The sequence below is a fragment of the Ambystoma mexicanum genome, chromosome 3p (genome assembly GCF_040938575.1).
Source record: "Ambystoma mexicanum isolate Mex_15411 chromosome 3p, UKY_AmexF1_1, whole genome shotgun sequence".
NCBI lineage: Eukaryota > Metazoa > Chordata > Amphibia > Caudata > Ambystomatidae > Ambystoma > Ambystoma mexicanum.
In genome coordinates, this window is record NC_090925.1 from 460,730,193 (window position 1) to 460,802,281 (window position 72,089).

Genomic DNA, 72,089 nt, shown 5'->3' on the forward strand with positions numbered 1-72,089 from the left:
GTCAGTACTCCAGAAAACCTGACCTGAGATGCTTCCAGGCTGCCTCTTGAATGACAACCACCCACAAACCCTGGTCTATGAAGAGACAGAAAAGAAGAGTCGACCATCTTTCAATCACATGATTTGACATTGCAAGGCATCAGTAATACATGAGTCACGAAAGCAGCTCTAATGTATGGTAACTTACATGGAAGTAAGAGTGCAGGCAGAGGTTCGTTTCTTTACCATCTCTTCCTTCTCGAAACAGAGCTGCCAGCCTACTGACAGGTGGAAAAATATGTGTGCAAGAGTAAATAATCTACATTTGGAAACAAAGCCAACTTAATAGTTAAAATGAGAAACTGTGCACACGTATTTACAATAGTTGTGAAAGGGGCAAGGGTTGGATCTTGACAGAGAGTAGGCCATTGAGAGCCTTCATATAAGCAACAAGTATGTGTGGAAGATAATGTCCAAAAGACAAACCCGTAAACACCACAGTTGTACAAACAAGTAAACGTTCAATACATTGAGCACATGAATAAAACATCGCATCACAATTACCTTGCAAAGTGTATCATAGAATGAAACATGGAGGTGTTTGTTTCTGTTGAAAGGCTCTAGGAAGTAGCAAGAGGATATTTTTGTAGATATATATTTGTGTCTCAATAACAACACCCATAGCTAAATAAAGAGTGAACACAAACGGTATTCAATTCTACTAAAACAATATTTTTAAGCCTGGGGTACAAAATGCTTGCAATGACATTATCGCTAGCAAACAACATTTCCAGGGAGTGAAGAGTGAACCGTTTTAGACTACTGTTTGCTGAAATAATGAAAAACGGACCTGGAGTGTTCCTTATATATTGCAGTTTTTCTTGTAATGGCTTCTCTCAAAACAAACTCCTTTGTCTACAGACACCGGATGCAGATTTACCTGCGTGAAGAACAGCAGCTACCCCTCCCCCCCTTTTTTCCTTTTCTTTGTGATTTCTCTATTTCACGGTGAAAGGGTCAACTCCATCTGATTACCACTGGTAGACTTTACAGTAACAAGGTACATATTGTCACTGCAGGTGTTGTCATATTCTTTAAGGTCATGGCTTCCACTCAACGTCACACATTTCTGATGTTCTTTAGCATCAAGGGTTGACGTGGCTTTTACAATCTTATGATATTTCTTCAGTACTGCCTCCCTATGAGTGATCCTCCTATCTAATTCATCAAGGCAACTAATAAGTAAATCAGTTTCAGCACTGATATTTTTCAAAGCTGATTTGCCCTCACTTACACCAGACTGAAGGTTCTCTGGGAGAACCAATATTGCATTGCCAATAAAGTAATTTGCCTCTCCCTGAACCAATGTATTCATTTTTTGGCATTAGGGGATCTTACAGTATCAATCTTGATGTTGTTATTGTGCCCCATTATGGTTGTATCAACTAATAGTAACCTAATACGGAAGAACATCAAGTGCACTCAACCGCCAACGGAGGGGCTCCACAATAATAGTCAGTTCTGGATTCATTTAAGTACTATAATTACAATCTGTCCACGTGTAACATGGGGAGATGCAAATAGTGTGTGTTGAGTTACATAGCAGACACCTAGACACACCCACATTGCATACCCATACCACCACACAGACTACTGTGGACGTCTACACATTGTGATACAATGTTATGTAGAAATAACGTTGAATTTAGGAGGCAGTGATGATTCTGAAAGATCAGCATGCATGTAGTACAGTTTTACATATGTCAAGTGTTCATATAAATAATAACATTGAGAAATGAGTTCTGTGAACTCTAATCTGATCCCCCCATCAACTTCCAAAGTTGAATGATTGCGTGCCTCAGTGGCTGCCGCTTAGTCTTGCGGAACAGTACCTGAGCCGCTATTGGGGCGACTTCAACATCAGAAGGGGATTCCTCCATGTCCTGTCAGCCCGAACAAAATGGCATGTGCAGTTAGGTGGAACCTCATCATGGAGCAGAATGAGGAGAGAGGTGTATCGCCAATAAGGAAAGCTATGCAGGTCATTCGTTCTGGGGCATGAAGTACTCTTCCTGGTGACTGATCCCATGAGATGGGAGACAATTGACCAGATATAGGATGTCTGGGTGGCCTGAAGTGCACTTGTGAAGTGGTAGAGGTGAGCCACATAGTTCCTCCTATTTCTTTGGTGTGGGGAGAACCAGAGGTGTTTGAGTCAGGGATGAATGTGAACGGCTTATGCAGGTTATCTCTCTAGGAAGTGGTGTGACTTTATGGCATGTGGCAATCATGGTATTCCACTGAAAGAGGATTCAGTCTCCCCGGAGAGTGTAATGAAAGACGTGACCTAAAACCTGTGTGGTACAAAAAATCCAAGTGAGCAAATGATAACCACACTGCTTTGCAAGGGAAAAAAAGATTTATTACATGCAAAAAGGTCTCACCGTTCTGTAGACCGAATGGACACATAGCTCGTCAGGACCCAAGAAGTTACAGGTTATATAGCGGAAAAACCACAAATGAGCATAAATAGGTTACAAAGTTATTCCACCACCCTCATTGGCTACCACCTCTAGCACATGCTAATAACCCCATACAGTCCCTGGACTGATTGGCAACACCTTATCTAAACTCCTCCCCTATTCACATGGCCCACTACATCATCACTATTAAATCCAGGTATGGGATTGGCTAATAGGTATATGTATACACTAATATATCATGATCCTCACCTGATGTGCACCACCTCCGATCCGGACATGTTCAAAAATAAAACTGGCGAGGCCAACTCTGCTTGATAAGACAATGGGCCTTCTCATTATACCAGATGGCACGGCGCACAAAACCTGCACCTCCGACCTTCTACAAACTGGGTCTATTAGCCTAGTGCCCAAGTCTCATGAATTTGTCCTTCAAAGGGTGCATCCCTACCTGCCCTCCCACAGCTAATATTCAGTTCCCACCACTTTCAGGTCCAGCAACTGGATACAATTAGCATTTATCTGTGCACCACCAGTGCCTCTGACTTTGGCTTCTTTCTTGTGGGACAGAAAAGGATTTGTCTTGAACTGAGCTAAACTGAGCTGTAGCTCCACATCCGGTCCTACATTCTGTTCATTGTGAACTAAGCTTTACAATTCAATATGGCGGCACTCCTGCCATGTTAACACGCTGACCTTGCTCTTACCACAGTACCTTTCTGACTCCATCTTCCACCTCTTTCAGCTCTTTCTTCACACCTCACTGAAAAGCATAACTTAGTATGCATTGACTAAAGTTAAACACATAAACACAGGTTCTATTACAGTGCCCTATATATAACCTCTGCAACTGCAGCATTCATATATTTTTCACTCCTTTGTTGCTATTGTGGGTATCTAATATGTGTCAAATCTAAGTGGTAAATGTGCCTTTTACCATGCAAAAGTCACCCTGCTCACACTGTGGTACTTGCTGATAGGTTTTTTCTCAGCCTGAACATTTGTGCTGTAAGTGCATCCCAACAATAGAGTGGGCCTGGGGTCCACTGGAGGGGCACTCAGCCCTCTTAGACAAATACAAAGGTTGTATTGCCTCATTACCCGAGGTAATAAAGGGATTCCATATTGAAAAGGATGCTGGAGGGATACAAACTGCCCTTGAGCCAAGAGCAGATGCTGATCAATGTGTCTCCCTTGAGCCTCCCTTTAAAGGATCATGTCCAAGAAAGAGAGCTAAACATGGCCCACATCCCCTTGGAGCACAGAGCATTATACATGTTTTAGTCAGAGACTTCTAAGGAGACTGATCTCACCAGGGTTTGAAATGACTTGTTGGCAGATGATGAACAATGTGAACGAAAGTGGTGAAGGTAGAGCTACCTGGAGAAGGTGCTGCAGATAGATGCACATTTACTATAAGCCAAAAGCAGACATGTATTCACGTGATTTGGTGGGCCCATATGTATGACGAAGGCACAACATGTTTCAGAAGAGTTTTGGAATATTTAACCCCTAACCAGATTGATGTTTTAGCCTTATCACCATTGGTCGCCCATGAAAAACAGAGCAAAGGTGGATACATGGGAATTCAGACATAATTGAGAGAACCGTGTGAATTGAGCAAGGACAGCTACAACCATGGGCAAGCATGGAATTGGGAATGAGGAGGAACAGGCCTCTGACAAATGGCTCCAGGTCCTCGCGTTACTATTATGCAATCAATTAATTCATAGGTTCCTAAGCTTTCTTTTTAGGCATTCGGGGGGTGGTCTGGGTGGACTTAATACAGGGAAAACTGCTTAGCCCTCTGTCAATATATGTTCTCCTGTAAGATGGGGCTGGACTTGAACTAGAGCCGAAAATGTTCCGACATCACTGCAGCCTCACAGCAGAATGTATGCCCTACCCTACATATGAAGCCTATTTAAAGGCTCTCAGATAAAGGATGAGTAGAGAAGCCATGGCAGTCTAATCAAGGAGAGGGCGTGACAATGCCATGCAGTTGCAGACAGACCAACTGTGTCTTTTCAAGTAAGTAGTGGCAGAACGGCCAAGGACACACAAAATAAGGCTCACTGAATGGGCAGGCCATGAGATCTTCCCTCATGATGTGTGTCTTTTGCCCATCTCTCTTCATGTTCTTGAAAGGATGCAGTGGATTTGTCTGACCATGTACATCATAGGTCTTGTCCCCTGGAGAGGGACTCACTGAGTCACTTGAATCAATATCTGTTTTTGGCTAACAGTAATTGTGAATCTCTCTCCGGCACCTTCTAAGACTATAGCCCACCATAACAAGCTGGATAGAACTGAATGAGGAAGAAAGGGATTAATACGTTGTTAATGATTGGGAAGGACACATTATTGGAGAGACAACCATATTAAATGGAGAGGAACAAAACAGCAGTGGATAGCTGGGAAGAGAAAGAAAACAAAATTCTTCAGAATTATCCACAGTGACAGTTCTAATGACCATACAAGACTTCATATCACCCATGGAACCCAAATTAGAAATGATGGTGCCACTGTGATATTGGTCACAGAATATATTTTTAATGCGGTTGTCACAAGTTGAATCCAGAGTAGAATAGCCATAAGACGTTGTCACAAAATGCAATGGGAAGGAAGTTGGGCTACTCAAAGATACAACAACCTTAGGTGCAAGAGCTGAGGATGTAGAGGATATAGCGGAATGCTCCAGACTCTGCAGCATTAGGATGGTGTGACACCCCAACGAAAAAGGGCTGTGTGTTGATATTTTAATTGAGATATATGCTTAAGAAGTACTGCATCAAAGCACCCTAACCCAGTTTTCTATTTTGAGAGAGCACATTGAGCAACAGTGCAGGCTCCCCAACTTAAGCTCCTCCCTGTGCAATTGTAACAAACCTGCTGACCTTCAATGACGGCAATCATTCTGCAAGCGGCAAGAAAAACAGCCCCAATCAAGCAAGGCAACTCAATGGTTTCAATATTTCCAGGGCTGAGGCAGCAATTGGACATGCATATAGCAGAATAAACGAGTGCCATAGGACCTGGCATCACTGTAACCTCAGAGGCAGTGGAAGCCAGACAAGAGGTCTGCTATGGTGCATCTGTGTGCATGACAGTGCTAATGTGGCAGTTAGGGCAGCATACAACAGTATACATAAGGGCCTTAGGACCTGGGAGCACTGGAAGGCTCAAAGGAAGGGGAAGCAGGAACCTACAAGAATTATGCTGCAGCATATCAGCATGTGCAACAGTCCTGTTGTGGCAGTTGGGGCTGCTCGGTCTACAAGGGCCCTGGGGGCCTTGTCCCCTTCCCGCAGCATTAGTCATGACAGCCATAAATCAACCCTTTATGGTTTGGTATAAGCGAATGACAATAATCATTATCCAGTAACAGTACAACAAAGTTTAGTATGAAAGCACAAGAATATTATGCTCCATGTCTATGTCTGAGTAAGTACCTGGGGGTCAATTTGTCTATAAACATTGTCTACTTGCTTTCTGCAGCAGTTCAAAGAAGAGAACATGTGGATTCAGGGGAGTAGGTGGGGGTAAGTGTGTCAAGTAATAAAAGAAATACAATTGATGTATGTTGATCAAATGAATGTGTGCTAGCAAGTGAAGCAATGGAGTATTACTGTGAGACGGTGAAACTATATTTTCCGTAAATTATCCAAGTTGAGATATGCTGAGAGAGTTATATCAAACATGCAAGTGTGATTTGATCAACAAAAATATAGGCATTGGATGTATACATGGGTGTGGCAGAATGTGCTCTAGTGAGTGCTGGATAAGCTGAGCTTTTTTGATTTTTAAAAATAATATGAAATGGGAATTCTGTTTCTGAAAGTGAGAACTACTATTCAGATCCACATTCCTTAATGTTCCATGGCAAAAAAGCATTGTGCACACATGGAACTTGTTGTAGCCATCTCCTAACATATACAGCAGCTTCCATCCAGTGACACCTGAACATTATCAAAGGTCACATGTGCATTCCTAAAACCAGCTTCTTGTACACAAAGTTCCTACAGACTCTGGTGTCCTTTTTACCTGTATGCACCTGATGTTCTGAGTATTAGAATTATTTACTCCATTTTAGTGGCAGTTATTCATTTATAAATATAAGCTATGTTGGATTATGACATGGTGAATACTGAGATTACACCATTATATAGCTGCAAGCATTGGATGGTGTGTTATTGTCAGCTCAGTGAGCAGGGACTCACTAATGAGAGGGAATTGTGTATATGTTCTGTCTGGCCTGGTTGTACCTGCAGCAATCCTATTGGGTCAAGCCAAGGAAGGCTCCCTTCGATTCCCCTGATGAGGGTTGGCAGCTTCCTCCAGTAAATGGGAACCCTCCCCAGAAGGTCCTTTAGGGACTGTTGCTTCAAGGATAGCTGTTACATGACAATGGGCATCTTACACCAGGGTACTGATGACTGGAGAACCTTTGATGCAGGAGCACTGAGGAAAGGGATGGGGTTAGAGTAGCCCAGCATTGACTTTCAGTCCACAAAGGGGCTTTATCTAGGGCTCCCAAATGTCCTGTCTCCCTTCACCACTTTCCAGAGACAAGACACTCTGAGTGTAACATCAACAGGCAAAGGACACTTGTTACACCAGCCGGATACCTGCAGAGCAGGCGTCTTCCCTCCTATAGATTAAATAAAGGTCCTATTTTTTCTCTAACCTTGATTTGGCATTATGCTATTGTGGTATCACTGTACTCTTGTTGTTTGTATTGCTTCTATTTCAGCTCACATCCCTCCTGAAGAGTATAGCCTGCATTTGGCCCACGTTATCAAAAGAGCCGAAGGAGGTTTGTTTTGTTTGTTATATTATACGTCTAAAGTGTTTTGCAGCAAAGTTCTTAACAACAATACATGAAATGTTTCAAATATTGTTATTATAATTACTCAATAAATAGATTACAACACAAAGAAAAAGGAACACAGGAATACCGAGCAGAAGTGAAAATAAAGAGACTGCCCATAGAAACAGTAAAAGTGATGGTCAAGCAGCATGATGAATATTGACAAAAATAGGCCATCCCTTGAACAAAAATAGCAACATTGGAGAGGGCCAAAACACATATATCAAATACGAGATGGAAACATGAACTATAAAGACCAAACTTACACTTAAACAGACACAGTTCTCCTGGGGTTCAGATGTCCTTAGGTGATGGTGTATGGACACACCCTATTGCTTGAAGTAAAAGGTCAGTGTGGAAAGGAAGACAGGATGGTCTTGCACCTCTGAGTATGAATGGAACAGGTTGCACTGGCAGGTTAACAGCCTGTGATGATGTGGTATCCCCCTGCAGCCTTGCAGCCTGCTAAACTTCTTGATCCTATCTTCCAGCCTTGTAACCCCATGAAATGTCCCACTGATGCGATGAATCCCCCATTCCACCATGGTTTGAGGCACAGGCAAGCCCGGCCCAAAGTGCCACTCTGCTCACCTGGAAAGGAGTGGCTCCAGCATTGCAGTTCCAAGAGGGCAATACCATTGCCAGGTATACATGCTGGGCTGTAGGTTTTTCAACTTTATGATTGGGGTGACTGCTGCTTTAATAGTAGTGTGGTTCTGAGTAGGTGCTTGGACCACTAATCATCCCTGTAGTGCAGTAGTCATTTCGTCACAAATGGTAATATGTTAATACCATGTTTTTGTTTTATAAACTATTTCAAAATAAAAGACACCCCTGGATGTTAGTCTCAGAGAGGAAAACACTGAAGACCTTAACTGAATCGATAAGTAGTTCCTAATAAAGTGTGTGCTAGAAGGGGAAAAAAAAATCTTTGGGAATTTCATCGATCATTATGGCCAATACAGATGGCTTAGATACGCGAGAAAATAACAGAAAAAAATCACATGGACCTGAAAAATCAGGATGCTTCCCCAGTGAGAACCTACTAATTGCTAACAGGAAGACATATTTATTAGGGAAGAAGAGGAATGCGGACAGTACACACCTGGGAAAGGATGATACACTTATTGATAACACTAAGATAAAAATGGAAGAATGTTGCCGACGGCCAACTCATCAACTCTCAAAAACATAAGAAGGTACCATCAACAAAGGTGTTCCAGGGAGTATAATAATTCCGATCAGGTTTCCCGGCTGACAAATAATGAAACTATGATTCCGCTAGCAATTAAGAAGCAAGTAAGTAAGAAGCAAGTTGTATTTAATTATGACTGAAGTGAAGAACATACAAATATATCTCACTGAAGCTTACACTTAATATGAATGAACAATTCTAATAATAGAATCGATAACCAGCTAACATCATCCTATGAATCTTTGATATTCTACAGACCATTAGAAGTGCATTTTGTGGAGCAGAATGAGATGGTTACTCAAAACACAACACAGTTAGTGAAGGGTCAGGGCTTAACTAAAATAAATGTAGGTAGCTTGACTATAAATATAACTGAAAGAATTACAGAAGCAAATGTATCAGAGATATCAGATTTAAAACTCCCTAGTGTGTAAGTCCCACAATTAGGCAACAGCAAAAAGCCAGACTTGTATATGTCAATTAGTCGGTAATACATCAGTTCTGCGTATGCTTTTTAAAGTCATAACAGCACATAGACAGCACACCTTTATGAATAAAGAAGACACTTAAATCAACAATAGATGTACATTTAATATGGAACTGTAAAGACACATTGTTATGTCAAGAAGAGAAGGTTGGGTTGGTATTGGACATAAAGCACTGAATGGTGTTCATGTACTGGTTACATGCAGGCACTGGCAAATTGGCGAGAAAATAATGGGGGTCATTTTTGCAAAGACACGATTGTAGAATTCAAAGGATGAGATGATCTTACATATGGCAGTGGTTGAGAAGTAAAAAGGCGAATGCCAAGGATAGAGACCTTTTGAACTCCTACCTGCAGAGGTGGCGTTGGAGGATAGTGTGTACCACGAAATGGAGAGGTAGGAGTTATACAGGTGACAGTAATGTACTGAATTTCTAGGTTACAGTAGTCTTCAACTCAGCAGAGCATGCCTCCCTATCCCCTATCTGTTGAGAGGAGCGAGGCATGAGCCGAAGTGTTGAAGATTCAAGATAGGTTGAGAAGAATCAACATTTTATTGTGGAGAACAGTGGTTAGGAATTTGGAAATGTGCACATGGGCTGTTAACATGGAGGGAAAGCTCTGAAACCCTGATGGGAATAGGTATAATAGATTTTAAGATTCGAGATAGTGTGCGATCCTAAATAATTAATGTGACAAAATGACTGTTGCCCCCAATATAAAGGTACAAGGGAGACAAATGATTTCTAAGTAAGATACTCCACCCCACACTATGACTACACTTGCTACAATGGTCCAATCATAAAAGTCAAAACTCAAAACAGTGTCACATAGACTGTACTGGTGTGTGGAATTTCCATCTGGTGAACTAGTAGAAGCCCTGTATTTTAATGTTGTGTATCTAAGACAGTGATGCAGGCAGTTCCATCTCAGAAAGTGTGTCCTTTTAATCAGGTCCATCTTCCCAAAGCTCCATGACAAAAGCATAGTTTACACCTCTGCCCTGCTGATTGCAGCATGTGCTTTCCAGTTGCACTGAGCAGGTTCAGGTCACAGGGCCCTCTTGGAGGTTGCAGTACAGTGCAGGGGCTGAATTTAAGATATGCACCTTGTTTCCAAAAAACTGCACACATATGAGCATGCTATTCTGGTGGCATGTTAAACTGCAATATATAAGCCATACTTTAATTTGAGGTATGGTGGCTAGCATCTCCCATAATTATCCAATTATCCAAGCCAGATCAACTTGATATGACACATTTATTAGCCCGTGAGCCCAGTTCAGCTGTGGAATGGTTATGTGTATTACCCCAGCCAGACTTGCTCTGCTGCTCCAGGAAGACTTTAGTCCTGGGGGTTGCCTCTCTTTGATCTCTTTTGAGAGCAAATAACACCATCTACAGTAGTTATGCACTGATTATAACAAATCACAAAATAACTAATCCTATTATAACAAATCCAAAATAACTAATTCCAAAATAACTAATTTGGAGAAAAACAAAAAAAGCAATTGGGACTGGAAATAGTGGTATTTGGGGTGAGGGAACTGTATTAGGAACAACAGGAAAAAGGGGGGTTTTGGGAGACCCATAAAAACAACGAAAAAGGAATTTGTTTTTTGGGAATTCGTCATTTTGGTATTAGTTGTAATGAAATTAGTTACAGTGCATTTGTTGAAATCACATGTAACCTCTCCAGTGATACAGCAACTCCACACAAAGCTGTCCTTTGAACAGGAAACAAAGGGCACGCCCATTCATAGAAGATCTAGGCTAGCAGAGTGTTGCATACCAAAAGGGCCTTGATGCTTTTGACTAAGGAAGAGGGTGGGTTAGTGTAGACAGAGAGAGCTCAGACTAGCTGGAGAAAGGTTCCTCCAAATCATTACATGGTTATAGACTGGGGCATTTATCAAACAGCTAGTAGTTGCACCCAGCTGCTCGTTTTTCTCCAGTCCCAGCACCTAACAAGGACTTTGTCACATGGAGCATCTCCAAGAATGAACCAGATGTCAGACGTCTTTGAGAGCATGATTCCGTCATGGAACATATTATCAGTGGGTCCCCGGTCCACAGTTACAGGGGTTTTATCCACAGGACAAATGGGCAAGATACTTCATGCCTTTCATGCCACAAAGTCAATTGACGTTTATCCTGGCGTGTGGAGAGTAGGGATAGTCTGCAACTTCCATGCTCCTTGTAAGCAAAAAGATGGCCTGAATATTACTGTATATGTAGCAAGTAGGCACAACTTTTAGTTTGTCTTACAGCTCAGCACTCACCATTCACTCAGAAGTGAGAAAGTTGGAGAGCAGAGTTGTCAGAGGTAAGGGCAGTTTCACCTCACAGGCACTAATTATGTAAAAATGTGTCATTTGGCAGCAGCCGGTAATTTGCACAACAACGTAAACAGGTCCCTGCTGCCAAATGTCCGTCATTTGAACTGTGGGGTGCAAATATAAAGGGCAAAAAGTGGCATACAAGTGTGCATGCTGCCTTATGCCCTTCACAGTTGCACCCCACAGTACAAAGTGAGTAAACACAGTCTGGCATGATGGCATGCCAGGCATCGTTTACTTTTAATTGTGAGGGTTGCTTGCCATGATTGCATGGCACCTGGCACTCACAATTAAACCCTCCGCCACATGCTTGCATGTCGGAGAGGGTTTAATTGAATTGTGAACACTGCTTACATGCACAAATGTTAAGCAGTGTTCACAAATACATTTAAACATGCGGGGAGGGTCTAATTGTAACTGTACACGCTCGGAGTGTGTACAATGGCTCCCTCTGCTGTCTGCCTGCTTTATAGTGGTGAACATCCATGCCGGTGAAGATGACTGAGCATGTGTATAATGGAAAGGGACAGACTAGTGGAGGTGTAAATTGTGGGGATGGGCCATGGAGGAAGGGGGAATTACCGCCTGACAACCTTGTATTGGGGTGGTAATTCCCCCTTTCTCCATGGCAGAGTCGGTAATTTACCGGCATGGACCATGGTGCTAATAGCACCATGATCTTCCGCCAGGGTCGTAATGAGGCCCAATCCCTTCTAAATTACCTTTGCAAGCTCAGGATGCATGTGGTATGTGAACAGTCGTACTCCATGCCAGTATGTCTAATGCATTCTGGGACATGACATCCTCTAATAGTAAAAAAAAAACACATGCTGCTGCAAGTCTCCACTGCAGTACTTCCCCTAGGCAAGCTGATCCCGGGACATCCTAACCACCCTGGCACACAGTTTTCATCGTTGTCGGCAATTAGCCTAATTAAAGTAAACATCTTCTTAAACATTTATTTATACATACTCTGAAACAAATAATTGTATTGATGGAAAAAAAAACAGACAATCAAATGCAGGGGACAATTAAAAACATGAATAAACAATAAAGAAACCACTCAGATGTTACATTTATTTCTTGCTGGAAGCATTCAAAGTCACATTGGTGAAACTGAATAAAGTCCAGGAGCCAGGTGAATTAAGTGTCACCCAGGTATTTGCCCTGTTGGTGATGCAATAACCAGGCATGAAGCATGCCCTCTAATATATTATGGGTATATGTGGTTCGCGCTCAGCCCCACAGCCACTCAGATTACAAGAATCCATGGATACCTCTATGCCTATATATATGCTTGAAAGGATGCCTATGGCATACTACTTTGGAAGTCATGGAAGTTGTGCCTTTAATGAGCAGAAAACTGATAGCTTTAGCACTCAGGACTCAGCCAAGTGCAGGGCTCAAGTCGAGGGTACATATGGTGTAAAAGCAAAAGAGAATATTGAGGCTGAGTACCCCAAAGGAAATACACCAAACACGGGTTTACAAAGATACACAGATCTTTATTCTATAACTGAACAGTTTTCAAAGGGACAAAGTATCAGATAGCTATCTGGCCCTCAGTACATCACAGCGAATACCAGCCCTTTCGGTGTGAGAAGTGAGTGGGGCTGAACATCAGAACACTCACTCTTTTTATACAATTTCTAACATGATGTCCAGTCCATCTACAGGTTAATCATTCCTCGGGCTAGAGGTTTGTGCCGCGTTCACTTCTAATTTATTCACCTATATGCATATGGATTATTCCTAGTTTATACACAAATAGTTTTACAAAGGTAGCGGGCGCCCTCTCTCGCAAGAACAGACATGATAACCTGTTCAGTGGTTATTAACCACTTGAGAGTTCGCAGCCACTGCTTTTACTCACTGTGCCTTTCACAGATGGGAAATATCCATTTGCATATCAGTCTTTGTCCTGCCCTGGTCAATCTGAACGAGAGTACCAACAGCAACCCCATACACGTGTTTCACCCTTGTTGGGGATCATCAGTGAGGTGAAGCTGATGCCTCTCTGGGCACAGGTCACAATGGCAACAGTGTACCTTTGGAGCTAACATTAAGCCTTCGTACATGTTTTATACAATGCAGTTCAACAAGTGTTCACATTCCGTATTTAAACAACATTGTGCTTAATATATGCTCGTGGATCAGTTTCGTTGGCACAGGTAATCCTTGATCTACTGGTCAAAAAGGGCAAGGTCTCATTACATGACACTAACATTTGGCCTGCGGGCAGTTTAGACATTAACTTTTTAGAACACAGGGTGACTTTGGAGTGACAATCAAAATGGTGGATGAACCTAAAATGGCGGCTAAATCGATCTAAGATCGGAACATTGCAACGCGGATTTCTTCGCAGAGCGACTGGGCTTAGGCCAATATATACAATAAAGGAGGCACAATATAATATCCCGTTTAACAATGGGTGGACGGAGTACCCCCATTTTTTTCAGGTGTCCCCCCTTTATTTCAGAGGGCACCTTAATATGCTAATTTCTGGTGATGACACATTCAATTTGGTATGTTATTGAGTCCCCTCACTTTTATTTTAGGACATGACCCCTGTGTAAATGTGTAGGGCAGAATAGGAAAGTGTGCAGAGGCAGTTTCAGCTCAACAGAGCATTTGGAGGAGCTGGTGTTATGGTCGACAGGAATGGCATTCATTCTGATTGTTTCTGTGTACGTTATGAGTTTCCTTCCAAACTGTCTTTGCAAGCTAAGGGTATCTTTGATGTGTGCATTCTGGGACATGTACTAAACTCTTGTTAAGCAAATAAATGTATCTGTAAATCTCTACTGCAGCACTGCCCCCAAGATACATGATACCAACACCTTGACTCCCCCTGACTGTCCTAGTCCAGTGGCAGCATCATTGCCTTGGTGAGCAACCTCTTGGGAATGTATTGTATTTTCTTATTGTCATCCCATTGACAATTAAATAATGGCTGTACATTATATCCTTTTCCAGGAAATCTAAAATTATAAATGCACTAACAACAATACATGCTATAAGAATAATGGGCAAAACATATAAATAATAAAGTACCAATTAATACTGCACACATTCCCTAGTATCCTCTTCTCATTTCCTGAATTCCAAAAGTACTAAAATAGAGAAAAACCTATTTGACCAAAAGCAGGGCTTAAATTAGAAATAAATAATTTAGGTGTTGAATCTAGCGTTTGCTTAACACTTTCTTAATAGCATTGCTGAAACGTGGGACTCAATTTATTGAGGAGTGATTCAGTTGCTGTGCCACTCACCCACGTGATGAAGCAATCAGCAGTATTATAAACTGGTCTCAAATGTATTATGGGTTAACCCGATGGTACTCCACCATTCAGATACTGATGCAGCAGAGACTGGTGGGCTCCTGAACTCCTTTTGAAATGGTGCGTACGTCACACTTTGCCCTCCTCACACTGCATTTGTTCCAAGGAAAGACCAGGTATGTATTCTAAGCCTGATAAATTACAATAAGCCACCTACTGATAAAATAACAAACAACATTTTGCAAAACTCTCTATGCAGTCTAAATATTCTCTTTCAGAGATAGTTTGGGCACAAAGTAGTGCTGAACTCTGTTAGTGAGACTGGGTCAACAAAGTGATTTGGACAAATGTCACCCTCAAGTACAGTGCACCTGCAATTTTGGAGGCTTTCCAAAAGAGTGAACTACTGCTGGACACAGAGCAGACCTTTGCTTGCAATTCTTATGACTTGTTTGATGGTGCTAGTATTCCGGCAATTGCTGAGACATTGCCAAAGAATTTACCATGCAATCCCAAAAGCATATGCACAAAGCTAAATTGTGTAATTTTTGTGGGATTTTCTGATTCAAAGGCTGCATCATTTTTCAGGCTGCACCAAAGACTGGAAATTCTCCTAAATTGTTTGAGGCTTTGATAGATAGCACAATTGTATCTGCAATTGTAGAGGCTTCAACATAGAAAGGAACTTATTGGAGGAACAATGACATTAAAACACATAGACAACATTAACACTCTTTGCTTGATAAGCTGTGCAAATAGTCCTTGAGACATGATAGCAAAACTTTGTGTAAAATTAGCCTGTGCTCTAACACTATAGGCAGCAGGATTTGGCATACGTATGCATGCAAATACACAAAACGTTCAACTGCAACTCAACCTCTGCTGGGATTGCACCCATATATTTCTCCTTAAACTACACAAAAGAACTGTCAGAGTCTTTTCTAAGGGGCCGATTGATGGAACAAATGTGCGCCGAAAATCTTGGTGCAAGCTGGCGCAAGCGATTCATGGAAGGGCCTGCATGTGTTTACTCCAGGATGTGCGCCAAATCCGAGCGTGGCGCGCACAGTCGCACACGTCACAACAATATCCCAAACGCTGTGTGCGACTTGCACAGCGAAAGCGCACAACGTCGACGCACACACAAAAAGTGGGTGGAACACTGGGCGGAACACACAGAATGGGGAACAACGCGTGAAAAAGATGGCGTAACTGGGGAAGTACTGCAGAGAAATACACGGAACGCCCACATGCACGCGAAGAACAAGTATTCATGGAATCGTATACGGGAAACCCGCGCACACCAAAACACTCGCACAGGCATCAACGCGTCCGCCACATGAAGGCAGGCGGAAGCGTCCCCGCACACGGTATAAAAGTGCGCGCAAACAACAAACACGTATATACAGCTACGATCAATGGAGAATAGCCAGACCCTGCATGTTTTTGCCCCGGACCAGCCTTTTTGGGATGCCTGGCGACCAGGTCTATGGCAGGTATAGGTTTCCACCTCGTATCATCCTAGACCTGGTCAGGGAGTGGGAAGATGACCTTACATCACCCACCCTGTGCTCCCAAGCATTGAGCCCCTTGGAGAAGGTGCTCAATGTTCTGCATTTTTTTGGCCACTGGGTCATTTCAGCGGACTGCCATAGTTGGGGGGGTCTCATAGGCCACGCAGTCATGCTGCCTACACCAGGTGTTGGCAATCATGACTGCGTGCCCCTCAGTCTGCAGGCACATATACATGCCCAGAACACCCGCAGAAAGGCAGGCAGTGGTCCAGGACTTTTACAGGGTGGCACACTTCCACAAAGAGTTCAGTGCCATAGATTGCACCCATGTGGCCCTACGTCCACATTAGGCCACTGAGCACATCTATCGAAACCGCAAGCACTGGCATTCCATCAACTAGCAGGTTGTATGTGATGCCAAGGGAATTATCACCTCTGTCTATGCAAACTACCCTGGCTCTAACCATGACAGTTTCATATATAGAATGTCTGCCCTGAGCCGGGCCCTGGAAGCTGGGAAGCATGGCGACACATGGCTCCTAGGTGAGTACAAATGCCTGTGCACATGCATGCATGTCAAACAAAGACACATACACAAACCGAACTAATCACAACCATTATCACCTCCCCAAGGGACAGTGACTACCCTCTGAGCAACCACATGATGACCCCAATCTGGAACCCTCACCACATCACCCCAGGTAAGATACAACGCTGCCCATATTGCAACCAGGGGCATAGTAGAGCGCACATTCAGAGGGCTCAAGTCATGCTTCCGCTCCCTTTGATTGCTCTGGCAGCCAGCTACTATATGCACCCCCAGTAGTGTGCAGGATCATTGTGGCAGCATGTGTCCTGCTCAATGTTGCAACACGGCGGGAAGTACCAGTGGACATGGTGCCCCCACATCCCCAACCACATGCACAGGCGCTGCCCATGGGAGGAGAAAGGGCACGTGGCGAGGCAGCCCGGACCCAGCTTGTGGCCACATTTTTCACCTAAACTCCCGGCCCTGCGTTTTGCACACAGGCCGGGCACATACCAGGTGACAATCGATGATATTAACTGTCACAACCTTACCACCCTGAGAATGTTGCCATGGATGTGATACATTGTGTGCATCCTTAGCTACTTAAACATAGCCAATCATGTGTGACCAAAAGGAACACATGCAAGGTGTGTATCACACCACCCCCTGCATAACAGGCCATGAAAATCACTGGTATGTCACCCAAACACTCCTAACCCACATCACCCTTGTCTGCCACACCATGACATGGCATGCAACAGCAAAAGCCCAACACATGACCGAATACATACAAACTGACATGTGCTAAATGGAAAGTGGCCTGAGACAATCATGCCTGACATGGAATCAGATGAAATGACTGACCAACAACCTCACACACATGCCAAGTCATACACAAATGCTTGCCACCAATGGAAGCATCACCAAAAGACTGAATGCCTGTTCACATGCACATTGTGCAAGCCAAATTTGCTACTCCCTAACCCGTGTGCTATGTGTGTCTCCTGCAACACACTGCTCAGCACACAGCACAGTGACCCTCAGTCTCCTGTACACATCACATGCAAACATTGCCCGTGTATACACCCCAGCATGTCAAACCACAACAATCCCCTGAAACCTGAAAAGTAAACAACACAGGAACAGCCATTGACCAGCAGAACAAATCATGTACATAGTACCCCACAATGACAATGTCAGAAAGTGCCCAAACACTGTAGCCCAAGCTTACTGTCCAACAACAAAAAGGCTCTCCCTCATTTACACATCAACATGACCTTCTGAACAACTGTGTCTGGGGTATGTAGGCTTCTTTCTTCTAGTCTACCTGGCTACAGGATCCCCCTACCCCTTGGTCTCCATGTTCCACCTTGCGTGTAAATATGGTTCTGGCCCCCTCAGAGGCCATCTTGACTGGTAAAAATACCAAATCGCAGAGAACTCCAAGGAGCCAAACCCCCAAACCAGGGAAAAAGCCTGTAGCCACCAAAAAACCCTGGAAGAGTCTCCAGTAGATGACTTCATGTTGCAGAAAATGTCCAAGCACATGTCCAAGCAGAATGATAGAACAACCAAGGTAGCACAGTTCAACAATGGTTCAACAGGATGGGTACCATTTTCAGTGCACAATATACAATGAGTATGCAACAACTGATGGGTATTGTCACAGCTCCGGTCTCCAGGCGCAGGAGTGGCACGAACAAACCACCCCCTCCCACCCCAACTTACATAGGCCTCCAAGACCCCCGGCGGGGAAAGAGGGTCAGGGACCCGTTGTTTGGACAGGCATTGGTATTCGGAATAACCAGACAGGAAAGGGGAGTTGGATTGGCAAGGGAAAGTAGGCAAAATACAAAATACAACTATTGACAATAACACATACTCAATCAGAGAAACCATGTTCTTCATGCACATTGTACAAAATGAGTTAAATGCAAGCCAAAGAGAGACTGTTTCTCTTAGATGAGTGCTGGCCTCCTGCCTGCGCACTCTCAGGTCCGGTAACAGGAGCAGTTCAATGCTGCAAAGAGAGCGTGAGTTACTAATCTGTGTGTGTTTTCAACACACACACAACACCATTCATGCCTCATACTAACTGACTTCTCCACAAACAAACACTCTTCTCTGCTGCTTTGTTTGTATACGTTAGCTTGCCCCTGTGATGGTTCATGCACTGTCAAGGCAGTAAGGCAGGCGCACGTGGCCGTGCGGTAAATGGAAGACCAATGTGTCAAGAATCACACATGATAGAATGGTCCTTGGGTGAGCTGCAAGACGCGTATGGCGAGGTGCGACTTCAGTACAAGTTGTGTTCTGGCAGCAGCGATTTCAATAGGTAGTGCACCTTGCAATTTGCACATGCAAATGATATGCACTGGACTTGAGTCTGTGCCTCGCTGGGTGCCCCTGTGTGCTGTATTAGTTTCTGGCTAGGAACGCTACTGTGCTAATAACTCGGCTTCTGTGGAGCAGGGGGGACTCGAGGATATAGCCAACGGCCCCTGCATGTGCCCCTGACAACTTGTAAAGCTACTTGGCATTTGTTCCTCAACGCATCTTAGCTGTACTGTGCGCTTATTCCCCAATGCCTGGCCAAGCTCTCCGGCACCTGCGCTACTTAGCAGGCATGTGCAAGGGGCCTAGTGGAAGGTTGGCTGGGGTGTGGCCCTTGTGCTGCTCACCTTGCTTGGAGCTCCTGGAAACATGTCTGCTTCTATCGGACGACTGAGCACAAGCCCTGTACTTCTGCTTGCGCACACATGTACACGTGTAGACCACCCAACGTGGCCAGGATTCAGTAGTTCTTGGGCCCGCGTCTGCTGGGAAAGGGAGTCAGGAGGCTCATTTTACTGCAGAAAGGGCATACAAGATATTAATAAGACTGGAAAGTTCCCTGTGTGTGTGTCTTCATGCTGGTTGTCACTGGGCCATGTTTGAGACCTAAATCCGAACTCCTCCCACCATCAGTGTGACTTTGACAGCCAAAGGGTGCAGGCTACTGTCTACAGCATGAAGTGCATAAAGCACATATACAGGCAAGAAAAGAACTTACATCACAATCAACATCAATAAATTCACATATCAATCATGTACTCGCGAAAATTGAGTGCAGACATGCTGTGGAGAAAACCGACTTAATCCCCACTAGAGGTGTTAACACACGTAGTACAGCAGCAGACAGGCCACAGATATGACGAAAGTCCAATGCCCTTGTGTAAATGTTTGTAACAATGAACCATCCTTGCGAACCCATGGATCGGGGAAGCAAGAGTGGCATATGTGAGTCAGGACCCCAAGCTGCAAACACATACACAATACAAGCTTGAAGGGCCCAGCTTTGAAAACCCACAAAGCACCACACTGTCACATGAATGCACAATAGACAATCAATTTTAAACTATCTTAACTAATTAAACTAACTACAAAAAAACTATCTTAACTAATTAAACTAACCATAAAAATCAAAAATGGCCACATACCACCCAGGGGGGAGGCAACCAGGAGGTGGGAGGTACAGGGTGCACCTCAACACCCACATGCGATGATGTTGAGACAAAAAACTCCAAGGGCTCAACGCCTGCACAGCCCAACCTGTGTGGGAGATAAGTCGTTGTCTTCATCACCCTCTGGCTGAAAAGGTTGATGTTGCACAGTGCCCTGACCACGCCTATGCGCAGCTTGCTCCTTGTAGGCAGCAAGACTGTGGGAAGGGTGAGCCTGGTTCTGTGTGGTGATGACACGTAGGTCAGCATGTGAACCTCCCATGATACGCATGCTTCCTCTTGCAAGGTAACACGTGTAACACAGAGTTCTTCCTGCATGGCCTGGCTGGACAACTGGTACACCTCCCGGCAAGCAAGTAGCTCAGCCGAGATGGTATTCTCAAGCTGCTCCAACCTCTCTTCTGACCGCTGCCTCTGGGATATCAAGAGCACACCCAGAGTAGATCTGAGGGATTCATAGTCAAGCCTTATGGCCTCCATGTTGCCTCTGCATGAGCAGCAATTGCTTGACGCAAAGACACCATTTAAGACCGGCGTGCCCTGTCTGAGGCTGCCATGCCCAGCCTGAGTGAGCAGGCTGTGGACTGTGCCGCCCACTGCTGGAGTTCCACCTGCCTAGCAGGGGGGAGCACGGATTGGGCCACACGTTCCATGCTCTCAGCGATGTTATCAATTGCTTCCCCCTGGTGTTCTGAATTGGCAACCATGGCTTGCTCCCACTCAGTATACCCCAGTGGCGAGCGGCCACTGCGTTGCTGGGCTTGACACCTGCGGGGCCCAAAGACTCACCGGCCTTGTTGGGTTGGCACCGCCCACGGCTGCAGGACTACATTCCTCTGTTGACGTGATGCCCCAGGCACATCAGCAACTGGTGTGGAGCTTGATCCTGCATCCCGATCCACCACAGGTGGAGGTCCCACCACCATCTGGCCCCTCAGTGCAGGTGTCACGGACAGAGGAGCATCCACATCAGAATCACTCACCATTGACGAATGGACCCGATGCACATCCAACTCGACATTGTCGTCAGAGTGATCATCCTGGCTAGACTCATTGCCAGCCCTAGACACAATGGTCTGGAACACAAGTGGGTTCTCGTGGTCTACCACCCCACGACCCCCACTTGTGCTGGGTTGCTGGTGTGATAGCAACCCTGTGCCTGGCATGACAACACAATCTTCTGGCCCCATTGCGTCATCATCGGAAAAGTGGAGAAAAAAAAACATGAGTACACATGTCAGAAGCACATAACCCATACACACATAGACATCACATTGACAGCCAACACATGAAGCAGACATGTCACACACACATGAGAACCTGGTATGCATCCAGTGGCCTTGATATGCAAACACATCCCAAAAGCAGAAATGGATGTGTCTAAATAGCAAAGCCTCTACAATTGCAGATATAATTGTGCAACATGTAGTATATGAACTCCATCAGACACCACCTCTGTCAGGCACGTGTCACAGGCAGAAAAGACAGATGGCAACAAAGAGATGGAACACACTATAAGCATGTCTGAACTGCAAATTGACCACTGCTGCAAGTGAATCCAAACACACAATGACACACATAATATGCATGTAGACATGCATCACTAAAGCATCATCAGCAATATAGTTCCATCCATCTGCAGCTCGGCCCGTACCGGGTGGCATGGGACATGTAGATATAGTGAATGGCCCAATCAAAGCAAGGGCCTACAACCAGGCATGATGGACAATAACACCCAGTACGGTCTGAGTTGCAGGATATGAGGCCTCCACAACACCCCTCAGGGCCTGATTGAGCACATTGGGCTATGAATGGGCCCTATTCCATAATTCCTAATTCCTAAAATCTCCACGCCCAGGCCCCCCCATATTAGCTAAGTGGGCGTGGGTGTACAGATACTGCACAACAGTGCATCTTCAGGATCATGCCAGTTCAACATAACGTGCGCAATGCAGAAATCTCACCAGCATTAACGTCAATCAACTACATTTTAGTCAGTCAAGAAAAAAGCTGCGTAAGACACATCTGTAAATTAACACTTTCACAAACACATAAGTGAGTAGTCGCAATGTTGCACTACACAACGTTGCAGCTGCGTGCATATGTACATGTGAAACCATTCAAAAACACCCCTTTCCCCATACACCTGTATTGTGAAAATGAACAGCATCCAATACAGCAAAGCAAGCAGGTACAATGCTGCTTGCTTTGATGTATGTGGAAGTGTACACATACACACGTGAAGGCAGCTACACAGTCATTACAACCCAATTGGCAGGCTAAATTCAATCTGTGCCCTATGCCAGTTGGAATAGGCCACAGATTGACCAATCAACTTTGCTAGACAACCACTAGGGAGTTCCAATACTGAGTACATGTGCCACAGGATGCACCTGTGCCCGTGGCATTCATGACAGAGAAGGGATGAACATCTGACCATACATGCCAGGTCACATTGACATTGCAGCAGTGAGTAGGCATGTAGAATGGTGTAACATGGCTCAGAAGAGGGTTGATGCAGTGCAGAACATGTGTACGTTACCCACTATCTACATGAACTAGTACATTATGATGTCTAACAATAAACGTGAAGGCAGTATAAGGGCAAGTTCAGGCATCACATCCAATGTGCATGCAATGGGTTGCATGGCTACAAGCAACCCCCCCCCCCCCAAGTGAAAATGCAGGGAGCCATTGCATGGCAGCGAAAGGGTGACCAGAGACCTGTGTATTGGCAGACAGTGTTGACTAGAGTTAATTGCATCATCTGAGTCAACTGACAACACAGCAGATGATAATGGGACAATAAGCAGGACACATGATGAACCCTCAGTAGTACACCCATGTGTGCAGAAGCCACTACACCAGTTGAACAGATCAGGGGGCCTGAAACAGGGGGAGGCCAGTGCCCCACACAGACTGTGATACCCTAAAAACGTGCGTGATACAGGACTGATCCAAAGTGGGCATAGAATGGATGATCAAATGCCATGAAATGTAGGTCATCCTGGACACGTACTACAATGATCATCCAGTCACGGACACATAGGGGCATGCATGGAATGCACATGGAGCATGAATGGGAACTCATGTCCCTGCGGAGCATCTGCCATCTGCACAGTCCAAGTGAGGGACCCTGCATCAAGGACAAAGGATGTACCCCACTGTATGTGTCTGGCAGGTTGGCTGGGGGAAGTGTGCATGTACACAGGAGCCTTGAACAGGCCATTGCAGTACTCCAACATGATACACACCAGTGCCATGGTGAAATTAGGGTGCAGGGGGGTGGAGGGGCAAGGGATCATGCCTACGTGGAGTAGCCGCATGCAGCAGAACACACAGGCACATCAGTCATGCAATGACATGGTCCCAGTGCTGAGAGGAAAGACACCCCAGGCTACATGCAGAAGGGCCAGTGAGCTGGAACATGGACCGGAGGGGCAGACAGGTGACTAGCATGTGAGTAGGGTGCAAGTGTGGTGATGAGGACAGTCTCCATCTGCTCTACATGTCCAGCATGCTGCAAAGCAGCCACGCATCAGTGAAGCATTGCATGCCTCGCACATGAGAACCATGTACACATGACATGTAGTGGCAGTCAAGCACAACACATCACACAAGCAAAACACACATGGTATGGACAAACACGCGACAACATTCACTGGACTGGGCATCTAAATCCTGCATCTCTCCCACTCCTTCGACCAATCCTGCCGGTATGAACTCCGCAACGACTGACTCATGCGAAGTGAAGTCTTCCTCCTGAGCTGGTGACCCACCGCCAGTCAACTCAGTCACGGCATAATTGGAGGCACGCTTCGCCTTAGTACTGCGTCGGATGTCATCCCAATGCTTTTTGCACTCTTGAGCTGTACGCACCTCATGTCCAAATGCACCAACACAGTCCACAACTTGCTTCCAGTGGGACATACGATGGGCAGCCGTAGTGTGACAATTCGGCCCCACTAGCATATCACGGTTGTGGTCCCGCACGTAGTTCACAAAGAAGTCCAGTTCCTGCACGCAGAAAGGCATCTTCCTCGATGTGCCGGAGGCCGGAGCTGTATCTGGTGTCCCAGCCTCTACTGCAGGTGCAACCTTCCTTCACTTGGACAGTGGTCTGGACCTTGACTGGCAAATGCCGCCCTGATCAGTATGGGCAGTGGCGCTGGTGGATTGAGCCAAGGGAGTGGCAGGTGGAACAAGGATGGAAGCCGTGACTTCCGTCGGTGGCTGCTGGGTGCCCTTGACTTGACCCTGCACAGAAACATCTGCTGTGCTAAGGTCACTGACCAGGACTGTCCTGGATGGTAGATTCACAGCCGGGGTGGTGTCGGCTGCATCTGCCCCAGCACTTGCCGACACCCCACAGCTTAGGGCAGCAGATGACAATACTGCCCCAGGGATATGTGCCTTGGTCAGGGCAGCCCTGCGTGCACATACCCTGTGCCTTCTGAACTCCTGGAAATCATCCAGGGACTCTTCTGGTGCCAACGCAGCATGCGCTCGACCACCCTGAGCCTCGGTGGTGGTGTCCACAGCTGCACCTGCAGCTAGCACTACCCTTGGGCCTGTGGCAGTTGATGAAACGGACAGCCGGGTCACATGGGGGCCAGTGCCAGATGCAAGAGCTGCATCTCCCGTAGCCACAGGGGGTGGTGGCATGAATGCACCAACATGTGGCACAACATTGTGCCAAACTGGTGCACCCCTGCCTCTTCCCCCTCTGCGGTCACCCTGGACACCCTGGAGTCCCCCTACTCCCTGGTCATCCCAGCCACGTCCCTGACCACGCCCGCCACGTGGAGTATGCCCAGCTGAGGCACCCCTCACCTTTCGTGGCCTCCAAGCCATGGCACAGATGGAGTAGTGCCGGCACAGATAGGGTAGTGCCAATGGGAGGTGTACACGACAATTGTCATGGGCAATTGGGGTGAAGGGGGTGGGATACAAGATGTTAACAGCACCCCTGTGAACCTGCAAGGCTGTATATGACCCTGGTGATAAAGTGACAGGTCACGCAACGCTCAGGCACCCCAAAACTGCAGTGAAACCATGCATGCAACCGCCGGTAGCCCACGTGTGTGGAATTGACCTACTGCAGTACACGGGGGCACCCAGGGACACGAAAAACACGTATGCGTGGGACACGCAGGCTACTATGACCTCAAAAAGGGTACGCGATACACAGGGGCACCCGCAGTGGGAAATATAGCATGCACGACTCACTGTTTGACTAGCGTGATAATGAAAACACGCGTAGCCAATACCCCCACCAAAAGAAAAGATACATCCTTCATCTGCTGTGAAGTTCTGATGGCGCGAAACAACACGAAGTAGCAACACACACGTCGGTCTCCACGAAAGGCACGTACAGTGAAATGCTGGCCCCGCTCACCTTTAAAACGTGCTGTGGGATACGCCTGCGCAGTTCACTTCACTTACGCGCTTAGGCCCTTTCCTCAAATTACACGCATTGACACACGGACGTTTTGTTTTTTTCACGTGCTGATTCACTATTCACCCGTCATGAGGGAAACGCCCACGCGCATTACGCCACAGACGCGCTTATGCGCAAAGGGCCTTTCTTTGAATTACACACTGACATGCTATTTTTTCACGTGCCAATTCACTCCGTATCAAGCTTGCCACGAGACAACACACGGAAGACCATGCTCCTGCCCAGAAGGCCATTTTCCTGCCCCCCAGAGCCCTGAGCACGCTCCCACCTGCTATCTGCTGCTGCCTGCCTGCCTGCTGGCCACGTGCCCTGCTATTTGGTGCCTGCACTTCAGCCATCTGCAGGGGTCCAGTTGCTGTGACCACCCCTGCTGGAACAGAAGACCCCTGACTAAAGTTCCATCGCTCCACACCCATACCTGTCTCGGGGGTTGCCATGTCGGGGGAACACCATCGGAGACCACTGGCAACCCCCAGCCAGAGAGGCAGAGGGCTCCCATTTCAGTGCTGCAGACGTTGGTATCCTGCTGGAGCAAGTCCTGGTGCATTATGATGCCCTCTTCGGAAGTTCACGCGCCGACAATTAAGGACGGAAGAGGATCTGGAAGGACATTGTGGCTGCCATCAACGTGAAGGGGGTGGCAGCCCGCGACATGCAACATGTCCGGAAGCACTGGGAGGACTTCAGGTACAGGACCCTCAGCAAGGCTCGGCGCCTCTTGAAGGCAGCGCATGCAGAGGGGTGCCGGGTCCGCCTTACCAACATCCAGATGAGGGTCCTGGAACGCATACACCGAGTGCTCCACCTCCAGGCCTTTAGAAGCAGACCTGTCCAGAGTCGAGCGGTAAGTGACCATGCACACTGATTGGACACAGTGCATGTTGAGGTGTGCCAGGAGTGTGCAGATTGGACATTTGTCTTCAAAGGCCCATGTATGGATGTGTATGTACAGGGACATGAGCCTTCCGCATTTGAGTCCAGTCATGTGTGAGGCACATCAATGGTGTATGTGTTCAAATGCATGATGCCCAAATGCATGTGTGGGTGCACACATGTTTACATTTCTGTGTATGGACTGTGGCATGGTTGTGGTGTGACACATGGATGCTGGTTCCACCTACATGTATGTGCACAATGTACATGTGCGTGTGTGTGTATTTGACATGTGTGCCACTGTGATACACCATGGATGCATGTGACACCGACATGTAGGAGGCTGATTGGCAGATGTGACATGGATGCCGATGATTTCACTGTGACAGGTGGTGGAGATGTACAGCTGCATGTATGTCGGGTGACATGTGTGCATGAGTTCGGCAATCCCTGTGTTGCATGTGACGTCAGGCTAACCTTAGGATGCTCATGCTGTTTTATGTGTATGGATGCTGCTGCCTGCTGCAACATTCCTGTTAATTTGTGCATGTGTGTGGGTTCAAATGATATGTGTGTTGTGGAGCATGATGCCATGTGTGAAGTTTGAGACTGCCACTCATGTGCAAATCTCATGTTGAAGTGGGAGAATGGAAGAACAGGCTTCCGCCCTTCCCCTCTCGCGCTTGGCCTAGAGGATCACGGCCTAGACACCCGCCACGAGAGGAGTTTGCCTATCTGCCAGACGATCAAATACCCTGGTACAGGAACATACGGATGTGCCCACCTACCTGCCCAGCAGCCCGCCCTGCCCATGCCGACACCTGCGGCATGGATCAACTCAACTAAACCTACACGTCGTTAGAGATGCCATGACGACCTGGCCAACGGTCAGCACACCTGTGCAAACATGCACACCGGACACTCCCACACCAATCCACACGAAGAACATACTCAGTGCTATGACGTAGGCGACAGACATACCCACAGACGTGCATCTTTATTATTTTCCACATAGGCTCTCAAAATGCAGAAACGCAAGATGCATAATGAACTTATCTAAAAAGGCCTGCTCACGCTTCTTCTAAGAACCATGTACCATAATGAAGAATATAACGGAGACACGATACTGAGGATAGAGCAATATGATACCGTAACCTAAAGCGCTCTGCATCAAACGGTTCCACCTATGCACCAGGCCCAAGTAGGCCGCAAGCAAAAGCTTCCATGAACATTGAATGAGCAAGAGCTCGGTTGCTGACCCTGCAGAATGAGCACGGCGAAAGCACACAGCCAAGGGCACGATGTTGCAATCTCGCATGCCGCAAGCCGACGCCAAGGTCGCACCTGCAAGATAAACCAGGCACACAGTGGGAAAAACAATATTAATTGTACTGAATTTTGCCTCAAACACGGTCCCACCTCACGTGACAAAGCCAAACCTGACAGGATGCCAAGCCCAGGAGGAAGGAGACGCCTGAATCCCACGTTTCAAGACACAGGCAGATACAATTAAAAGACTCATTGTACATCTGCAGCAGTGGGAGTAGTCGACCTCCCAACATATGAATAAATCCTCACATTGTTTACACCTACCCATAGTAAAACATTGTTGCAAATTACAGGTGCAACGCGAGCTGGGAACAGCGATAGTCCCAGACTGGGAGGCTCGCGAGCGGACCAATCAGAACATGGGGCTCTTATCACTGACGCCATTAACATTGACCAATCCTCAGAGGTCTTCATGTAACAATTTTCATGTATCAAATTGAAGTGACAGCCCAAGTATATCACCTGACCAACCCTCAACCACTAACACCGTTCTCTATATGTATGCTATACTAACCCTACCACTCGAGTAACCAATCCAGAGTGGAAATAGGTTTTTTGCTAAACTTTCTAAGGTGACGCAAGTAGCGCATCATACTAAGGTAAAAAGGGCCTGCGAGCCCCACGATTGTGTGTGTGTCAGGACGGACGCGTATGATCCTTGACCCATCCCTGCCGTTTTGTCTAATAAACAGCAGAATCACCTTGCTTCTTGCGTGTGTCTCATACTCTATCTCTTTTGGGATATACGGGAGGAGTTGGGGCCTCCCTGCCCGGAGGTCTACGGACGGCCCAGCCGACCCCGGCAGAATTTCCCCCCGACAAGTTGGAGGCACTGCTGTGATCTGTTTAAGATCTGCTTTTTTATTTAATTTTTCCAGGTACTCCCATTGCGAGGAGGCCCGGTGGCGCGGCCCCCTCTGCCGTTGCCCCCTTCTGAGGACTACAGGACCATCGCGGAACTGCGAGAAGACCGGACAGCGCAATCCGGATATTGGCCTTCGGGAGCCGGTTGAGAAGTATCCCGCCCGCGGTTGGCGAGTGTCCAGACGTGGTCCAGACGAGGGGAGGTGGCGAGCCGCTTGGAGGGGTGCACGCAGTCGAGCGGCCCCGCATCAAGAGAACTTGGTGAGCATGTCACGCACAACAAGCAATGTGAAATTGTGAGGATGGGGGGAGGAATTAAATACGGGAGGTGGGAGGTGTTGCACAGGTGCGCGGCGAAGGTTTGACAATTTAGTGTTGGCAATGAAATGAATGGTAGCCGAACGAGTGCGAGAGCAGTCGGCTACGTTACGCGAGAGAGGGGGGTGGAGCACGAAAACATCACGTGCGGCCGCTCGTAGACAATGATTGTCCTAGGTCGCGACTACGTGTAAGGGTGTGTGTGTGTGGTTTCCTACGATTTGGCATTTATTGATCAATGAGTAGATGAGGATCCCTATTGTTCGAGCAAGAAACTCGATAGGTAGAAGACGTTTCCCTGTAGGCGGTAGCTAGTTAGTTGCTCAATACGGAAGATAATTGGCTGGTTAAGCCCTCCTGTCGAGGGGCGAATCACACGCGAGGCGACGCAGCGTGCGCAGTCCGATTATATTATTGATTACCTTGTTCCAGGAGTTACAGGAAGACAGCTGTGAGGTTAACGGGGGTAGATTGCAAGTGTATTTTGGACTTAAAAAATATATAAAGAACTTACCAGTAGTCCGAAGAGATCGGTGACGTCACCATTAGGGCTTTCATAGGATATCCCGAGCACAAGGCATCTTTCTTTCTGAGAGTGGTGGGGAAGAGAACTGTGGTAAGGGAGTGGAAACGGAGATAAACGGTAATGAGTTGATCGGGGAAAGGCGAAACGGGGGACGTGGCTGCGCACGGAGAACGCCTGCCACGGCATGTGTAGAAGAAGGAGGAGGAGCAAATGAAAATAGGACGACTGTATAAGAACGTCACAAGGGGTACGCAGCCGCAGGGGGCTACGTGCGCCTCGGCCGCAGGGGCCGTAAGGGTGTTGTGTAAAGGAAGAAAGAAAGAAGAAAATATACAAAATGTAAATACTATATTTTAATAATTTTCCTTAGCGGACTATCGCAAGTCCCCAAATTTACGGGGCCAGGTAAAGGTATAAGGCTGTGTATTGTAAGTGTTAGTAAGATAACAGCTACCAAATAGGGGAAGGATAACAAGTGAAGCGCTACTATGTCACACGGGACAGGATCGGGAGGGTGGGGGAACACCCTCACTACCCCACTACAACACATATGTACAACACTGTCACCCCATAGGGAGAAACTGATCAAGTATAGCATAGAATGGACACAGGGGACGGACAACAAAATGATAACACCATGGCCGCCTAATGGTAGCTTCGATCCATATACCCAACATTCACTATTAAACCATCTGCATAATACATACAAAGGGAAGAAGTTGACACACCACGTGGAGGTGTTTAACTTATGGAGGATGTTCCAAGGGTCCCGACCAGGACCAAATGGAATGTTCACTGTGGGGGAAATACCGGAAGAAAAAGAGATTAAGGAGGAAGGAGAGAATGGGGAAAAGGGGAGTGAAGACCCAAAGAACACGGGGAACGGACAAGAGGGAGGAGTAAAGAATAATAACTCAAAAGAAAATGAAATAAAGAAGGAACAGAGCAACAATATACCCCTAGCAAAGGTAGTGAAAACAGAGGGAGGGGGGTTGTACCCTTTAAGAGAATTAGGAGAAATAGAAAGAGGACAGTTAAGGGCGGCTGAGGGGTACTCGAACCCGGCATACAGCCCGCCACCATATGTGGCTCATAGGAAGATGCCAGCAGGGGAGGGGAGGACTGGAGAAGAACAAACTGTGGAAATAGGACATGATGAGTGGGTAGCTGCGCAGATACTATTAAAATTACGAGGTTCATTAACAGGAGAAGAGAAGGAGGTAGTAAGGAAAATAGACGAGGATAATACCAGGGAGAGTGGAATGAGAGGGGAAGAGCTGTTATGACAAAAGGAAGAGATTTTGGAGGAACAACTAGCAGAGTTAAGGGATGAGCAGAATGAACTGATCAAACAGCTCGAGAGGGAGGAAAGAGAGAGAGCGAGGGAAAGGAAAGAAGGTAAGAACGAATTGGAAAGAATAAGGGAACGAACTGAGGAGCAAAGGAGAGAAGCTGAAAGGGTAAAAGCAGCAGGAGAAAGGGTATCAAGAGCAGTGCTACGAGAGAGGAAAAGGGAAGAAGAAGAGAAAGAAAAAGAAATGGCAATGTGGAAGAAGAGATTACTATCAGAAACGACTAAGAAATACGAAGAAGGGAGGGTGATAGAGAGTATATTAGAAAGGGAGAGGGTGAGATGGGAAAGGAAGAAAGAGGATGAAAGGATATTGGAAAAGATGAGTAGTGAAGTAATGGAGGAATTAAAAAGGAAAAGGGAGGAAATTGGTAGAGAGATGGAGGAGAGAAATGAAGGGGAAAGAGAAGATAGGAGAGGGGAGAGTGAAGTAAGGGGGTATGTATATAGAGACACAGAAGTAGCAACAACATCAGCGCAAAGGGGAGCGGTTGGTAAAGGAGAAAAGGGAGAACCGGACCTAATAGACTTAAAAACAGTAACAATCAAGGGGAAAAAGACAGAGTGGGGGCTGCCATTTACGAATGACTTTTGTAGTGAGGAAGAAGAAGGAATGGAGAAGGAAGGAAGAAACAGTGAAAGGGAAAGTCTAGATAAACTATACACCACCTGGACCAATACAGACTCACCATGGATCTGTAGGAGAAAGGATGAATTGGAGAGAAGTGAGGAGGAAGAGCAAGGAATAGCGGAAAGACAGACACATGAAGCCACACCGTCACCATCACACCCTCCCCCATCCCACCCTACATGCTCAACCACCTCACGCTCATTACGTACAATCAAACTCGCGCCCTTCACAAACGAACTGACACCCTATGCAGGTAGGCTTAGAGACCTCCCTAGACGCAGGCAGGAAGAACGAATACACACGCCCACATTAAATACAGGAAATGATGGAAGAAGGGGAAAAGATGGAGAAGAAAGAGTTACGAGCAGGGGAAATACGGACGAAATTGACGATGTAGGAGAGAGGGAAGAAGAGGAGGGGTGTGAGGACTCGATTTTATGGAACCCAAGGGGTAAAACGAGACACAACTTAATGCCACTTCTGGAGAGGGGAGGGGCTAGACCACAATACGTCCCTTGGAAGCATACAGACAAAGAAAATATAAAGTGCAGGCTCCCATCATTAAGTGGAGGTGCGGGTAAATGGATATATGAAATGGAAAAACACACACCGCAGGACAGAAACTGGCAGTAGGAGATGTAAAGGGCCTTCTAATATCAATATTAGGGGATGCAGCGGATGACATTTGGAAGAGAGCGGGATTCACTGGGGTAACAATAGCAAACACATGGCACGATGGGGCACCATTCGCAAACTGCAGACATGCACTATGGCAGGCACTGAGGGTACAGTACCCAGACACATCAGACATAGGAGCAATCACCTCACGCAAGATGTGTGAGGACGAAGATCCTGTTGATTATATCCAGGAAATCCAAGAGAAGTGGCGCATGGAAACTAGAGAACAATGGGACAAAACACCAGCAATATTTTATCATATATTAGTACAAGGGCTCCCAGAAGGAGTTCAAAAACAACTGAAGAAAGTAGTGGGAATGGAAGCAAAAGCATGGCCAGAAATACAACTGACAATAGTGCATCATTGCAGGACATGGCAAGGAAAAATGAAACAAAAGGAAGAGGACAGGAAAACGGAAGAGGCTAAATTAGTACAGAAAAAACTTACTAAATACACAATGGAAGGGGCACTAATAACTACACCTACAACAATGACCCAAAGCCCCACACAAGTAGTGGCTGCACAAGATCCCTCCCAAATACCACCCTCACAGACTATAACACAACAGGTGCCGCCACTCCAACCATACACGACCAACATGGGAGGAGGATACTCAATGCCAGGAGCTGGGTATTATAATTATAACAGGGTAAGAGGAGGAATTATGAGAGGGAGAGGATACGGATATAACACACAACAGCAGGTGGGAGGACTTAGGAATTCCTACCCCACCGGGCAACCAATATACCAGGACAACACAGGAAGCTTTCCATGGCAGAGTATGGAACCCCCGGTGTGTTGGAGTTGTGGATTAGTAGGGCACATGTCACGCACGTGTAGAGTAAGACCAGGAACACCATCATGGAGCGAACAGGGACAACCAAGGCCCACACAGGAACAGCAGGGAATACAGCAACAGCAGACGTTGCAACAGGGAAATGAACAGCAACAACTAATAACACAACAACAGCCACAGACATATTCACTGCCACAACAACAGGTAGCGATAACACAACAACCCCAAGCACAACAAACGCAACTGGGTAGGGTGACGGTCCTGGGACACAACCCTTACACAGGAAATGGTCAATCGTTGTACCCTCAATAGGACAGCCCACAGACGGCCTTGGTGTGTCCCATTCTGTCAGTAACACCTAATAGTGCGGAGGAACCACGCATAGAGGTAACGATAGGTGACAAAAAATTATCATTCCTTGTTGACACCGGGGCGACCCGGTCTTACATAAGGGAAGGTAAATTTAAGATGTCGGGCGAAGCCATGAACACCCAAGGATTCTCTGGGGCTAGAGGGTTGGTTCCCTTTACTGATAACATTCCCTTATCTATAGGAGATTATGACATGTCAGTCCCACTTTTATATTATTGTGCCTCACCAGTAAATATACTGGGGAGAGACATCATGAACAGGTTGAATATGACGATCTCCTTTACGGAGGACGGCATAATTTGCTCTACTCCAGGAATTAACATGCTCACAGCACGACAGATTATGCAAGCATACTGCGGACAGACAGCGATTAGGGATGATCCAGTAGATGGCGAACTATTCCAGTACGGGACAGACATGGCATTTGCATGGATGCCAGGGATAGAGGGAAAGATCTGGAGGAGGCCAGCAGCCTATTTGTTCAGACCAGAAACACCAGCCAATGAACCAGAAGGAAAGGTGGTTCCAGTGGACATTGAGAGCATTATAGCAACAGCTGATTACATTGCGGTACATGCCCAAGACAGAGAAGGAAGAGCATGGAGGGCAGTGATAGCACTAGCAGAAGGATGTAGACTCACCCAGGTGTCAGATGAGGAGCTGTTCTCAGAAGAAAAGGAGGAAGGTGAAATGGTGTTTATGATGAGTGTGGAAATATGGCTGAGAGTGGCGTACAAACAAGTGGCACAGAAAATTGCAATGGCACTTGAGGCACCCACATCCACCCCAGTTCCCTTCTTTGAGGAGGATATGACAAAAGTACCCACATCATTATGGACTACTAGCCCCTATGACGTGGGGTGCATAAAAAGTATAGGGGGAGTAAGGATAAAATTGAAAAAAGGTGCAATACTCCCCAGAGTGAAACAGTACCCACTATCAAAAGAGGCAGATGAGGGCATATATGAAACCATAACGGCCCTTATAGATAATGGCATATTGGTCCCCTCAGAATCACCATGTAACACGGCTGTATACCCAGTGCGCAAGGCTAGAGGGGGGTCTTGGCGCTTCATACAGGATCTCAGGCCCTTGAACAACATAGTAGAAGCAGAATACCCCATAGCCGCAAACCCGGCCACAATATTGTGTGGCATTCCAGCAGAAGCATCACAATTTACAGTGATCAACCTTAAAAATGCTTTTTTCTCAATACCATTGCACCCAGACTCCCAAGATCTGACAAGCTTCACTTACAGAAACACAAGGTGGAAACACACCAGATTGCCACAAGGGTACTGCGAATCACCCTCAATCTTCAACAGAATAATACAGATGGATTTGGGTAACATTGAAGTGGAAAGCACAGTGTTGCAGTATGTCGACGACATAATAATTTGCAGTACAAACGAAAGAACATGCAGAGAGGACTCATTAAAGATGCTGACAATATTGGCTGAAAAAGGTTACAAGGTAGACATGGAAAAGTTACAGTACTGTCAAGAACAGGTACTTTACATTGATCAGCTCATATCCCAACATGGAAGAAAGATTGCACCACAAAGAGCACAGGCCATTTCAAAAACGCCAGTGCCACAAACAGTGAGGGAACTGCAGCAGTTCCTGGGTCTGTGCAAATACTGTAGAGCATGGGTATTTGATTACAGCTCATACATAGGACCCCTGCTTGAGGCGTTAAAGGAAGCTAATAAAGGGGAGAAAAAGTTGGGGTGGACAATGGAAATGAAAGAGGCTTTTGATGAACTGAAAGATGCGATATCAACTGCTCCGGTACTGGCAACCCCAGACTATGAGCGACAATTCTTTATATTTTCACATTGCGACTCAGCAGTAATGAAAGCAGTGTTGGCTCAAAAAACAAGCATGGGCTACAAACCAGTAGCATTTTACAGCGGCCACTTAGATCCTGTAATGTTAGGTCATTTCCCTTGCGAACAAGGTCTCGCCGCAGCTGCTTTTGCGGTAGAGAAAGCATCAGCAATCACCATGGGGTGCCCAACTACACTGTTTGTGGAACATGCACTATTTGCAATATTGAATAAACCTAAGTCCATCCTAACCACGCAAAGGGCATCAGGTTATGAGATCATCTTATCCAGAGCTGAACTATCAATTGTTAGCTGTAGCACGGTCAACCCTGCAAGGTTCCTAGCAGAAGTAATTGAGGAAGGAGATTATGCACACGATTGTACGCAAATCACTGAAATGTACTCATGTACTAGAAAGATTGAAGAGAACGCACTAGAGGGAGGTGAGCTCCTGTTCATTGATGGGTCATCAACTATCGACCAAAGGGATGGTATAAGGAGGACTGGGGCAGCAGTGGTAAAAATGATGGAGGTACCGGTGTGTATGGCAATGAAATGTGTACAACTACCACAGCATTATTCCGCTCAAGCAGCAGAATTAATTGCACTAATCTTGGCGTTGAAGGAAAGCTTTGACAAACGAGTGACCATATATTCCGACAGCGCATATGTTACGTCCACTGTCCACTCAGGGCTGTTGAAATGGAGAAGAAGAGGGTTTAGGAGAGCTGACGGCACTCCAGTGCAACATGCCCTCCTATTGGCTGAACTAATTAAAGCAATAAATGATCCCCAAGAATTAGCTTTGGTCAAATGCACCGCACACACCAATGGTGAAGACCACATTTCAAAAAGGAATGTAGCAGCAGACGCACATGCGAAGTATGCTGCATATTTTGGTGAGATATGGAACCCCCCAGAGTCAAAGAGAGGGAGAGGGAGGGGAATGGCTAAGGAGATGTTGATAAGAGAAGGGTACACCCATCTCCCAGCCACACAGATAATGGAGCTACAAGTGGCTGCACCAATGGCAGAAAAAGAAATATGGGTAAAAAGAGGATGCACAATGTCACCAACTGACGCACTATGGCGCCAGGGTGACACTGGAAAGATTGTAATACCACTGGCACTATTGAACACCGCCCTGAGCCAACTACACCACCCAGCCCACACAGGCAAGGAAGTAATTGCAGCACGAATTAGGGAAGACTGGTTCTGCCCCGAGTTAAATTCTCATGTGTCAAATTTTATCAGCAATTGTCTCACATGTCAACAGTTTACGGCCGGTCACACTCTGAAGGTGATAAGAGGTACTATACCCCGGCCAGAGGGACCCTTCCGACATCTCAATATTGACTATGTTGATATGATCAACGTATGTCAAGGAAATAGATATATGATTGTAGTAGTATGCCCATTCTCGAGGTGGATTGAAGCAGGGCCCTGTTCACACCCAGATGCATTCAGAGCAGCTAAATTCCTAGTGAGGGAGGTCTTCCCCAGGTGGGGAGTGTGCGAGGTACTGCGGTCAGATAATGGCCCACATTTCGCAAACGAAATGTTCCAGCACATAACATCCTTACTGAACATCAAGCATAAATTTGCATGTGCATACCACCCACAGGCCAACGGTTTATGTGAACGCCTGAATGGCCTATTAAAGGAGGCAATTGCAAAAATACAGCAAACAACAAAGAAGAGTTGGTTGTATTGCCTTCCATTAGCCCTATTTGAGCTAAGGAATAGACCAGGTTCCGACCACCACCTCACCCCTCACGAGGTGGTTACCGGACGTCAAATGCGCCTTCCCCTAACGCCAACATCAAGAGCATTTACCGACCACTAGAGTACTGCAAATGTCCTTGGTGATGAAATGTACCAATATGTGTCTTCTTTGATTACTAGTGTAGTGTTTGTGTCTCAACAGCTCGAGCGCACGCGGGGCGGGTCTAACAGCGATCAACAAGAAGACGCGGATAAAGAATTGGAAAAGGAAAGACTGTGCAAAGTTGCTAAAGGTGACCACGTACTACTTCGCAATTTCAACAGAAAGTGGAACAGCCCATGCTTCACTGGCCCCCATCTGGTAGAGGAGGTATCAACGAGAGCAGTAAAGCTACAGGACAAACGTGCCTGGAACCACCTACATGACGTAAAGATCTACAAACTCCAGACCCGCCCCAGCGCCACCGACAGGGCCACTGGAAGAACAACAACAGCGTCACCAACGGAGGAAGAGACTTCTACCACAACTAACGGCCTAAGTGTCCCCATACCTTGCCACCCCTCAGATTCCCCATGGACAACTACTAGAAAAGAAAGGGGTGATCCCCATACCGCCCACCCCTTGGTTACACGATTAAAGAGTAAAGAGACTTCCGCCAGTTGAGCCCCAAACCCTCTGCCCATTGACCCCCTACCCACTGCGTAATAACTGAACTGAAGGACATTGTCTTGCACATATACACATGTAAACACCTGAATGTTCTCTTTCTTTTCTCTCGCACTTGCAGGTACAGCGTATTATTGTACTACTAAGAAAGTAGATAACTAACAAATTCACTGCCCAGGAGTAGATGGTACCCTCAGACGATAATTACCCGGAAGAATTGTCACACCAATTTGTATATGAAATAAAAAGGCCAACATACCTGAAAAGAAGGAGGGTACGTGTCTACTACATAGCATTCCTCTTGGCCATAGAACATGCAATGCCCCACCTCCAACCATACTTGCCTGCCCTAAGAGATAGATCGCTTAGATTGGCGTGGGAACAGCTCTTCGCCTGGGCACTGAATGACTACTTGATAGGGAGAGCTTAAAAACGATAACTAACACTAATAACAAGCATATTAAGAATTTTCAGGCGGGCAACTGTAACGTCGCAAGAATAAGCTGCCGGACTGCAGCAAGGTAAGAGCAAAATTCCGGTGAAATTAGCATCTGTAATAAAATTGATAGGGATTTTAATGACCACTGGGTTCTTGGCTGCCTCTGTATGGCAGTACAGCTATGCTATCAATATTATTGCTGTACCCAAACCTAATACACCCCCACCCCCAGCTGCAACAGGTGTTACGTCAGGTGGTACTAGTAAAATCCCACACAAGGAAAATAGAGTTAAACGCAGCACATACTCAGATAATAAAGGTATTGACAACTACATACAAGATTCAGCACACATCTCAAACAACATATGGTACCAACACATGACCCACATAGGTAAGCAAACAACAGACGACAGCTGCTACGTTTGCTCATTAATCCCATACGCCATGAGCGCTTCCCGAACATTTGTTGCCACGGAGATAGATGAAAAAATAGCACAATGTATAATATACCTGGCACTGTTCCAGACGAAAGGAAGATTTCAAGGGACAGTAGTGCAACTGGTGTGGAAAACACGAGATACATATCCATATGAAAACAACTTCCTCAAGACTTATTTGAGTTACCACAAGAGCAGGTTACATGCTGAAGGATTCAGATACATAACAAGTGGTCCTGAAAAAGGAGAAACAAAGAAAGTAACACTACAGTACCTACCATGTGATTGGTACGCCACTGAAGTCCCTGGTAAAAACAGATGTTGGGAAAGACCACTGGTGATAATAACAGGGAAGGTGTAAATGAACAACAAATGGGACATAGGAGTGGTTGGCAGCAACATGGTAACAAGAGAAAATATTTCAACTATTGATGGACACAACCATAGATGTTGGACGACTTGGGTCAAGTACGTACCCATGCTCACGTGGATGGAGAAGGATGAAGACCCAATAACAATACTGCCGCTAACTGCGCCTAAGGTATGCTACCAACATAAAGGGGAGGTGGACGTAGGATACAACACCAACTGTGAAAGCATGATGGAGTTACCTGAGGGGGGAGCAGGAACAGCAGTAGTAATGGACCATTACTGGGCCTGTGGAAAAAAGGCATACCACACACTGCCTCCTCTGTGGAATGGTATATGCACAATGGTGCACGTTAATGTACCATCACTAGTGGTACCCCAGAAACATGTCAATGTGGCGAACTTCCCCAAAATGGATGAAGGGAACAAGAGGAAGAAGAGATCTGTACAACCTCAGAAGGGGCCAGAGAGCAAAGCTGACGGCAATAATACTGTCCTGAATAGAAAGAAAAGACAAGGAGAACCTCTGACAGGAAATTACCTATGGGGAAGGTCGGAAACAGCACTCACTTCAATTCCACCAGAACACAGACTATTCAGCAGAGCAGCAATGTTCTTCTCCTCGATAATACATCCAGGACTACAGGCTTACGCAAACGCAAAATGGCTCCAGATAACTCGATGGGAACTAATGATGACTATTAATTCTACGGTAAATGGATTCAACGCAATAAAAGAGGAACTGCAAGCTGTGAGGATGGTAGCACTTCAGAACAGATATGTACTGGACCTCCTCACAGCAATGGAAGGAGGAGTTTGCGCTAAGATAGGACAATCATGCTGCACATTCATCCCTGCCAACGATGCTGACAATGGTACACTGACAGAAGCAGTTTTACAATTGGCCCAGATGCACTCGAAAATGATGGATGAAAGTAAAGGTGTGAGAAAGGATGAGAGCTGGTTTTCAATATTATGGTCATGGATGCCATCTTGGCTGTCAGATGGACTGAAGATTATAGTTGGATGTACTATTTTGGCTGGAGCTACACTGATCATAATAAGATTTTGGAAGGCCCGGAAGGCACGCACCACAGACAAGATGATCAAAATGGTTGGTATGCACCTCCTGATGCCAACAGATGACGGCCAACACACAGGCACAATCATAAAATAGAGAGAGAAGTTGCGCAACCAGATCATCACCAACCACCTGGACCCACCATCTGTGAAGCTTGAAAACCCAAGAAACCCAAGGAGCTACATAGGGAAACGGGTATACTGCACTCCTGGAGGAACCTGTGAATATATGTATTGGTCATTTGAAGACCATGTTAACCACTATGGACATTTGGGAGGAATAACTAAAATATGGAGAGTGAGAGAAGATAAAGAAAAGGATATGTTTGTGGTCGACAAGTCGACCAGAGGGGGGACTGAAGTGGGAGAATGGAAGAACAGGCTCCCGCCCTTCCCCTCTCGCACTTGCCCTAGAGGATCACGGCCTAGACACCCGCCACGAGAGGAGTTTGCCTATCTACCAGACGACCAAATACCCTGGTACAGGAACATATGGATGTGCCCACCTACCTGCCCAGCAGCCCGCCCTGCCCATGCCGACATCTGCAGCATGGATCAACTCGACTAAACCTACACGTCGTTAGAGATGCCATGACGACCTAGCCAACGGTCAGCACACCTGTGCAAACATGCACACCGGACACTCCCACACCAATCCACACGAAGAACATACTCAGTGCTATGACGTAGGCGACAGACATACCCACGGACGTGCATCTTTATTATTTTCCACATAGGCTCTCAAAATGCAGAAACGCAAGACGCATAATGACTTATCTAAAAAGGCTTGCTCACGCTTCTTCTAAGAACCATGTACCATAATGAAGAATATAACGGAGACACGATACTGAGGATAGAGCAATATGATACCGTAACCTAAAGCGCTCTGCATCAAACGGTTCCACCTATGCACCAGGCCCAAGTAGGCCGCAAGTAAAAGCTTCCATGAACATTGAATGAGCAAGAGCTCGGTTGCTGACCCTGCATAATGAGCCCGGCGAAAGCACACAGCCAAGGGCACGATGTTGCAATCTCACACGCCGCAAGCCGACGCCAAGGTCGCACCTGCAAGATAAACCAGGCACACAGTGGGAAAAACAATATTAATTGTGCTGAATTTTGCCTCAAACACGGTCCCACCTCACGTGACAAAGCCAAACCTGACAGGATGCCAAGCCCAGGAGGAAGGAGACGCCTGAATCCCACGTTTCAAGACACAGGCAGATACAATTGAAAGACTCATTGGACATCTGCAGCAGTGGGAGTAGTCGACCTCCCAACATATGAATAAATCCTCACATTGTTTACACCTACCCATAGTAAAACATTGTTGCAAATGACAGGTGCACCGCGAGCTGGGAACAGCGATAGTCCCAGACTGGGAGGCTCGCGAGCGGACCAATCAGAACATGGGGCTCTTATCACTGACGCCATTAACATTGACCAATCCTCAGAGGTCTTCATGTAACAATTTTCATGTATCGAATTGAAGGGACAGCCCAAGTATATCACCTGACTAACCCTCAACCACTAACACCGTTCTCTATATGTATGCTATACTAACCCTACCACTCGAGTAACCAATCCAGAGTGGAAATAGGTTTTTTGCTAAACTTTCTAAGGTGACGCAAGTAGCGCGTCATACTAAGGTAAAAAGGGCCTGCGAGCCCCACGATTGTGTGTGTGTCAGGACGGACGCGTACGATCCTTGACCCATCCCTGCCGTTTTGTCTACTAAACAGCAGAATCACCTTGCTTCTTGCGTGTGTCTCATACTCTATCTCTTTTGGGATATACGGGAGGAGTTGGGGCCTCCCTGCCCGGAGGTCTACGGACGGCCCGGCCGACCCCGGCAGAATTTTCCCCCGACAATGTGTGTAGCAGACCATTGTTCAGTGCCCTGATGCCTATGTTCTGTTTCTCCCTGTCTGCAGCGTCAACTGATGAAGAGGGCGGAGACGGTGCTGTGGAGCACAGCGGCAGGGATCCCACCGCCAGCCGGAGACGCAAGGCCCAGCTCCACACCCGTGTTGTCATCTCGTCGGGGAGTGAGGAGGCTGGTGCTGCGTCCGCGGCCGCAGCTGCCGAGTGTAGGTCCAAGAGGTGGAGGTCGGAGACTCCTCAGCAGCAAAAGGGGCAGCTGTGACCCCACAGGGGCCTATGGAGGAACATGGCATGGAGTCATCCAGGTTGGTGGGGGGTTTGGTTGAGGAGGAGGCCGTGGAAGGCCCAGGCACGGGGTCAGGAAGGAGGGATTCCACTGGTGCTAGTGGTGCAGTCCAGGGGCAGGAACAGGAGCCGCACAGGTGGCCGTGGAGGTGCCTGTGTGTAATCCTTTCCCCTATCCTGTGACTGCATCATCCCGCACTAGCAGGGAGGCCTTCGTCCAGACCCGTTTTCAGGGAGGGGATGCACACACAACAACTGGCCTTCCTCCCCTGCGGACGTGGCAATCCAGGACCGTGTTGAGCCTGTCCTGGCTGGGGTGGCATTGCGTTAATGTGGCATTCGGGATGATGTGCTGGGTTCTCATGAGGACACTGCACATTATTTCAGATGCCTCGTTGACCGCATCGACCTACTAGGAGGGGCCACCAGTGCTGGGTTCCTCTGTGTGCTGGACCTTCTACCGACCCCCTCCTCAACTGAACCCCCTATACGACAGTCGTCCTCCGTGCCATCTTCCTGTCCAAGATCCACCTGGGCTCCCTGTGGAGCTGCCCCTGACCCAGCAGCCAGGCTGGTGGAGAACACATCCCTGCCACAGTCGGGAGTCGGAGGTCCAGCAGGGGTGGCCACCACAACAACTGGACCCCAGCAGGAGGAGTACATGCAGGCATCAACAGGCAGGGCACATGCACAGCAGTAGCAGGCTCAAGGTGGGAGCGATGATGGCTCAGGGCCATCAACATCAGAGGGGCAGGCTTGGATTGGGAGTGTCTTCCGTGTGGCAGCGGTTGGTCCGGCAAATAGATGTGGAGCGGCGGCGGCCAGAAGAGGCATGGCTCACTATGGTCAGAGCGGAGAACTCCATGCGCAGGGCGTTGAGGTGGGCTGAGTGCCTCGAGGCAACTCGCAGGGATTTGGAGGAGGCCCTGGCTGCATTCCTGCAAGACCTCCGGGCCAGGCAAGAGGCCCGCCTCCGGGACGTTGAAGAGGAGTTCTATGATGCCCTAGCCCGGAACATCAACAAGTGAGCCATTGGACTTGCCTGCTGCCTTTGTAAATAGTTCTGTGGGTGTAAGTTTCCTTTCAATTTTTTTTCCTTTGGGACGCATGGACTATGCCCCGCATTTTTGTATATAGTTATTTATTACGTAGAATTTAGGTTAGGTTTCCTTTGGATTGTTGGGCTCATGGACCCTTGGATGTTCATTTGGAAATAGTTTTGGACCTGGATTTCATTTTCTTGGACCCATGGTGGAATACTTTTCTTTTTTTAAACTCTGATTTTTTTATGATGGACGGACCCATTTGAGACATTTTACTTTGGATTTTATTGGTTACAGCATCCTTTTTTTTTCATTTTTGGACTTCCAGACTTTTTTTTATTACTGTGTGTGTTTGGTTTCTTCATTTGGTTTATCCCTCAATACACTTTTTTTCTATACTTTACTTGTGTGGTAATCTCTCATTTGTTTTGTGGATGCCATAATGTGGTTTTTCACAGTCATGTGTCACCATTGTGTGGGTCTGAGGGACATGTATTCACGGGCATGCTGGTTATTTATTTTCTATCATGACATTTTGAATTCAATGTGGAGTGGATGGAATGCTTGGTTGGGTGTTTGAACTGGGGTGGCGTGGGGTGGGATTTGGGGGCCATAAGGGCCATGGGTCTGGAGTGTGATAACGTGTCAGGTGGGGGGACATGAGTCGGAGCCTGCTGGCAGGTACCCGTCAATGGTGGGTGTGGGACGTGAGTCGGGGCCTGCTGAAAGGTGCCCGTCAATGGTGGGTGGGTATAAGGGTGGGGGACATGAGTCTTGGCCTGATGGCAGGTGCCCGTCAATGGTGGGTGGGGGACATGATTCGGGGCCTGCTGGCAGGTGCCCATCAATGGTGGTGGGGGACATGAGTCAGGGCCTGCTGGCAGGAGCACGTCAATGTTTCGTACAAGAGTTGGGGCCTGCTGGCAGGTGCCCGTCAATGGTGGATGGGTGGATGGGGAACAAGAGTCGGGGCCTGCTGGCAGGTGCCCGTCAATGGTGGGCTGGTGGGGTACATGAGTCGGGGCTCACAGGTGCATGATGCCATGTGGGCTGCCTACAGGGCATGGTCAAGGGTGTGAGTTGTCCCCTTTGGTGTGGGCTGCCTGCAGGGAATGGGGAGGGGGTAAAGGGCACACCCAGGAGGGCCCACAATGCCAAATTGTGTGTAAAACTCCCTGCGCACCCCCGAAATACACGTACCCTGCTCGCGCCTGGCCAATCGAGTGTAAAACTCCCCACGCACCCCGGAATACATGCAGGCAGCCCATCCACCCTCCCCATGCCCCACAGGCAGCCCATTCACCCTCCCCATGCCCTGCAGGCAGCCCATCCACCCTGGGCATACCCCACAAGCAGCTCATACCACACGGGGGACTTTTTCCACTCAATTTATCTGGTGCGAGCGCGGTACGTGTATTCCGAGGGGTGCGCAGGAAGTTTTACACGCGATTGGCCTGGTGCAAGCGGGGCATGTGTATTCCAAGGGGTGCGCAAGGAGTTTTAAATGCGATTGGCCTGGCGCGAGTGGGATACGTGTATTCCGAGGGGTGCAAGGGGAGTTTTACACGCGATTGGCCTGGCGTGAGTGGGGTACGTGTATTCCGAGGATTGCGCGGGGAGTTTTACACGCGATTGGCCTGGCACGAGCGGGGTACGTGTATTCCGAGGGGTGCCCGGGGACTTTTACACGCAATTTGCCTAGTGTGAGCGGGGTACGTGCATTCCGAGGGGTGCGTGGGGAGTTTTACATGCAATTGGCTTGGTGCGAGCGGGGTACGTGTATTACGAGGGGTGTGCAGGGAGTTTTACATGCGTTTTCATGGTTGGGGGGCTGTATGCTGGTCCACTGGCCTTTGCGCCATGCACTGGATTTTTTAGATGTTTTTGGCGCATGGGGCGGGGTTGGTGGCGTAACCGGCGCTGCTGCAAGGTCGCTGCGCCACTCTGCGCCACGGCTGCTTATTGATATATAAATCCATGAATACACTGTGCGCCGAAATGGGTTTTGGTGCACGCAGCTGGCACAGACTGCCGCACGTGCACTCTGTGCACCAGCTGCGTGTGCCACTTGTGCCCCGAATTCTATGAATTAGCCCCAAAATCTTTGATTATCTTTCCCCCACGACGACATGTCAATATGGAGTGCTTCACAAGCCTGCAAATGTTATCTTGCCAAAAGGTTTAACAGCAGCCAACATGCACATAATCATTGTTTTTACTGCAGGTCTGATGGCACAGAGCTCATAACTATGGCCGAAAGAAGCCTGGCACAAGAGCATGGCCCATAGCATAAGGTTCATCTGGTGTCATGCGATGTACCCAAAGGCTACTTTCAGAAGTAGAAGCCACCAATTCATCCAATGTACATTCCGAACAGCTCAAACTGCCTGAGAGGACCCATGTTGCTCCATGTTTCTCCAGCACCTATCAATGCCACTTGTGCCAACATTCTTTAGTACCATTCATGCAGACGAGGATATTCAATATCTTTTTTTTCCGAAGACTTTATTCTCTTCCACGTTTTCTACATCTCACTTATAGTGAAATTCTGGAAACGAGTCACATTATGCAGTAGCAAACTGTGAAATGCTCATTTCCATACAGTGTTCACTTTCACTAGGTCGCTACACTACTGCCACATCATTTTTTATCTTTAGTAGCAACAATGTTCCCTAAACCAGCGAAGGATCCACAATGTGTTGACTTACACCGAGATTCAGAACACATTCTTTCAATACTAGCTGAACATATACCACTCGTTCCTTTATTCCCTGTGCAACCTCATTTTATGGAAGCGTAGGAGCCTTTGCCTACAGCCTCACAATGAGGATAGGTTGTTGCAATGTCATGACCTCAAACATATTAGGGCTTTGAAAATCTGGGGGAACACAACAGAACAGAGTTCCATGTCATGCATGAGAGAAGTGGAACTCATATTGAAGCTATTGCAACTATACTGTTACATTATTTGAGCAATACTGATGCAACACCAATCCCCATAAACAAATACAGAATCAATGCGTTCCACACATTATCTTATTTCATTTACTTTCCCTTTAATTTCTACTTTCTGTACTTGTGGCATAAATAATGTGACACAACAAGACATATACTTGTTTAACTTGTGACTTGCAACGGACACAAATGGACAGATTCGGTTTCCAAAGTGTATTCAAAATCAGGACGTTTTTTGAATACCCATCTCCAACATTAGACTCGTCCACGCAAAAGTCTGATCAGAAATATAACTAGTGTAAATAGTCCAAAACACTGCTCACACATAGTTCTGGAAGCCAACACATTATCCAAAGTGAGTGTGGTTGAGGTTTGCAAAAGTACACATAAATAAGAAGGTGGCACATTCTAGTTTGTTGTACAGTTAACATCCTTATATGATGGAACTCACTACTACAGTCTTTTTAGGCCAAATAGTCCAAAGAGTGACTGCGCAAGTCAGAGAACTCACCCCCACTGATCTAACTTTTTCACAATTCTTATCTTTTTTCACGCAATCAGTTCTGTGAAACAGAGTGAGTAAAGACATCAAAAGTGCAAAAGAAGTTAAACATGCTACTTCAAAGTACACTTCCAATGTGACACAGTTAAAAGATCAGCATCACCTATAATCTTTCCTTGACATACACTGCTCAATTGCATCCCTTTCAATAGAAATGACATTTTTTGAATTCTAAACCTCCCTTTGACTGTGTGTACATATCTTTTTTTTGTTCATAAATGGGAAGTATGCAACCTTCTCTCAACAAAAATGAATGGTTGACAATACCGAAAGAGCTCACCAATTTCAATCACAAAGCCTTTTCAATGTATATCCTTCTGTTCTACTGTTCTCTGACCTCTAAAATAGACCTCTATAATAGAAATATGGATATGCTCCATGACCCGCATTTTCTGAACCCCACCTTTTAATTAATGTACATTCCAAGCACTATATTGTTTGTTGACTTTTTATAACACCAGAATAGTCAGATTGAGTGTGCTTCATTGCCTTTATTTTTTCCCCACATATTAATGGCTGAACTACCTTTCTTGAGGTTACACAAAGTTGCTTCTCCTTGCTGATGGTTTCCTTCACTGGTCAATTTAATTCTGCAATATTTTTAAATTGCTATCAATTTCAGTTGCACTGCCTACAAATGTGTTCAAAGTTAACACATTACAATTAACATGAATACATGTTATTGTCCATATCAAGCTTGAGCCCATCACCGTTGCTCTTTTCTTAGCATCTTGCTCCACCATGCCTATGACAATTAAAGAGAAATAGAAAACATGTTGCAAAGTTCAACAATTAAGCAATATGACCCGAGCGGTGGGGGGGCATTACCGACTCAGGTAATTCCCCGGGGCCCATAGTTATAGGCCCGAGCAAAGCGAAGGCTTTAACGAAGGCCCCGGGGCATTGCCTGAGTCGGTAATGCCCCCACCGCGACACTCATATTGCTATTAGTACCACAGCCCACAATATATGCGTGACCGGGGCACTAAAATCATTTTTTTCTGTTCCGAAAGGCCGCGGCGTTTCGGGACAAAAAAAAAAAAAAACAACCAAAAAAAAACGACCAAGAAACCAAGAAAATGGCCACCAGGAAAGGGAAAACGGGAGTCTGTTTTCTCTTTCCATGGCGGCCTTCGAGAGCGGACGCCCTGGGCGTCCGCTCCCGGAAAAAAAAAGAAGCAGAAGGTAAATGGGGTTGGGAGGGCAGGAGGGAGGGGAAGGGGGGAGAAAAAACCCCCAAAAAAAACATACCTTTGTCCCTGCCAGGGGACGATGGAAGCCTCCAGCTGTGTGGAGGCGCGGAGTCTCCACACTGCTAGAGGCTGCCATTGTCCCCCACCAGGGACACTTGAGCAAAAAGGTAAGTGGGGTGGGGTAGGGAGTAGGGAGGGAAGGGAAAAAAAAAAGCTTACCCGAGGCCCCACTGGGGGGCCGAGGCAGCCTCTCAGCCGTGGGGAGGCTTGGAGCGGGGATGGCCCTGCTTCGAGCCTCCTCATTGGCTGGGGGGCTGCCACTCCCCCCCGCCGAGGACAAGGCAGCTGGTGCCCCGGCGAGAGCCAATCATAATGCGTGTTGCATTCTGCTTGACTCTCGCCGGGTACAAATAATATTTATAACACTATTCAACAGTATACAGTCTTACTTTAAGCTAAACATGTACAATAGAGGTCAGGTTACAGAAACGTTGCACAAGTGCAAAGCTGCACAGTATTAGTAGTAGAGCAATGGTTGCCCTATTTTTAAAAACACTTGGATATATTAGAAAACCATTGCACCATGAAAAGTGAAGTTTGGCATGGTATTAGCACCAGGATAAAAATTGCCCAAGTGCAAAAAAAGATACTTTTCTGATGCATGGTTTTGCAAAGTTTGGTTTTGATTTCATTAAGGGGGACAACATTATAGTGGGAGTCCCATAACCTTTGAAATCTGGATCGACACTTATAAGTATAAGTGTGATGGCATGTTTGAAATGTATTGTATTCAAGGGTATGTTCTAAAGTAGTTAGGTACTTATTTCTGCATTCTGTGTATTGTAGTGTGCTCCAATGAAAACATTTGGGTTGCAAGAATATTAGATAGACAGTTATTAGATATGTTGGTAACCTATGCTTTTGAGTAACAGAAGAGTTGGTACATTCAAATCAACCACTTCTATTTTACACATATGCATTATAGTGGCCTGAAGTGGTTCTGGCGCCAGTGTGGTATATTATGCCTACTGTTATGAAGGCTTTCTTGTCAAGACATACTTGGCTGTGGGCAAATCTAGGTAGCTTCCAGTTACATTTGTTACCATCTGCATTGTACCTTAAAATGATTAGTATCACATATTGGCCATGTGAATCTTTTTGTAGGCTGGAGGGATTTCCTGAATTGCAAAACGAGCATAAAATGCCATGATTTGCATTCTGTAGAAGCTGGTGTAATGGACTGGATTCACAATGTGGTATGGATAAATACACACATCATTAATTAGGGATGTGCTCTTGTGAAGCATGGTTGCAGAGAGTGCATGCATGTTTTCACATGTCTGAAATGAAATCTGGAAGATTTCATTTATAGGGATTTATTTGAGTTTATGGTGAATTATACCGAGGGTTTCCTGTTTTAGGGGATTATTTTGTTCAGTGTTTTCAAATATTTTCAGAATATGTGTTTATAAGTGTTTTCCTGTTTTTCCCCTTCAAACTAATGCACATGAATTTATTCCAGTGTAAACACACAAATATGCATTTAATGTTTGGGCGCTGCTTGGGTGACAATGTGTCTGTCTCACAATACAATTTGTCCAAAATATACACTGGAATAAACACGATTTCAATCCCCTATATAAAAGCATTTACCATTTGGGCAATCTCACTGAACTGGGCTGCACTCTCCCTAAATGGTTTGAGAATTCCAAACATTATAAAAATGTTGTGAGTAAAGAAGAAGGATAACGGTTGTTTTATCTCTACCTTCCTATTTATGCAATTGTGAATCCAACAAATGATTTATTGACACTAAAAAGTGTCTGCAACTGGAGGGGTTCCTGCTGTTAACTGTGATTGGAACCAAGACAATACAAGGTAACCATCAATGGTGTGTCAGGCTCCTTGAGATGCAGCTCAGAAAGCTTCCACTGAGAGGGTGCTGCTTGCAACAAGCCACGGAACGCTTGAGCAGCAGGATGTTTTGTTTCGATAACAGTTTTCAGCCGCAAGGAAGACAATCTCTGTAAATCGGTTTTCAGTTTGAAAAAGCTTTGTGATGCACTTTTGATTTATGAATTTATGAATGCATAGGATCACATCAATGTCCTTCAATGCTCTGAGGTTTTAATATTTTGGTCCAAATAGGGTAATACTCCGAGATGCACAGTCTTTGAGCTGTCACCGGCACTTTAATGTGACTCATGACTCCAACTAGTGTCAATGGTTAAGTGTGGCTCTGATACTGATTAAAGTTGCAACTGAATACAGTTGCATTGCATACAACAATTAGTTTACAAAAATACTGATGCTGCTCAACAAGGGTGCCATTGTCAATGCCAAAGACAAATGGGAAGAACAGCGTTGCACAGAGGGGCTGTGAAGGAATATGAGGAGTGTGTGGAGGACTTGCTTCAGCATGGTGCCAATACCCAGCTGTGTAAATGTAGGGGTTGAACACCCATGCATCTGGCAGTTGCATGTGGACACATTAGAGTGGCGGGAGCACTTTTACAGACCTCTCCATCAGGGGATAGTTTCCCTGCTGTAACAGATAACCTTGGTTACACGTCACTTCATTGGGCCTTTTATCAGGGTCAGCCCTAGGAGTTGAGGGACATTAGCTGGCAAAAGTAGTCTGCCCCCCATGATTTGCATAAATAGTGACATCAGTGATATCACAGAGTGAGTATTTAGTATGCAAAGTTATCATGGGAAGTTACATTAAAAACATGTTGCAATGCATAAGGTGGTAAACAAATGCACTGTGATGTCCAGTATATGAATTGTCAATATTTACATTTACCTATGTAGCAATGTCAGGAGTGCAGCATTTTTTTGAAGCAGCAGACAGCGGAATACCTTGCAAAGACTTCTAATTTTGGCAGATAAAGCAAAGTGTGGTAAAAGTTGTGGAGCACTCACTTTGTTTAAGTGGTGATTGGCGAATTTGAGAGTAGTCTGCAATTCAGGAAGTTGAACACATCTCTTCCCAGATGTAATTGATAGAAATACTTTTTTTCAAAAGGTCTTTTGAAACTTTGGAATAACAACATTTCATGTGTGAGAAGGTTTCCTGTTTGTTTTTCAGTGTCTGATAAATGCAGGGTTCATCTATGATGTGATGAAAATATCACATTCCACTAAAAATACACTCTTTTTGGTTTGTTAAATAAGAATATCTGAAAAAATTGTAGCTAATATATAAACCATTTTGTTTGAGATATTTTAATTGACCCGGAGGAGAGTGTAGATTTAGACAGCTTACTGGTGCTTTCATAATGAAAATGCCTATTTGCATTTCTTGACACAGAAACATTACAAACCTCTTCTCCAAAACAATGGTCTCTTAAATGGGTCATCATTTGTAAATCACAGCCACTTTAAGGTGCTGCTTGAAGAAAGAAACTTATAAGCAGTCATTAAAGGGCCTTCAGCATCTGATTGGTTTCTGGGAATGGGTGTCTCTTTCTTGAGACAGACACAGGAGGATAGGACACAACAATGTGGCCTTGCGCAAGTTTCAGACATCGATTCCTGCATTATACCTAAGACACTGTAGGTGTTGTCAGGATTATTTGTGGCATTTGTATGAAGGACAAGTATTTGCAAGTAAATGTTCTGAACAATTGGCTGCAATTGGAAGAGAAGATTGATTGCTATATTTGCAAAGCAATTTACTCCAGCTGTGCTGCTGAATTTAAATGGGCCCGAGAGTTTTGCCTTTGTATCTTTTTGCTGGACCTGCAGTTGTTTTTGGATTAGAGAGATTTTTAATTGATTAATTTAAAGGACCTGTAGTTGTTATTTGTTTTGACAGTGGGATTATATGAAGATATGATATAGCTTCTGTTTTCATTAGTTCTCTTTTTAAATGTTTTGTTTTTTGAGGTACAGGGTACATATCTAGGTGGACATGTGTACAGTGCACACTGCCTGTTGTACTCTAGGATGCAAGAAATGTCAGCATTGACATTGTTTGCATCAAAGTGACCCAGGAATAGACCCTCAAGTGTACAGAGATGTGAAAGTGCTATGTAACTCATACCTTCTTTGAAGACTATGCTTCGATTAGTGTGTGGTCTAGCGTTATACCTTGCAACTTGTGAATATTGACAGCATATTCAAGAGACAGAGATAATTGTTATCTTTGTACATAAATGTAAATTCTGAAAATTTGTCAAAGTGGATATTGACTAACTGAATGTCGTCGTTGGCAGATATGTTTGGAAGCTAGCAACTGTACCAATATCTCCATTGACTAAACCTTGCTCTATGTCAGGATTATGTTTTAGAATTACCCTGCAGTTTAGACACAGAGTTAATCGTACTTGTAATCTGGCTGTGTTGGAGATACATTTTTCTAAGCTATGTAGTTGTGCTGTTGCTTTATGACACATAGTGAGTGTTGTGCCATGCACTTAAAGTTTGTCTGTGGAGCTGATGTGCAGGATGTTTTGCATTTCTTTTTTTAGCATTGTATCATTGAATTGGCTACAGCTTGCCAGAGTTAGCATTAAGCACATGCTTTTTAGATTTTTCTGATTTAATTGTTCCATGACATCAGGGGAAGATGTGTTTTGTCCATACAGCTCTTGGATTACTCTAGTTTTTAAAGTGGATTTTGCATATTTAGTAAGCAGACCAGTTATAATGCAGATTGATACATGTTTGAGTTAGTACTATTTAGCAAAAATGCCACCAGATATTTAAATTACCAATGTTTCAGAATGTACTATAGCCTTCTTTTTGTCCTAATGATTTGAAGCTGGGTAGGCTTTTTACAAGTTTTAACTGTAGTAGGTCTGCGATAACAAGAATGTGTTCTCCTCCAAAAAGTTCTTTGTAGTGGTTTTAGGACTTCTTGCACTCTGAGATGATTTAAGCGAGCAAGAGGTTTGAAACATCGCATACTTCATCAACTAGGAGGACTTTCATGTGTTGCAGAACTCTGCATAGTTCAGTAGCAGCTTCTGCTGACAGGTTATTGTATTCTAATGTGTGTTGGTGATCTACTGGAGTAGAAGTAGAAAGGGTTATATTGCACCTCCTATTTTGTAGTCAGCTCAACCTGTGGGTTCTGTTACAACAGCTTCAAGGTTGTTCATTGTTACCTCTTAATACCATCCCACTATAGTATTACACAGCAGTCTTTTTCAACCCTCTAGAATTACAACCACACACTCATCATCTTCATAGAATACCACTCAAATAAAAATTCCACAACGTTAAAGCACAGACTTTCTTTTTTCAACAGACAAAACAAAATGATTATTAAAAAGCAACTCCATATGAAGCAAAGAAAATATAGAGCAAAAACAATTAAAACAAACCATATACTCACCCACCACTAAAACTATTTATCGGAACCATTCAAAGAGAAAAGCTAGTAACCTTGGTAAAGCAAACCAAAAAAGTCAACACTAAAACAAGTAAGTCAAATCCTTCAAAAACTAAAAATAAAATAAAAATAGTAAGGAATGTAGACCTCAATAATGAACCTCACACTATGGGGGGTCATTACGAGTATGGCGGTAAGGGGTTAACGGCGCCGGTACGGATGCCAGTGCCGTTAACCCCTTACCGCCGCATTACGAGGTTCCCTCGCGGGACCCGCTCAGAACGTCTAGTCAGACCAGATGTCCTTTGCGGGCCCTCAAGGGGACCAGGGAGCTAATAACGGCACGTTATTAGCTTCCTCCCCATTCCCATTGAGCCCTATGGGGGCTGGAATGGGAATGGGGATGGTATTTTGAATGGGGACTTACCAGGTCCTCCAAGGTTGGAATGACCCAGTAAGTCTCCATTCAAAGAACCCGGACCCAGACACGAGTTTGGAGGCAGCGATGGTGCTCATAGCACCATGGCTACCTCCAAACTCGTAATGACCCCCTATATCTAGCAATGTTAATATAGACACATTAAAACATTCTAAAAAGTCAATTTTTATTAAAAAAAATTCCAGCACAGAGTTCTTACCAAACGTATAAAAAATAGGACAAGTCACATTCTATGCTTAAAAACTAACAAATAAAAAATCCTTCAAGCTCTCATTGAGAACACATTTAAACTACTAAAGAAATAGAACTGTATTTATATATTTACAGGCCGATTCATGGAATTAATGTGTGCTGAAAATTCCCGCGCAAGCGTGCAAAAGCGTGCGAATCACAGCGCAAGTGCGAAAATCGCAGCGAAACCCACGCACAGCGATTCATGGAAGTCCGTGCGCTTGTAAATCCATGGATGGGCGCTAAAATCCTGCGTGGCGCACGCTGGCGCACACGTCTTCAAACAGCGTGCGCTATGCACACAGTGAAAGCGCACATAGCGCAGCACACACAACAAAAGTAGCCGTAACACGGGGCGTAACATGCGGAATGGGGAACAACGCGTGAAAATGTGGGCGTCACGGGGGAAGTACAGGAGGCAAATGCGCAGAACGCCCACATGCGCGCCTATAACACGTATTCATGGAATCGAACAGGGCTAATGCATGCGCCAAAAAAGACGCGCTAATCCGGAAACATGTACGCGAGCAGGAAGCAGGCGTACGTGGACCCGCGCAGCATAAAGGTGCACGTAAAAACAAACAAGCTCAGACGCTAAGATGAATATACCGTTCCTTTCAGCAGTGGTCGTGGGATACCGCAGGAGGAGGAGGATAGTCAGGCCCAGAATTTTTACACCCAGAACCAGCCTTTTTGGGATGCTTGATGACCAGGTGTATGGGAGGTACAGGTTTCCACCTCACATAATACTCGACCTGGTGAGTGAGTAGGAGGATTTCTACAGGGTGGCACAATTCCCCAAAGTGCTAGGTGCCATTAATTGCACCCATGTGGCTCTAAGTCCCCCCAGGGCAACGGAGCACATCTATATAAACCGCAAGCACTGGCATTCCATCAACGTGCATGTAGTATGTGATGCCAAGGGAATCATCACCTTAGTATGTGCCAACTATCCAGGGTACACCCATGACAGTTTAATTTACAGAATGTCAACCCTAAACCGGGACTTAGAAGCTTGGCGGCATGGCGATACATGGCTGATTGGTGAGTATAAATGCCACTGCACATGCATGCATGTCAGATACTGAGTAATGTCGCAACCCCACTAATGATACCCATCACCACCTCCCCAGGGGACAGTGCTTACCCTCTGAGCACCCACATGATGACGCCAATTCGGAACCCCACCACACCACCCGAGGTAAGATACAACACAGCCCATATTGCAACCCAGGGCATAGTGGAGCGCACATTCGGAGTGCTCAAGTCACGCATTCACTCCTTTGACTGTTCTGGTGGGCAGCTGCTATATGCTCCGCCTGTAGTGTGCAGGATCATAGTGGCAGCATGTGTCCCGCACAACGTTGCAACACGCCGGGGCCTGCGGGTGGACATGGTGGTGCCCCCACATCCCTAACCACATGCACGGCTGCTGTGCATGGGAGGGGAAAGGGCACGTGGTGAGGCTGCCCGTACGCAGCTGGTGGCTAATTACTTCACCTAGAATCACACCCCTGTGGAGTGCACACAGCCCTGGCACATACCAGCTGACAATCAATGATGATGACATAAGGGACAGTCAACTGTCACAACAATACCACCCTAAGATTGGTCACCTGGAAGTGTTACATTGTGTGCATCCCTACTTACCGAAACACCACCAAGGCTGTGTCATTAAAAGACATACATCTATGCTGCTAAATTGATTACCCCCTTGCAAAATACAACATGAAAACAGCGCCATGTCACCTAACCCCTCCCCAGCTCCGCCACCCAACACACTCTGGCATGTCATGCAATGTGAAAGCAAACAAAGCAATGCACAAGACCTGACACAAGTGTCACAAAGTGCACTGTCCCAAATGGAAACTGCCCACAGACAATATGCTCCAAGTAATCAATAACAAACAGCACACATGAACAAATACTTACCACCAACACAATACAGCAACACACCATGTAACATTGCAAAAAAATGACAGTACTAAGTCAAAGTAGTGGTAGTCTTACAACCTGAATAAGCCAACACATCGACCGCTTCCAACTGTAGAGTGTTGCTGCCACGCAAATGTGTCAGTGTACTGCATACAACATGAACTCTATCTGCAAAGGAGACGGCCTTGCAAAGACATGAGGAAGGAATCTGCAAATTAGGATGAAGACATGGATGCACAAGCACATATCAATACACCATGCCGTGTACAATACAACAACCATACCCACTAGGGATGTCCACACAGTATTGACTACAGACTGACCACACAGCTCATGGGAGCCCAATGTCACTGTGTAAGTCACTGTCACTTGGTCACACCCTTTGCAAGCCCATGGAAACGGGAAGCAGGAGGGGTGTGTGTGTCACGAACCCAAGCATCTAACCCAAACTCAGGACAAGCCTGCATGTGCCCAGCAGGAATGAAGTGGATGCCCACGGGAGCCACACAAGGCAACACACTGTAAAAAAAAATAAAACAAAAAAAAATAAAATGGCCATGTGGGGGCCAGGGGGGAGGCCACCCAGGAGGTTCGAGGACAGGGTGCACACCAACACCCACCTGCGTGGATGTTGCGAGAAATAAAAATACCTCCATGGGCTCATGGCCTGCATGGCTATGCCATTGTGGGAGAACTGCTGTCGCTCTCTTCACCCTCTGCTGCTGCATCAGGAGGTGGTGGCACTATGGGAGGCAGCCCACGCAAAGCCCTGGTATGGTCCTCCAAGGCAGCAAGCATTCAGGTCTGGAAGGTCTGATTCTGGAGGATTAAAGTGCGGAGATCCCCATGCAGCACCTCATGGGTTGCCTGCACTTCTGCACGCATGGCCTCGTGTGATGCCCGGATCTCCTCACGTGTTGCCTGCAGCTGAGAGCAAACATGTGAGCTGCTCCAGCTGCTGTTCTGCCCTTAAATTTCAGGAAGCCTCAAGTTCAAGCTGGCTCTGCCTGAGGTTATGGAGTTCTACCCTCAGGTCTTCCCTGTGGCCCTGTGACTCTATTGATATGGATTCAGGCAGAGTCTCCAGTGCCGCCCGTCGGTCCCTGTTGGACGCCAACATGTCTTCCCTGTATGATTGGCAAATGGAGTCTGTTGCCTGCTGTTGTTGCTCCATATGCCTTTCAGGGGGGATAATGGAAGTGAGCACCCTCTCCATTGCCTGAGCCATCATTTCTACTGATGCTGCCTGTTGGGTTGCCATGCCGTACATGGAGTTTTCCCATACAGTATTGCCTGGTGGCGTACGGCCACCACGTCGGCGGGCACCACACCTGTTCGGGGCAAGGTGATCTGCGCCTTGCTGTGCTGGCACTGCCTGAGGATGCAGGACTGCATTCCCCCTCTGATCTGCTGGCCCAGGAACAGGATCAGATGCTGTAGAGTGTGACCCGGCATCCGTAACTGCCAAAGGCGGACCTACCAACACTGACATCCCCATAGAGGGTTCTGCCCCTGGTGCAGGTGGGTTGGACAGAACAGAATCCGTGCACTGACCTGCGACAGCACATAAGTCTCATCATCCAACTCAGCACCTGAATAGAGGTCTGTGGAGCTGCACCCAGAGACACCCCTCGACAGTATGGTCTGCAGTACCGAAGTGTTTTCACCCACCACCACACCACGTCCCCCACTGGTGCTTGGTCGTGGCTGAGAATCCTCCTGGGTCTGCACCATCTCCTGAACCTCACCAGCATCAAGTGCATTGTCACCTGCAAAAACATTAAATACAACAAATGGAAACAGGCATTATCACCATAGCACACACATAGGCCTGAAAAGCCAGAGATCCAGTACATGATGTACACATGTCCCACATGACTATAACCCTGGCACGCATGCACTGTCACTGAGTTGGAAGGGGAGCCAAAAAGCAGACACTGATGGCACCAAGATGGAAAAGCAACACATTTGCTGCATGCTGGGTAGCACTGGCATCACACATTAGCCTGTGAGTGGCATGTCCAATACACATACATGACACATGCCAGCACACAGATGGTATGTAGCATAGCCATGGTACATGTTAGGCGGAAACCTGTGCAGTTCCCTCTGGGACCACTGCAAAAGATTTAGGACTACAAGCGTTGGCAGTGAACCCACTTGGTAGCAGTCTGCACCACACAGATTCACGTGGTAGCTGTGGCTCAGCAGTCAGACTTCTCTCAAGAAAAGTTGAGCAGTATGTGGAGTATACAAAATAGGGCAATTCTTCACAGCAAGACAAGCAAACACGCAACGAGGCTTAGTGTAAAGATATTAAGGTATTTATTTATAACACAACATCTATGGAAAACTCTAAAGCAAATAAATCACGGCAAACAATACCAAACACAATTACTCTACGAAGTAGAAAACGATCAATCCCCCTAGCAAAATATCGACAACTCTAGGTTCTACTGGTACCACTTATTTTCAGACAGAGGTGTATACCTCAACCTAGATGACACTTGAATATTAGTTAGGAAGGGAGAGAAAAAGATAGGCAGGTTATGCAATCAACGCAGTTCGATCCTAGCGGATAAAATGCAAGGCAGGAAGGCAAGAATCACAATAGATCGTAAAGTTCAGAGGCCAGGCCCACTCGGAGAGAGGCAAGGCACGATGTCCCAAAAAGTCTCTAGTGGAGATGCATTCAAGTCTGTATCGCAAATTGTTATCGGTAGATTGAACCAGTTCAGAACAAAGAATGAGAAAAGCTTGGAGGCGACCCAACGGAACGGAGAGGATTAAGACAGCTCACTCGAACCGATCGAAAGGGAAGCCAGGCGGACACGGTAACTTGTTGTGGAGGGCAACTCCGGCAGGGGCAGTTGTTCCTGGTGGTGGATGCACGTCGGGTCTTTGCCAAGAGTAGGGATGATCTCGTCGTCGAAGGAAATGAAGTCTGGTGCACCACCAGGGAAGAGACCAGCCGCGGAGTGCTCCGTCACAAGGCACCACCTTTTGGTCACGGTTCAGGGGTAGTGGCTATCCGGTTGCCGAGGTGCTCTGCACGGGCAATTCGACCACTGCGTCCTGAGGCGAATAAAAAGCAAAGGGGACTGGTTGTTCCCTCAAGTCAGGGGAAGAGACTCTCCGGCAGGGAGATCTCCTCTGTCGTCGGGAAGTGGTGAGTCGGTTCCGCAGGGCTCCAGCGGAGGTGTCGTCATGCAGGTCGGCTCAGCGTTACCCTCGTCGGATTCTTAGGTCCTGTGGCGACTTCTGAAGATCCAGTCCCAAAAGCCCTGCTTTTATGCAGAAAACCCCCATTCATTCAGCCTAGCTGTCAATCAACACATTCTAAGTGGTGAGCGGGGACGCTCACCACTTGGGCCAATCACTCCAGAGTGCGACCTGAGTTGGCAAGGCAACTCGGTCCAGGGTGCTTAAACCCCCTCCCACACCCCTGAGGTAACCCAGACAGAATGGCACCACCTTGGAGGGTCTCTGTACAGAGGCCCGCCAAAAGTGGAACAAAGGGCTCAACCTTTGGTTTAGGAGTCACAGAGACGAACACAGACGCCATTTTACAAACCGAGTTCTGGCAGAAAATACCATCCGATAAACTTATTTACGATAAGTAGATCGGTGGTACGTTAGAGATTAACGAGAAAAAGTAGTAATCTCCAACAATGGGACGAAACCCATTGGGTTATGCTCGGGGTCGAACATAACAAGTAGTTTCCACTGCCACCAGCCAAAACTCGACGAGGGGGGACGGGACAGTGCCCCCTCGAGTAACAGGTCTAGGAGTAATCGAATTACCCCTACTAGTACGTCCACAATAAGATGGTTTGTAATAGTCCTGTTAGTAAATTTAGGTCTAGTAAAGCCAATGGTGACTTTACATGCCCGGGGAGACAGTAGTCAGTCCCCGGGTATGGAGTCTATGGTGGGGGTCCGCTAGGACGCCCCAGTGTTACGGCACGTAGGGTGCGGTGTAACACACATAGAAAAACATATGAGACCCTATGGAGTAAAGGACCCCATAGCCCATCGAACACATTGACATTTCAAAGGAATTACACACACATACATGTCCAAGAGTGGGAGAAAAAGAGTCTCACTCTTGGCAGGATGAAAAAAACAAACTCCAGAAATCCAGCAAAGCTGCTGGGGGACTCACAAGGTTAGGAAATTCAGCCTAAACAGAGAATTCTCCCTAACACTCGCCCCCCCCCAGACTAAGGGACAGGAGGATTTAATCCACTCCTGGATGAATCTCATACCTCTAGTGGATGACATACATCCTAGAGAGACCATCAGCATTTTGGTGGTGACATCCTGACCTGTGCTCAATGGTGAAATCAAACCCTTGCAGGCAGATCAACCATCTCAATAGTTTTGGGTGTTCCCCTTTCATTTGCATTAGCCATCTCAAGGGTTGGTGGTCAGTCTGAATGACAAAAGTAGAACCATACAAGTACGGCCTAAACTTCTTCAGAGCCCACACGATAGCAAAGCATTCTCTTTCGATTGTTTCCCACCCTGTTTCAGGATCCTTCAGCTTGCCGCTGATGAAGCAAACTGGGTGCTCCCTACCTTTCCCATCCAGTTGACTGAGTACGGCACCTATCCCTACATTGGAAGAATCTGTCTGCACAATGAAGTGTTGGCGGTAATCAGGAGCTCTGAGTACTGGGGCTTGGCAAAGAGCCTTTTTCAGGTTTTCAAAAGCCTGATTGCACTCCTCGTTCCATTTAACCTTTTTAGGAAATTTGGGCGAGGAGATGACATTCAGTGGAGAAGCTATGGTCCCATAGTTCTCTATGAAATTCCTGTAATACCCAGTGAGGCCTAGGAAGGCTCTCACCTGGGTTTGAGTAGTCGGTGTTGTCCAATTTTGCACAGCTTCAATCTTACTGAGCAAAGGCCTTATTTCTCCACCACCTACCTCATGCCCAAGATAGACTACCTTACTCTGTCCAATTTGGCATTTACTCGCCTTTATGGTCAGATTGGCTTGTCCAAGAGCCTGCAAAACATCTCTCAGGGGGTTACATGTTCTTCCCAGGAATTGCTGAACACTGCAATGTCATCCAAGTATGCCATGCAGAAGTCCTCATCCCATTCAGAACCTGGTTTACCATCCGTTGAAACGTAGCAGATGCATTCTTCCATCCGAAAGGCATTACCTTAAACTGGTATAAGCCAACGGGGGTAGAAAATGCAGTTTTCTCCTTGGCATGGTCTGTCAGGGCTATTTGCCAATAGCCTGACGTCAAGTCAAATGTGCTGACGAACTTGGCGGCGCCAAGTTTATCCACCAACTCATCTGTTCTTGGCAAAGGGTGGGCATCAGTCTTGGTGACTGCATTAAGAGCTTGATAATCCACGCAGAATCTAAGTTCTTTAGATCCGGCCTTTGGTACTAACACAACTGGGCTAGACCATGGACTAGTAGAGGGCTCAATTACCCCTAGATCAAGCATCTTGCTGACCTCACCTTTGATGTGGGTTCATACGTTTTCTGACATGCGGTATCCTCTGCTCTTGACAGGCAGACAGTCACCAGTGAGTATATCGTGCTGGCCCCAAGGGGTCAAGCCTGGTGAAAGCAAGAACAGAGAGGCAAACTGATTCAACATAGATTTGCACTCTTCTTGTTGCTCGGGTGTCAGATTGGAGGAGAGATTCACTCCTTCAATTTTTTCATCTAAAGGTAAGCCTCTGAGGAGATCCGGAAGAGCTTCACTCTCTTCTTCTTCCTCGGATGATGCTAGAAGCAACGCTCCTACATCAGGTCGTGAGACATACGCTTTAAGTCGGTTGGTGTGAAAGACCGTCGGAGCCTCCTTGGGATTGCCCAAGTCCACCAGATAGTTAACCTCTCTGAGTTTACCCACTACTCGGTAGGGTCCCATCCACTTACCTTGCAAGGCCCTCTGCATTGTTGGGATCATAACGAGAACGAGCTGGTCTTGAGCGAACTCAACCATGTTAGCCTTTTGATCGTGCCAGTGCTTGACCAATGCTTGTCCAGCTTTCAAGTTATCGCTTGCTTCCGTCATCATGTGTGACATTCTCCTCCGGAGACCTATCACGTAGTCAGTCACTCTGACTGGCTTGGGGAAAGGAGCACTCTCCAACCCCTCCTTAATCAGGGCCAATGGACCTCTGACGGGATGAACATAGAGTAGTTCGAAGGGAGAGTAACCTACTCCCTCCTGAGGGACTTCTCTATAAGCAAAGAGAAGGCATGGCAATAGAAGGTCCCACTTACGCTTAAGGGGTTCCTCTAAAGCACCTATCATGCTCTTCATGGTTCAGTTGAACCGTTCTACCAACCCATTGGTTTGTGGGTGGTAAGCCATTGAGAACCTGTAAGTTACTCCACAGGTTTTCCACATGGCTTTCATGTAGTGGGACATAAAGTTTGACCCCCTGAGAGATTACTTCCTTAGGAAACCCGACCCTGGTAAAAATACCAAGGAGGGCCTTAGCCACAGCCGGAGCCGTAACAGTCCTCATAGGAATTGCCTCAGGATGCCTAGTAGCATGGTCCACTACAACAAGTATAAACCTGTTGCCTGAGGAGGTTGGAGGATCAAGGGGACCAGCGATGTCAATCCCTACTCTCTCAAATGGGACTCCCACGACTGGGAGAGGCACTAAAGGTGCCACATTCTTGGAGCCAACCTTACCAGAGGTCTGGCAGGTGTGGCAGCTCTTGCAGTGTTTTTCTACTTCGGCCCCCATCTTTGGCCAATAGAAATAGAGAGAAAGCCTTTCCTTAGTCTTCTTGAAACTCAAGTGACCAGCCAAAGGAATCTCGTGGGCTTACTGCAAGAACTGTGGTCTGTTCTCTTGGGGTACTACAAGTCGTTTGTAGTCTCCAGGTGCAGACTCGGTCGGTTCACTGTAGAAGAGGCCATCTTCCCAGTGCAACCTGTATTTCCCAGGCTCTTGCCCTTCAGCCTGAGCTTCTGCCTGGTGGCGAAGACCTTCCAGAGTTGGACATTCTCTCTGTCCCTTACTGAAGTCTGCCCTGCTGGGTCCACCTTCTGCCAGTAAAGATTGCAGCTCAGGATGGTCAACAGGATCCAGATCTCCAATGAGTTCCTGGCCTCCCATTAGCTCTTCCTCAGAGTCTAATTCTACCACACAGGGTTGTACCTCCCTCTCAGCCTCGGCTGGAGGTGGAGTTACGGGTGTGACGTTGGACAACCGCAGGGAAGTCCGTGTCGGCTGCACTGGAATGCTGGCTACTGGTTTCGGGATAGAAGTCTTAGGTTTCCCCTTCGCTTCTGATTTCTTGGAGATAGCGGCCGACAATTCCAGTGGAGCAGGATTGATATCTTTCTTCATCATCTCCTGGAGAGTTCCGCACATGGTCCTCTCTCTTGCGGGTCTGGTTAGCTCCCATAACCGTTTACTAGGAGGTCTGGGAGTATGCGATACAACTCCGAGAGTTTTCAAATCGTTACCCAACAGTACGCGTCCTGGTACCTCACACTGTATGCTGACAGGTATCTTCACAGTCATGTCGTTACACTGGATGAGAACTGGTAATTGGGGAAGCATCTGCACAGGCCCTCCAGCTAACTTGGTGAGGCGTTTGGGTGCCTTAGCAACATCCTCAGCCTGAAAAAACGATTTATCCACCACAGTTATGCTGGCCCCAGTGTCCCTAATGGCAGGAGTCTCCTGACCATTCACCTGGACACTGTCCTTATAATACTCTTTAGTATTATCGAGGATAGAATTATAGACATCTAAATTCTGTTGTTCCCACAACCCCAGAGATACTAAAGAAACGCTGGCTGAGACTCCAATGGGTTCGTCAGCTAGCAGTAGAAAGTTTCCACTTGCCATTTGGACATCCTCCTCTGGAGCGAAGGCTAAGGAGACAAGCTGGACCCCTGAAGGTTTACCCTTACATCTGGGATCTCCTTTCACGTGGTCAGTCGAGCCACAAATAAAGCATTTACCGAATGCTTTCTGGAATGGTGGCTTGTTCTGACCTCCTTCCGGTTTGGCACCAGAAGACACACTATTCTGATGTGGTTTTCCCGGTGGCTTACCCTTCTGGTTTTGTTTGGGGCCCTCTTTGGAAGGTGAGTTATTCGAATTCTCTTTTGAGACTTTTTTAGGCTGTTTTCCCTCATCCTTTTTCTGAGTTGCCCCAGAATCCTTATGAGTAGCCCTGTTGGCAACCCACAAGTCAGCAGCCTTAGCTAGCGCCCTGGAATCCAATTCCTTCGAATCAGCCAAGAGCTGTCTGAGCTCAGGAGAACAGGCATCATAAATAGACTCCAACATAAAAAGATTTCTCATACCCTCATAAGTGTTCACTTTGTAACCCTTAATCCATCACTCTAAGTTTTTCAGCCCTTCACTCACCCAGGTAGCCCAAGGGGTACCATCATGCTTTTTGAGGGTTCTAAACCTCTTAAGATACTGGGAAGGGGTCTTCCCGAATCTAGCTATCAAAGCTAGTTTCACACTTTCATAATCCGTCTTATCCGCCTCCCCAACTCCATTACCACATCAGTCGCAACAGGAGGGAGCCTAGAGAACAACCAGGGAAGCAAAGCATTCCCGGTGATGTCCTGGAGCCCATGATTGTATTGAAACAGTTTCAGCCAATCCAACACATCCAATCTCGGTTCATACATACCCACTAATTCCTTCGGCATCCGGGATCTTTTGGGACTGGAGCACCTAGAGGAACCAGAGGAGAGAGAAGCATTTTCCATAGACAACTTTTTCATCTCTAATTCGTGATTAAGTTCTATTTCTCTGAGTCTTAACTCAGCTTGCTTCTGCTCAGCCTGGGCATTCATCCGTCTGAACTTGAGTTCTTGGTTTCGTTCAGATTGAGCCAAGAACCGTTTGTATTCTAGTTCGAGCTTCATTTTTTCAAGTTCAAAATAAGCAGGGTTACTTGTGGGACCTGGTATACTCCCCATAGGCACAGCTGGTAAGGCAGGTAGAGGAGCAGGTGAGACAGTTTTGTTAGCCTCTCCGTCCTCGTCAGCCTCTTCGTCGCTATCATCAGAATCACGATTCAGATCAACACCATTACTGTTTTCTACAGTTGCTGGAGAGATTGGTTCCTCTGAACCAGTACCCAGATTTTGGTTCGCCAGCAATCTCTCAATTAATTCTAACTTCTTGCCTCTTACAGAAAGATTCGCTTGCCTACAGAGAGCTCGCAGACTCTCAGTATTTTCACCTGACAAAGACTCTTGACTGTAAGTTTCCATCGTAGACATGTTTTTGAAAGTTGCTTTTTGTGCAAAGTTTTGTGGTTAGTTATCCTACAGTGTCGAAAAGCACTCTAAACTGTATACTCGATACAAATCCCACCTCTGTAGACCAGTGTTAGGCGGAAACCTGTGCAGTTCCCTCTGGGACCACTGCAAAAGATTTAGGACTACAGGCGTTGGCGGTGAACCCACTTGGTAGCAGTCTGCACCACACAGATTCACGTGGTAGCTGTGGCTGAGCAGTCAGACTTCTCTCAAGAAAAGTTGAGCAGTATGTGGAGTATACAAAATAGGGCAATTCTTCACAGCAAGACAAGCAAACACGCAACGAGGCTTAGTGTAAAGATATTAAGGTATTTATTTCTAACACAACATCTATGGAAAACAGTAAAGCAAATCACGGCAAACAATCCCAAACACAATTACTCTACGAAGTAGAAAACGATCAATCCCCCTAGCAAAATATCGACAACTCTAGGTTCTACTGGTACTACTTATTTTCAGACAGAGGTGTATACCTCAACCTAGATGACACTCGAATATTAGTTAGGAAGGGAGAGAAAAAGATAGGCAGGTTATGAAATCAACGCAGTTCGATCCTAGCCGATAAAATGCAAGGCAGGAAGGCAAGAATCACAATAGATCGTAAAGTTCAGAGGCCAGGCCCACTCGGAGAGAGGCAAGGGACGATGTCCCAAAAAGTCTCTAGTGGAGATGCATTCAAGTCTGTATCGCAAATTGTTATCGGTAGTTTGAACCAGTTCAGAACAAAGAATGAGAAAAGCTTGGAGGCGACCCAATGGAACGGAGAGGATTAAGACACCTCACTCGAACCGATCGAAAGGGAAGCCAGGTGGACACTGTACCTTGTTGTGGAGGGCAACTCCGGCAGGGGTAGTTGTTCCTGGTGGTGGATGCACGTCGGGTCTTTGCCAAGAGTAGGGATGATCTCGTCGTCGAAGGAAATGAAGTCCGGTGCACCATCAGGGAAGAGACCAGCCGGGGAGTGCTCCGTCACAAGGCACCACCTTTTGGTCACGGTTCAGGGATAGTGGCTATCCGGTTGCCGAGGTGCTCTGCACGGGCAATTCGACCACTGCGTCCTGAGGCGAATAAAAAGAAAAAGGGGACTGGTTGTTCCCACCAGTCAGGGGAAGAGACTCTCCGGCAGGGAGATCTCCTCTGTCATCGGGAAGTGGTGAGTCGGTTCCGCAGGGCTCCACCGGAGGTGTCGTCGTGCAGGTCGGCTCAGCGTTACCCTCGTCGGATTCTTAGGTCCTGTGGCGACTTCTGAAGATCCAGTCCCAAAAGCCCTGCTCTTATGCAGAAAACCCCCATTCATTCAGCCAAGCTGTCAATCAACACATGCTAAGTGGTGAGCGGGAACGCTCACCACTTGGGCCAATCACTCCAGAGTGTGACCTGAGTTGGCAAGGCAACTCGTTCCAGGGTGCCTAAACCCCCTCCCACACCGCTGAGGTAACCCAGACAGAATGGCACCACCTTGGAGGGTCTCTGTACAGAGGCCCGCCAAAAGTGGAACAAAGGGCTCAACCTTTGGTTTAGGAGTCACAGAGACGAACACAGACGCCATTTTAAAAACCAAGTTCTGGCAGAAAATACCATCCGATAAACTTATTTACGATAAGTAGATCGGTGGTACGTTAGAGATTAACGAGAAAAAGTAGTAATCTCCAACAATGGGACGAATCCCATAGGGTTATGCTCGGGGTCAAATATAACAAGTAGTTTCCACTGCCACCAGCCAAACCTCGACGAGGGGGGACGGGACAGTGCCCCCTCGAGTAACAGGTCTAGGAGTAATCGAATTACCCCTACTAGTACGTCCACAATAAGATGGTTTGTACTAGTCCTGTTAGTAAATTTAGGTCTAGTAAAGCCAATGGTGACTTTACATGCCCGGGGAGACAGTAGTCAGTCCCTGGGTATGTCGTCTATGGTGGGGGTCCGCTAGGACGCCCCAGTGTTACGGCACGTAGGGTGCGGTGTTGTAAGAGGATTCAATTCAACACTACAGCTAAGTCAATGCCTAGTCTGGGATACTGAATGGAAACCCTTATTAATATATCTTTATGTCCAGTTCATGCGTTCTGGATGACTACCCCTATATAACACCCCTCTCTTGGAATCCCACTGAGCCAAGAAGTAGTTCTGTTTTGCAAGTTTAAAAGGTTTATTTGAGAATTTAAACAATATATATATATCACACTTTATAATAAATTAATAATTGAATATCACACTTAATCTGATCAGTAATCAATAATGGATAGTCTGGCACTAGCACACTTCTTTATAATCAATGATGAGTGGTTAGGATGGATAAGATAGCAACAATACTTTTATGGTTTCAAATGGATGCAATGTGGAATGAAATGCAGTACAGAAAATAACTTGATAGGATTTCAGCAAAAGACAATGTAATCACTTCCTTGGACAATTCACCCCCCCCCTTTTATGCAATGCAAGGAAATGGACGGAAGGCACACAGTTCTCAGAAATGCAATCAAATGTAATTCAGTTCACCCAGCAAGCTTAGATTACAGATCAGAGTTTTAAACACAGGCCCAAAATGCTTTTACATGTGCTGGCAATGAAGTGAAAAATATGCTAAAATGCTTTTAATTCCCCCTAGAGGTTCAGGGTGAGTGGTATCTAGTTAATATTAGTCCAGGCTCACTCTTGCAATGATTCAGGGATGATTAGCAGGTTAAACGAATTTCTGGCAAATGGAAGGCAAGCAGCTGCAGATTTTTACACGTGGAGGAATTTGCAAATCGTGGCAGATTTTTCCGAGTGCGCCGGGCGCGATTACAGAGGACTAGCACTATCGTTTTGGGGTCGTAGGACAGCCTAGGATCTCAGCTTCCAGATGAAAGTTACTGCAAGTCTCTAGGACAAACGGTCGCGGAGATATGAGCAATTTTGTGAAGGTCGTTTTTCAGATTTGAAATTTTAAAGTTCAAAAAGACAAGTGACAGCTAGCAACTAGAAAATGACAGGTGACAGTTAGGAGGCAGTTCTACTTAGATTAAAATAGATTGAATTATATTATTTTAACTAAGAGATTGTTTCTGCACAGTCTTGCTAGGTACTCACACTATATTCTTGAATTAAATGGGCCTCGCCACGGAGCTGGTCAGGTTTTGGACTGGACTCCGGTTCAGCTCTCTGGTTCTGCTAACAGCGGTCTGGGTCAGCTCTACTCTGCTGGTCTGGTCTGGGTCTCTGAAGGTGTATAGATTGAAGTCTCTATGTTAGCTCTCTGGAGGTTGATGGAGGTAAAGTATGGATTTTCCGGCAGAGCTTCCAGCTGCAAATGGATTTGAAGGTCCCTATCTGTCCTGTCTGTCTGCTTTTATGTGTTTTGAAAATGGGTGTGTGTGCAGCATCACTAGCCAGCCCCTCTACACTTACCATTGGCCCAATTCTCCCCTCTCCCATGATTGGGGAAGGAACTGTGAGTCAGAGTGATGCTGTAGGTTTTATGGGTCAGAGGATCCTCCCCTGTCAAATTGCACACAATCTATATTTTGACCCAAAAGACATATTTCATAGCTACACAGTGGTTTGAAATTACATGCACCCATCATGCATTACAGGAGGTATACCCTGTCCAAATCTGCCCTTCCTGGGAGCTTGCATTCTGAAATGGCAATATTTTGCACTTTTTAACTGGTTTCGCAATGTCGGACATTAACCCAAATTTACACACATGTGCGCAAGGAGTATGGACATTAATTGATGAAGTGTCAGATTTTTCACATGCACACATTTTGAGTAATATCCTCTTCTCCGCTAAAACCCCCCTGAACATACCACCGGGTCCTAACACGTCTTCAAATGTGGGCAGAAAAATCACAAGAATTATGGTATCATTTATAAAATGTTCACATGTCCGCTCTATGAATGATCCATCTTTTTAGAGTTATGTTCTGGCCCCAAAGGGGTGTGGTTTCCCCCAGCACAAGGTTGAATTTCTGGTTTTTCCAGTTCTGCCAAGTCAGCTTGCTCTCACAGGCAGTGCCCCTCCCCTTTGCTTCAGGAGGAAGCTACTTTTACAGCCCCCGTAATAAAACCTTTGCCTGAGTCCGGACAGGGCTTTGTTCAGAGCTCCTGTATTCTGTGGGGCTCCCCTTAATTCAATTATCAGAGAGATGGCATATCCTTAGTGTGGCCAGCAAAAGGCAGATAGGCCTGGGAACACAGCTGTGACTCAAATTTTACTCCTGATGGGGGTAGATGTCAGGCAGAATTCAGTTTCTCAAGCCAGGTTTCAGATAAAATGTCACTTTTTGTTCCCCAGTTTTCTGCATTCAAATAAAACTAAACATTTCTACATATGCAGCTAGAATGCTGATTCTAAGTTTAAAACTATGACATTTAAACAATTGCAACCTATGTGACACTCAGAAATAGGTCACTCATTTCTTTTAAACATTTAGATTTTTAGTGTCTTTCAGTCCACATTTACTTAAACTGCTGAAATCCACAGCTCAGCCAGTCTTGTTATAAACATTGTTTTGGGCTCTTCATCTTCCCAGATTAAGTATGCACACAAACTTCATTCTGCCAGATGTCAGCTGATGTTCAGTGAGATTTTTGGATGTGTTGCAATGTTTGAAAATATGCATTTTGAGCTGGCATTCAGAGAAACAAAAGGTGATTTTTAAAGTGCTTTCTAGCGAACAGGCACTGCTGTTCTTCTCTTTGGCACCCCATTTCAGTCATGGCTCTTCTGACCCAGCACACCCGCACCTGGGGTGGCAAGTCAGGCGACCATTTTGGTGTGCGCACAAGCTGCGCGGTTTTCGTGGATTCTGGCGCACATGTGGGCTTTTTCGGCAATCTTGGATTTCCTAAGCCCACAGCACCAAATGTTGTAGCATGATAGCTCAAACGTGGGTCAGGACACCCAACACATCCCCCCACGTGACTGCCCTTTGAATTTGAGTCGATGGGGAGTCGGGTGCACAAGGGTTTTGACCCACGCACTGGTATGTCCACATAATCTTCTTCCAATTCTGCAAATGGCACAGTTCAGCATCTTTTCCTCCATCCGGTACTGATCGATCGGTTCTCCTCGCCGGTCCTGATGGGAATATTGGGCGGTACGCTGGGCCCCTTGCGTCTCTGTTCCCGGTCTCCGGATCGTCCTCCTTGGCCCGTCTCCAGGTTTTCTTTCTCCTAGGACGACAAAGGAAGAGCGGCAATACCTACTCATAGACGTTTTTCCACAACTGTTGAGATAGTGGGGCAGCATATGCATTTCATCATAACGAAACATTACATTCTTATTTTGAAAAAAAAACAGTATAACTAAGAGACAGTTTCATGCAAATCACAATATTTTAGAGACTAGATGTGGTATGTTTTATGGTTGGAACTGAATTAGTCTGAGACAGTACCCGCTAGGATTCCGGAGGATTCCTCCAGTTGTTGCAGAGTGTGCCTGGGATGGCAACATTTCAACTGGTTTATGTGGACCCACCTGTCTTCCCCCGCTGCCAAAGGACCTTTGGGGATGTGGATTTTGTAGGCCACAGGGGAGATCTTGTCGATGATCTCAAAGGGTCCCTTCCATGTAGGCAAAAATTTGCGCTGCTTTGCCTGGTTTCTTTGGAAGTTGTATAGATAGACCCGGTCTCCCACCTGATATTCCTTCCTGGAAGTTTTCAGGTCATAATGGGCCTTCATGCTATCAGCCGATCTTTCTAGATTCCGCTGAGCGTAAGCAAAAGCATGTTGGAGGTGTTTCCTTAAATTCTCCACATACTCATGAGTAGTGGAGGCATTTATCAGTGTCTGCTCTTGGGTCCTGTAGAGCAAATGCTGCGGAAACACCATCTTGCGCCCAGTCATCAACTCAAATGGTGACATTTTGGTTGCAGATGAAGGGGTAGATGTGATGGCCATTAGGACCAGAGGTAATCGGATATCCCAACTTGGCCCAGAATCTGCCACAAACTTCTTTAATATGCTCACAATTGTCCGGTTGTATCTCTCTACTGCCCCAGAAGAAGCTGGCCGGTAAGCAATATGCAACTTCCTTTTGACCACCAGTATCTCCCACATCTTTGTCATTACTTCACTGGTGAAGTGGCTACCTCTGTCTGACTCAATCCTTTGAGGTAGACCGAAACGGGAAAAGATGTGGTTAATCATCAGGGCAACTGCAGTTTCTGCCTTGCATTTTGGGGCTGGGAGACGTTCCACCCACTTGGTAAACAAGCATGTCACAGTCAACATGTACTTATTCCCCCTAGCAGAGCGAATCACTGGGCCTACAAAGTCGATTTGTAAATAAGACCATGGCAGTGTCATCCCCCTCTTTTGGAGAGGCGCGCGGTGCGTGAGGGATGATGGCTGAAATTGTGCACACACAAGACACCCCTTCAAGTATTGGTCGAGATCCTGCCCCATGTGTGGCCAGTATGCAACCTCTCTTAAGATTTCCAATGTTGTGTGAAACCCCCTATGACCGGTGGTGGCCGCATCATGGGCGTGACTTAACATCAGGCTTCGGAATGAGGTAGGAACCACCCACTGATCGTGGCCAGCTTTGGATTTCCTTACCAACAAACCGTCTTGGATCCGGAACATTTTTGGACATTTCATCAACACTCTTAGGTCCTCTTTCCCAGTGTAATCGGTATCCGTCAGGGGAAAGTTCTCAGGGTCCTCAAGGTGCTGGTAAAATTTACCAATAATTGGATCCCCCTTCTGAGCGGTAATCAAATCAGCATCAGGGGTCTCCTTACTCCATTGTGCAATTGAAAGGTCGTTGTGAGCATTTGTCTGGGACCTAGTGATAGCAGTGACCTGGATTTCCCCCAACAGGGACTCAATCTCAATTAGATCCTCTTGGATGGCCCCGGTTTTGGCCAGCTGATCAGCTAAGTCGTTTCCAGTTTTGTCTGGTCCCTCTACTTTGGAATGACCCTTGATCTTTTTCCAATAGATGGTCATCTCATTCGAGGTGACCAGATCATCAATGTTTTGGATCAACTTCCCATGTTTCAAGGGTTTG